We start from the raw sequence: 72,089 nt of genomic DNA, 5'->3' as shown, positions 1-72,089 counted from the left end.
GTAGGTAGGTAGGTATAGGGGCCTTTAGGTAGGTAAAGGGACCTTCAGTACAGGTAGCAGGGTATAGGGCATTAAGTATAGGTAGGTATGTAGGTAGGTATAGGGGCCTTTAGGTAAGTAGGCATAGGGGCCTTTAGGTAGGTAGGTAGGTATAGGGGCCTTTAGGTAGGTAAAGGGACCTTCAGTACAGGTAGCAGGGTATAGGGCATTAAGTATAGGTAGGTATGTAGGGAGGTATAGGGGCCTTTAGGTAAGTAGGTATAGGGGCCTTTAGGTAGGTAGGTATAGGGGCCTTTAGGTAGGTAAAGGGACCTTTAGTACAGGTAGCAGGGTATAGGGCATTAAATATAGGTAGGTATGTAGGTAGGTATAGGGGCCTTTAGGTAAGTAGGTATAGGGGCCTTTAGGTAGGTAGGTGGGTAGGTAGGTATAGGGGCCTTTAGGTAGGTAGGTATAGGGGCCTTTAGGTAGGTAGGTAGGTATAGGGGCCTTTAGGTAGGTAGGTAGGTAGGTAGGTAGGTATAGGGGCCTTTAGGTAGGTAGGTGGGTGGGTAGGTAGGTATAGGGGCCTTTAGGTAGGTAGGTATAGGGGCCTTTAGGTAGGTAGGTAGGTATAGGGGCCTTTAGGTAGGTGGGTAGGTAGGTATAGGGGCCTTTAGGTAGGTAGGTAGGTCTATTGGCCTTCATGTAGGTAGCCCCCCGTGCCTCCTCCGTTCACCCCCAACCCCCCCACGGCCTCCTCTGTCCCCCGTGCCTCCTCCGCTCACCCCTGCATAAGTATCTACTCACCTTTCCCATGGAGTGCAGAACGGCAGACCTCTTTGTTACTTCCCTGTTCCCTCTAGTGGCCGGACCGGCTTTTACTGATGACGTCATTGTAAAAGCCGGTCACTAGGGGGAACCAGGAAGTCAGCGAGAGGTCTGCCGCTCTGGATAGGTGAGTTGTCACTAACTATGCGGGCGGGGGGGGGGGGCGAGCAGAGGAGGTGCAGGGGGTCGGAGGAGGTCGGAGGAGGACAGTGCAAGCGGGGATAGAGGCGGATGCGCGGCGATGCAGCGTCGGGATTCGGTGGATTCGGATAGTGAAAAATGGCGTCGGGATTCGAATTCACGAATCTCGATTATTTCCCAATATACGAGGGACTCGTGGATTCGCCAGATTCGTCGTCCCATCCCTAACAAAAACAAAGTTCTGATGCTGTGAAACTGTTAAAGAAACACCAAGCCTTTTCAGTTCTGCTGAGTAGATTTTTAGTCTGGAGGTTCACTTTAACTGACATTTTTTATCGTAACAACCAATGATTTATACAGGAAAATAATGACGATTAGCAAGGTTGCCTAAGCTTTCGCATCGCATTGTAGCTTGCTTAATTGTCATTATTCACACTGAGCATGCAGTAAGAGTCATGTTTCACAAGACACATTCACGTTGTTGACAAGAATCACAAGATGTTTAATCTGAACTCCTGTCATGCAACCTTTCTGTACCAAGCTGTTGTTAACAAGAAACCGAAATTTCCTGTCATTCGAAAAAAAAATATTCTGCAGGGTGCACTTAAAACCTGTCCTGCATGAATACAGTATCTGCACCAGAACTAAGTGACCAATTATCTAAGAATTTAGTATGTGTGGCAATGGTATGTAACTCTGCATATTTACAATGTCACCCTTTTAAATGGGATATTCAGTTTCCAATGCTTGAAATATCAGTATCAAGCTACACTGCTAATGTTATACACCCTTGCTGCACCGCTGACCCTCAGCAATGAGCAAGGCACATTTTCAGTATGAGGGCAGCACACAATACTTCTTTAAAATCCAGGAAAAAATATTTTAAATATCAGAAAACTTTAAAATGATGTGTGATATGTGGACTGCCTATGGTGATAATTACTATCATGCAGTATTAGAACCTTCCATAAAAGTAAAACCTTTGTTTATTGATTATACAGAGCTGGAAAACATGGCACTAAGGTGCTAGGCTTCCAATAGATAGGCAGTAATTTCAGGTAACAAAAACATGTAGTAAATTATATAAACAATACCTTATTAATTTGCAAAAGTAGTAGTTAAAAATAGATATTCAGTAGGTGCCATTATAACACCAAAACTGCCTCCTATGTTCTTCATTGAAGGATTCTGGGAAAGCAGAAAGATTAAAAGAGACAGAGTCGCTATTCTCCTGATTGCACTGAAATTAGTAAAAAAGGTAAAACCAAACAATAAGGTGACTGGTGGACTGGTGAGAGGTGGGTGGTATCGGAGTGGTCACACTTAAAAAGGAAATAAACAACAAAAAGGAGACGTGATATATTTATAGGTTTTTATTGTGGTCTGTCTTCCCCAGTGGTGCTCAGCAGAGCTCGAATATTCGAGTAGCTCGAATATTCGAGCTCTTTTTCAGCTATTCGAGCTCGGTATTCGAGCTCCGAATAGCTGCAGCTATTCGAATGGGCTATTCGAGTAAACGCGAATAGCCCATTCACTATTCGAGCTATTCGAGCAAACGGCGCTATTCGAGCTCGCATACCGAGCTCGAATAGCGTCATAGCCCAGATTGATGTCCTTAGAGCCAATCAGAGGGCTCCCAGGCCCTCTGACGGCAGCCAATCACAGAGGGGGACCCTGGCCAGCCCCTACCCTATAAATAGCGGCCGCCATGTTCCGTTTCTCCGTCCTTGCCTGAGACTTGCATAGAGAGAGAGTTGCTCCTTTGTGCTTTGGCTTAGCAAGAGCTCTATTGTGGTCATTTACCTAGCGTTTTTGCTCACATACACCTCCTATACACACCTATATTGTTGTTAGTTAGATAGACATTGTATTTTAGTTAGTAGCTTTTGTGTTACATAGAGACAGGCCAGCTGCTGCAGGCAAGCTTACAGCTTTAGGCCTCAGGGCCTGCCTGTGTGGGCAGCTGTCCTCCTGTCCTCTGTTAGTTTATTTCTCATTAGTATTAGACAGTATTAGACAGTATTAGATAGTATTAGACAGTATTTCTGCTGTCCTTTACTACTTAGTGATTGTATTTTGTATTGTAGTTATATACTGTAACTGTACTAGGACACTCACTGTCACTGTTCATAGGCTACTAGCTCCTGCGTGTGCTTGCACACACTGTCTGTGTACACACACTCTATTTCCTTCTGAATAGTTATATACTGTAACTGTACTAGGACACTCACTGACTGTCACTGTTCATAGGCTAGCTACTGCCTGTGCGTGCACTCACTCACTGTCTGTGTACTGTACACACACTCTATTTCCTTCTGAATAGTTATATACTGTAACTGTACTAGGACACTCACTGTCACTGTTCATAGGCTACTAGCTCCTGCGTGTGCGTGCACTCACTGTCTGTGTACTGTACACACACTCTATTTCCTTCTCAATAGTTATATACTGTAACTGTACTAGGACACTCACTGACTGTCACTGTTCATAGGCTACTAGCTCCTGCGTGTGCGTGCACTCACTGTCTGTGTACTGTACACACACTCTATTTCCTTCTGAATAGTTATATACTGTAACTGTACTAGGACACTCACTGACTGTCACTGTTCATAGGCTACTAGCTCCTGCGTGTGCGTGCACTCACTGTCTGTGTACTGTACACACACTCTATTTCCTTCTGAATAGTTATATACTGTAACTGTACTAGGACACTCACTGACTGTCACTGTTCATAGGCTACTAGCTCCTGCGTGTGCGTGCACTCACTGTCTGTGTACTGTACACACACTCTATTTCCTTCTGAATAGTTATATACTGTAACTGTACCAGGACACTCACTGTCACTGTTCATAGGCTACTAGCTCCTGCGTGTGCGTGCACTCACTGTCTGTGTACTGTACACACACTCTATTTCCTTCTGAATAGTTATATACTGTAACTGTACTAGGACACTCACTGACTGTCACTGTTCATAGGCTAGCTCCTGCGTGTGCGTGCACTCACTGTCTGTGTACTGTACGCACACTCTATTTCCTTCTGAATAGTTATATACTGTAACTGTACTAGGACACTCACTGACTGTCACTGTTCATAGGCTACTAGCTCCTGCGTGTGCGTGCACTCACTGTCTGTGTACTGTAGTGTACACACACTCTATTTCCTTCTGAATAGTTATATACTGTAACTGTACTAGGACACTCACTGTCACTGTTCATAGGCTACTAGCTCCTGCGTGTGCGTGCACTCACTGTCTGTGTACTGTACACACACTCTATTTCCTTCTGAATAGTTATATACTGTAACTGTACTAGGACACTCACTGTTACTGTTCATAGGCTACTAGCTCCTGCGTGTGCGTGCACTCACTGTCTGTGTACTGTAGTGTACACACACTCTATTTCCTTCTGAATAGTTATATACTGTAACTGTACTAGGACACTCACTGTCACTGTTCATAGGCTACTAGCTCCTGCGTGTGTGTGTGCACTCACTGTCTGTGTACTGTACACACACTCTATTTCCTTCTGATTACTGATTGATTATTGTAAATTCTACTTCCTGACAGTTACTACTTACTTACTGTAGTAGGGACACTCACTCAGTCACTGTTCATAGGCTAGCTCCTGCATGTGTGTGCGCGTGCGTGCACTCACTGTCTGTAGTGTACACACACTCTATTTCCTTGTGATTACTACTGATTATTGTAACTTCTAGTTGTACTTCCTGACTGTTACTACTTACTTACTGTACTAGGGACACTCACTCACTCTCTGTTCATAGGCCAGCTCCTGCGCGTGTTTGCGCGTGCGTGCACTCACTGTCTGTAGTGTACACACACTCTATTTTCTTGTGATTACTACTGATTATTGTAACTGCTAGTTGTACTTCCTGACTGTTACTACTTACTTACTGTACTAGGGAGTCGGGACACTCACTCAGTCACCTCACCCACCAACCCACTCCATTAAAGTACCCCACTTTTCACCCGCCCTTTTCAAAAACTTTTGTGTTTACGCCCAAAACATCGAAGATGTCTGGAAGTGGCAGCCAGCGCGGTTTGAGCAAGAGGAAGGGCAGCAAGGGAATCAGGAGGAGAGGGAGCAGCATTGTGGCAAGCCGCGGGCGCGGCCGCGCCACCATGCACAGTTCCGCAGCAGCAGCGTCAGTGGCTAACATTCCTCCCATAGCCACTGGCCGTGGACGCCTTGGGCGCCGCCCAGCAGGAGCATCTGCAACTCACGCTGCAGAGACACAGCAGCAGCAGCAGCGTGTAGCACCTGCTCCGATTTTCCTCCAGCCGGGTCGGAAACGTCCCATTGAGGAAAAGGATGCAGACACTGTGGTGCAACTGATGACGGAGGATGAGCAGCCCGCCATCAGCTCTGCATCCGAGGCCTCCACCCTCACCACCACCACCACCACCACCCCTGTTCGCAGCAGCCGCCCAGCAGGGCCTGGGGAGGAGGCCAGTTCACCGTCACAAGTTGGCGACCTGTCACTCAGCAGTATTTTTACCCCAGGCACCATATTGTCTGCTGTTGTTGGCGATTTGGAGGAGGAGATGCTGATGGGCACTTTGGGGGATGAGGGATTGGACAGCAAGACTGTGGCGACAGTCAAGCAGCCCATCCATGCATCAGTAGAGGAGTTTGGGGGGTCATCATCCCAGCAGGACATGTTTCAGGAGGAGGCGATTTGGAGGAGGAGATGCTGATGGGCACTTTGGGGGATGAGGGATTGGACAGCAAGACTGTGGCGACAGTCAAGCAGCCCATCCATGCATCAGTAGAGGAGTTTGGGGGGTCATCATCCCAGCAGGACATGTTTCAGGAGGGGGAGGATGATGATGACACGGTGACAGACAGAGACTGGGTGCCACCAGCTCCAGGGGATGTCGTCATCAGCAGCTCTGAGGAGGAGGAGGAGGATGCGCTTGTGGGCCTTGCAAGGGGGCGCATCATTGCAAGCATTGGCAGCAGTAGGCAGGTCCCACAGCCTGCTGGTGTCTCAGGCTCAGCAGCAGCAGCAGCAGCAGCATCTGGCAGTACCACCACCAGCCGCACCCAAGCCCCCCCCCCCCAACCACCACAGGGAGACAGGCAGCAGCGGTTCCATGCCGTAGGGGGTTGTTTTTGTCACCAATCTGGCGCTTTTTCACCATGCCCACTGTGTACAGCAAGTACGCCACTTGCAACCACTGTCAGCGGAAGTTGAGCAGAGGTGCAGACCCCTTAAAGTTCAGCACCAGCTCGCTCATCAACCACCTTGCTGCAAAACATTTCCACCAGCATGAGGAGTTCCAGAGGCTGAAGGCATCTGGTGCTGGCAGTGGCACCACACCCATCACTGCACAGCCTTCAGCAGCAGCAGCAACAGCAGCCACCCGCCCACCTGCTCCTCCAGCAGCACCAGCAGGAGTGCGGAAACGCACTGCTCCTCCCCCCTCTGCAACTCCTGCCGCCGACACTGAGGCCTGTTCTGGCAGCCAGTCCTCAGTGGCCTCCTCTGCTGTGTCTGCTGATTCCCGTGCCAGCAAAAGGCCACGCCAGAGCCTTTTGAGCGAGTCCTTCCAGGGGGTGGTTAGGGCTCTGCCTCCCAGCAGCCGTCGCGTGCGGCAGCTGAACGGCTTGCTGGCACGGGCCATGTGCTCCCAACTCCTGCCGTACACGCTTGTGCAGGAGGGGAGCGACATGCGTGCGCTGCTTGCTTGTGCAGCCCCAGACTGGCAGCTCCCCAGCAGACACTTCTTCGCCCGCAAGGCCATTCCTGCACTGCACCGCTTTGTGATGGCCAATGTGGAGCGAGGGCTGGAGCACGCGGTTGGTGAAAGGGTCCACGTCACCATGGACTCCTGGAGCAGCCACTTCGGGACAGGCCGCTACCTGTCTTTCACTGTCCACTGGGTCAGCTTGGTGGAAGGGGGTGAGGATGGGAGAGCAGCAGCGGGCACAGCAGCAGCACCACAGTGGGTGGTGCCCCCCCGCAGGGTCAGGGGAACTGCAGCAGGTTCCTCCGATCCTCTGCCATCCTCCGGCACACCTGGCCAAACCCCCCGCCTCAGCAGCAGCGTGAAGGCCCGCCACTGCCAAGCGCTGCTGCACTTGGTCAGCCTTGAGAAGACCAAGCTGACGGCAACCCATGTGTTGGCCAAACTCCAGGAGCAGGAGAGGATTTGGCTGACCCCCAGAGGCCTCAGAGTCGGAGAGGTGGTGGCCGACAATGGGGCCAATCTGGTTGCCGCAATAGACAGGGGAAACCTGACCCACATCCCCTGTCTTGCCCACGTGCTGAACCTGGTGGTGCAAAAGTTCTTGCGCACCTACCAGGGGATGGGCGAACTGCTGGAAACGGCAAGGAACGTTGTGCGTCACTTCCGGCGCTCGGCTGCAGCCTGTGCGAGCCTGGAAGACGTGCAAAAGGAGCTGGAGCTGCCACGCCATCGGCTGATCCTTGACGTTCCGACTCGCTGGAACTCCACCCTGGCGATGTTGGAGCGTCTGGTTGAACAGAAGCACGCTGTCAACCAGTACCTTGCCCTGGCCACTGTTTCCGCCGCTCAGAGAAGGGACAAGACCAGCAACATCCCGTCCATCGTCCCCGATGATGACTGGAGGCACATGCAGCAGGTGTGCTTAGTGCTGGCTCCCTTTCTGCAGGCCACTAACATGGTGAGCAGGGACCATGCTATGGTCTGCGAGTGGGTGCCCCTGGTTTGTCTGCTGAACAGGGCCCTCGATGCTTTGCTGGAACAGGGAGCGGCAGCCTTGGACCAGCAGGAGCGGCAAGCAGCTGCACAGTCCACCTCTCAGGGGGAGGAGGAGAAGGACTTGGTGGAGGTCCCTGACCTTGCTGCTGATGAGGGGTATCAGCACAGCGCAGCTGAGTTGGTGCGGGGGTGGAGAGAGGATGAGGCGGCAGAGGAGGAGGATGAGGAGGACAGCACTGCCGTCGATGTGCCAGCACACGTGGCCCGCCTCTTCCCAATGGCAGCGCACATGCTGGCATGCCTGCGCAAGGACCCCAGGGTGATCCAGATGAAGCAGAGGGAGGACATCTGGATCAGCATGATGTTGGACCCACGCCTCAAGGGGAAGTTGAGCCAGTTCCTGCCGCCTGCAGGAGGAGACCCAGCGCAACAAATAAGGAGCTTGCAGCAGGCCCTTGTTGAGCGCTTGGAGGAAGCCTTCCCCCAGCCTTCCACCCCCACTGTCCAGCAGCCAGCACAGAGGCAGCAGCAGGTGCCTGCATCCAGCAGCAAGCGCCCCACAGACCTGCTGTCTCTCAGCCACGAGCTCTACAGGACTGTAGAGGCTCCGGCAGCAGTGACTAGAGAGGAGGTGCATGATGCAGCAGCATCCTCCTCCGGTCACAGCCAGCGCCTGACCCGCATGGTGGCTGACTACATGGGGTCCTACAGCGGGCTTGACAGCGATGCCCCTGTTGATCCCATGGAGTATTGGGTCAAGTGCCTGGAGATCTGGAGCGAGCTGGCACAGTACGCCCTGGAAGTGCTGTCCTGCCCCCCCTTCCAGCGTGCTGTCCGAGCGCTGCTTCAGTGCAGCTGGTGGCGTGGTCACCGAGAAACGCTCACGTCTGTCTCACAAGTCTGTGGACAGACTGACGTTTCTCAAGATGAACCAGGCGTGGGTGGAAGGCGAGTTCCTGGCCCCTGTTGTTGGCGAGAGGGGGACATGAACTGGCTAAGAACCATCGTTAATGTGCCTTACCACCCTTTACCACCTCCTGGCTCCTGCTCACTAAGCCAGCCTGGTTCAGTTTGACTATTACGTCGCCTGCAGCCACACATTTTACACCTACAGTGGGCTGCTGTGTACTGCCCTTCTGCTGTCTGTCTGTGTTTCCCACTGCCAGGGTACACAGAATTACATTCTGCTGCCACTCTGCCACCAGCTATTACGTCAAACAATAGCTATATATCTGTGTAATTGGTTTTACAAACAAAACCAAAAAACTATTAAAAAAAAAAAAAAAAAGGTTTAATTTTTCTGAGGTGCCCGGGTTGAAAACTGTGTTGTCCCAGTTGTGTATTGGACACGATGTGGGCTGCACGACCGCTGTCTGGGACCTCCTGTTGTGTTTATTTACAGCCCTGGTATCACTGCTAGGTACCAGGGCTATTATGTCACGCTGCCTGCCTGCTGCCACACTCACACTACTCCTCCATTCCTCCTGCTGCTGCTGTCTGTCTGTGTTTCCCACTGCCAGGGTACACAGAATTACCTTCTGCTGCCACTCTGCCACCAGCTATTACGTCAAACAATAGCTGCTCACATTACTCCTCCATTCCTCCTGCTGCTGCTGCTGTCGGTCTGTGTTTCCCACTGCCAGGGTACACAGAATTACATTCTGCTGCCACTCTGCCACCAGCTATTACGTCAAACAATAGCTATATATCTGTGTAATTGGTTGTACAAACAAAACCAAAAAACCATTAAAAAAAAAAGGTTTAATTTTTCTGAGGTGCCCGGGTTGAAAACTGTGTTGTCCCAGTTGTGTATTGGACACAATGTGGGCTGCACGACCGCTGTCTGGGACCTCCTGCCTGCTGTGTTTATTTACAGCCCTGGTATCACCGCTAGGTACCAGGGCTATTATGTCACGCTGCCTGCCTGCTGCCACACTCACACTACTCCTCCATTCCTCCTGCTGCTGCTGTCTGTCTGTGTTTCCCACTGCCAGGGTACACAGAATTACCTTCTGCTGCCACTCTGCCACCAGCTATTACGTCAAACAATAGCTGCTCACATTACTCCTCCATTCCTCCTGCTGCTGCTGCTGTCGGTCTGTGTTTCCCACTGCCAGGGTACACAGAATTACATTCTGCTGCCACTCTGCCACCAGCTATTACGTCAAACAATAGCTATATATCTGTGTAATTGGTTGTACAAACAAAACCAAAAAACCATTAAAAAAAAAAAGGTTTAATTTTTCTGAGGTGCCTGGGTTGAAAACTGTGTTGTCCCAGTTGTGTATTGGACACAATGTGGGCTGCACGACCGCTGTCTGGGACCTCCTGCCTGCTGTGTTTATTTACAGCCCTGGTATCACCGCTAGGTACCAGGGCTATTATGTCACGCTGCCTGCCTGCTGCCACACTCACACTACTCCTCCATTCCTCCTGCTGCTGCTGTCTGTCTGTGTTTCCCACTGCCAGGGTACACAGAATTACCTTCTGCTGCCACTCTGCCACCAGCTATTACGTCAAACAATAGCTGCTCACATTACTCCTCCATTCCTCCTGCTGCTGCTGCTGTCGGTCTGTGTTTCCCACTGCCAGGGTACACAGAATTACATTCTGCTGCCACTCTGCCACCAGCTATTACGTCAAACAATAGCTATATATCTGTGTAATTGGTTGTACAAACAAAACCAAAAAACCATTAAAAAAAAAAGGTTTAATTTTTCTGAGGTGCCCGGGTTGAAAACTGTGTTGTCCCAGTTGTGTATTGGACACGATGTGGGCTGCACGACCGCTGTCTGGGACCTCCTGCCTGCTGTGTTTATTTACAGCCCTGGTATCACCGCTAGGTACCAGGGCTATTATGTCACGCTGCCTGCCTGCTGCCACACTCACACTACTCCTCCATTCCTCCTGCTGCTGCTGTCTGTCTGTGTTTCCCACTGCCAGGGTACACAGAATTACCTTCTGCTGCCACTCTGCCACCAGCTATTACGTCAAACAATAGCTGCTCACATTACTCCTCCATTCCTCCTGCTGCTGCTGCTGTCGGTCTGTGTTTCCCACTGCCAGGGTACACAGAATTACATTCTGCTGCCACTCTGCCACCAGCTATTACGTCAAACAATAGCTATATATCTGTGTAATTGGTTGTACAAACAAAACCAAAAAACCATTAAAAAAAAAAGGTTTAATTTTTCTGAGGTGCCCGGGTTGAAAACGGTGTTGTCCCAGTTGTGTATTGGACACGATGTGGGCTGCACGACCGCTGTCTGGGACCTCCTGCCTGCTGTGTTTATTTACAGCCCTGGTATCACCGCTAGGTACCAGGGCTATTATGTCACGCTGCCTGCCTCATTGACTGCCTGCTGCCACACACTCATCCTCCTCCTCCTGCTGCTGAATTTACCTCCTGCTGTCTGTGTGTTTCCACTGCCAGGGAGCACATACAATGGCGCTTCCAACATGCGTGCGCCACCAGCTATTTGTTACGCTCAAAAATAGCTGCATTTCTTTAAAAAAAAATTGAAAAGAGAAATAAGTGAAGAAGATGACGATATAGAAGAAGAAGAAGAAGAAGAAGAAGAAGAAGAAGAAGAAGAAGAAGGAGAAGAAGAAGAAGATGAAGAAGAAGAAAATGAAGAAGAAGAAGAAGAAGATGAAGAAGATGAAGAAGAAGAAGATGAAGAAGAAGAAGAAGAAGAAGAAGGAGAAGAAGAAGAAGATGAAGAAGAAGAAGAAGAAGATGAAGAAGATGAAGAAGATGAAGAAGAAGATGAAGAAGATGAAGAAGAAGAAGATGAAGAAGATGAAGAAGATGAAGAAGAAGATGAAGAAGAAGAAGATGAAGAAGAAGAAGATGAAGAAGATGAAGAAGATGAAGTAGAAGAAGATGAAGAAGAAGAAGAAGAAGATGATGATGAAGAAGATGAAGAAGATGATGATGAAGAAGATGAAGAAGAAGAAGATGAAGAAGAAGAAGAAGAAGAAGAAGAAGACAATATAGAAGAAGAAGAAGATATAGAAGAAGATATAGAAGAAGAAGATATAGAAGAAGAAGAAGATAGAAGATAAAGAAGAAGAAGAAGAAGAAGTATATACAGTACTGAACAAAATTCTGGACACAACTTCTCTTTTCACCTTTTTTTTTTAAAGGAACATCCCCACATAATCACTTGCTGTTGTTACTTGGAAAAAAAGATGTTTCTTGCATCATTCACCCTCAAAACAAGTGTTGGAAGCTATTTAAGGCCAATTTGAATAGTCAGCTCGAATAATGAGCTCGAATACCGACTCGAATAGTGAGCTCGAAGTCCGAGGTCGAATCGAATAGTAAAAATTATTCGACTCGAATATTCGACTGACCTCGAATAATTTACTATTCGAATTCGACCAAACTCGAATTTTAAAAAGGGGTATTTGAGCATCACTAGTCTTCCCATCTAGAAGTGTTTTCCTCAGTTCCTCACTTGAAGGAAGGTGGGTATTATCTCTCTAACAGGGACAGAGAGAGAAACAAATAAAGGACACAGACAGCAGTAACAGTGTAGGAGGTTCTAACTCCATGGAGCTATGGAACTTCTCTATCTGGATTATACGGTACTCCTTAATATTCAGTGGTCAACTCATATAGGAGATTATTCAGTAATACCAAAAGCCCATGTCTGTGCAAATAGTGGTCACTAATAGCAAATTCACCTAGCATTTCCCAGCCGTTGCTATGGTCTGATCTCACCCCATGACTGCTGCAAGTATTCACAGAAGTGATGCTGCTTTCTAGCATATTCACAGAATTCTGTGGTTAAAGCATCTAGTAGGGTATAGAAGGCAGAGAATTGATTACACAATCAACAATTAGCCAATGGTCCTATCTCCCAGACTATGTGTAGCCCCTCCCCCTCAGACATCATCACTTGTGTTTTTTTTATTCCTTTTTTAGCTTCTAGTTGGGCTGGTTAGGGAATTCTGGGGTATCTCCATGTAGAGTGCAAGCCTTTGTGTTATATAACTGTCAGCAGCTTTGCTTCTTCCAACCTCTTAGAACCTCTTGGCTAGTACTACCTTAGCCTACACGCTATGTATTTGTGAATGTAGATACTAGGTATATTTGCACCTTAGCACTACTAGCACTTATCACTATGCACTTTTCCCTTGAAAAAGCTTCTGTATGAAGTGAAACCTGTCGGGTTTTTTGATTGGGGGGGGGGGGGTACATATTATATATTACTATCTGGAGAGGATTGAGGACTTGGGAGCATATTCCTTCTAAACATGTGGCTAACAGTGTCCCAACCTCACTAGCAAGTTATTTGAACCTTTTTATGAGCTGAAACTCAATGTATATGTTTAATGTGGCTAATAAAAGTTAGGTTTTATACATCTAATTAATCACTGCATAGGATCAAATTTGTGTTGTATATGTTGTTGTAAATCAGGTCCCCCTTTGTGTTTTCTTCTTCCAACCTCGCCTGGTGCTGGAGAGGGTCATTCAAAATATAAATTGAAAATTGATTTAAAGGGTACTGGTTTTATCAGAATTTTTTAATCAGATTTTTTGTAGATTTGATGCGTTGACTGAACAGTCTAATATTATATATATATATATATAATATAATATATTGATATATATTGATAACGTCTAATAGTATATAGTAACGTCTAATAGTATATAGTAACTTTCAGCTATTGTTCAGGTTCGTTACTAGCTAGTAGGATGCTCATATGGATTCCACAAAAAAGAAATTTCCACATTTCCAATTGGAACTCGGAAATCGCAAATCAGATTTATGTGGAAATACCGCATTATCGCAGCTCGGTAATTTTAACCCAATCATAAAACTCTGAATCATTGGCCCAATCAGAGAATGCAGAGTCAGCTCGGAAGTATTTGGCAGAGAATGTAAAAAATGACCAAAAACAAGACTCGGAAATAGGAAATGGAAATCGGAACTCGGAAATCTGATTGATAATCGGCATTGGCAAAAATCGTAATTTCTGCAGAATCAGAAATTGGCATTTCCGACCATCCCTAGTAGGTAGCTACAACTGAAGCAAACTGAGCAAATATTATATTGAAATATATTTCTCCACAGATGGATGCAACAAGTAATATTTTATATATAAACTTTGCATTCTGGAGTTAGACTAATGTATCTGGTGATTGACAAATATGTATTATCTGTGTCTCACAGATGTCCCAATCACTGGGTGTAAATTCTGTCAACTTATCATGAGACAAGCACAGCACTGAGTTTGTGACACTTGTGAACAGCTGTTGCTGGAATAATTAACTTCTAATGCTTCAAGAACTGCCCAGTGACTGAATTACCTCAGACCCAGCAGCTTCTAGAATAGTTGGAAGTGTCTGTGGCAGATACTTTTATCAGATAGAGCTAAGTGAGTGGGTGATATAGAACAGTGTTTCTCAACATTATATACTATGTAACCCTGTATTAATGACTTTCTTGGCAAGTATCTCCTGTTGCAAGTAACATCATCTCAAGCAAGGCCAATTTGTACTTCTTATGGCCCATACTCACGGGCTACAATTGTCGCCGCAACACGCGTCGCGCGCGTGTTGCGGCGACAGGTCGCCCGTAAGTATGCGCCGTCGCACGGGCGCGCACCCCGAACTGTCGCCCGTCGCTGATGTCACCAGGTGATTGAAAGTTTCAATCGCCTGGCGACAGTCGCCGCCGCACCTCCGCTGCAGCTGTCGCTAGTCCGCCTGAGTACGCGGACTAGCGAAAGCAACCTCCATTGAGGTATACGGAGCTTCCGGCGGGGGGAGGAGGAACGTCGGCAACAGCTTCCGTCGCGCCGCTGGTCTCTCTTCCGCGTGTGTACGCGGAGGGACCTGGCGAGGAGCTGTCGCCGGCCTGTCGCCCACATGCTCACGTGTGCTGGCGACAGGCCACTTTTGCTGCCCGTGAGTATGGGCCATTACTGTCCAAGGCCCACTATTACTAGCCGCCCCTAACCAGATAGTATCCTACCACCTCTCTCCACACCCCTTCCCCCCAAAAAATGTTTGGGCCGCTGGTGTCCACTATTGTGGTTAGTGCTGAGGTCTCCATGGCAACGTGAAGTGAATCAATCATGTCACATGGGGGAACTGGTCAATCAAACAGTGATCTACAGGTGGTGAGAGCCATCCACCACACCCACATAGTCAAAAGTGTCTAACAATGGGGTGGTGGGTGGGGTCAGCAACACGTAAAAGTGAGTCCTGTACCCACTGCGGTCTCCATGGTATCAGCGCTGGACAATCAATAATTAGGAAATGGGGACTGTGATAGGCTGCCTTCTGTATTCTGTACTATTTGCTGGTGCTGCCCCTGGCCCTTTCATCCCCAAAACACGTACGTGCCAGACCTGGCCTTGTGTAACTGCCCGCAGCTGTGGCTATGTCATTGGACCAGGTCTGGCTTTTTGCTAATCACACACTGTTCACGCATGCTTGGTTAACTGAGTGCAGCTGCCTGTAGCATAGCACAGGCAGATGCCAACTAGTACTAAAAGTGCAGTTACCCCGACCCCTTTCATTTGTTTGGACACTTCAACTGAAACTAAAGCCCACTGCCTGCAGGCCGCCCCTTGTTTATCTGGTGCCCTAGGCCACGGCCTATGTCGCCTTGCCAGAAATCCAGCCATGATCTCAAGTACACTTTGATGCTCACATATTGCTTAGGAGTACTTCATAACTGTGTATATAGTGCATTGGAAAGTATTCACAGAGCATCACTTTTTCTGCATTTTGTTATGTTACAACCTTATTCCAAAATGGACAATTGCAAACAGAGGCACCAGATGAGGATAAAACAATTAAAAAAATTAAAATGGGAGGTAGTGGAGGACTTACCTCCTCAAAGTAGTTATGACAGTCTATATTTCACCTAAAATATTTTATTTAATTAAAAAGTACTCCAAATTTTTAATTGTTCAGTCAATCCTCATCTGGAACCTCTGTTCACAATTGTTCATTTTCTGAGTCCACCCTTGGTGGAGGCCTGTTACCCCTTTTTCCACATCTATGGAGAGGGACATTTTTAAGCCGAGTGGTCCAATGTCCCCACCTGCTATTACAGTGGTTGCCTTGGTGGCAGTGGCATAGCAGTAGGGGTTGCAGAGGTAGCGACCGCATCGGGGCCCTTGGGTCAGCGGGCCACAAGGGGCCCTCCATCAATAGCTCTCTATTGGCCCTGTGCTGGTAATAAATTGGCCCTGTGCTAGTAATAAATTCACTTCTATAGATGTTTTAAATAATAGTAATCATTAACAAACTATTTCCCATCCCCTACTTGCACCTCTGACACTGTGAAAATCCTTGGCAGGTTTTGGTGCGCCTTATCAATTGTTATATATAGAGTGCTTGGGAGGCCCTATGTAAAACTTGCACTGGGGCCCATAGTTCCTTTGCTACGCCACTGCTTGGTGGTCACCCAGATTTGTGAGTATATTTCACGTACATACTATTCAACATTTCCTGCATTGTTGTATTACACTATTTGGGCTCTCTATATTTTTGTCTTCCAATTATTCCAAACTGGATGAAATTAATTGTTTCCTCTAAATTCTACACACAAAATCTCATAATGACAATGTGAAAGAACTTTACTTGCATTTTTGGCAAATATATTAAAACAAAAAAAAACTGAGAAGTCACATGTACATACAGAAAGTATTCACAGCTTTTGCCATGAAGTTCAAAATTGAGCTCAGGCGCATCCTATTTCCTCTGATCATCCTTGAGTTTAATTGGAGTCCACCTGTGGTAAATTCAGTTGATTAGACATGATTTGGAAAGGCACACACCTGTCTACATAAGGTCCCACAGATGATAGTTCATGTCAGAGAACAAACCAAGCATGATGTCTGTAGACCTCCGAGTAGGGATGGTCGGAAATGTTGATTTCCGATTCTGCAGAAATTCCAATTTCCGCCAATGCCGAATACCGATTTCGTGGATTTCCGAACAGTTTCCAATTTCCGATTTCAAAGTAGTGTTTTTTGGTCATTTTTTGCATTCTCTGATTGGCCAATACTTTGAGTTGACTCTGCATTCTCTGATTGGTCCACTGCTTCCGAGTTCTGTGATTGGCCTAAAATTATCGAATTGCAGTAATGCAATATTTCTGCAGAAATCCGATTTCTGAGTTCCGTTTTCGGATTTCCGATCGGAAATTTAGATTACAGACCGGAAATTCGAAAATTTCAATTCCGCAAAATCCAAATGAGCATCCCTACCTCCGAGACAGGATTGTCTCAAGGCACAAATCTAGGGAAAAAGTGATGCAATGCGAATACTTTCTGGATGCACTGTAAATGCTTTCAAAACATGCTTTGATGCTTTTAATTAACTATAAAGACTTATAAAAGGAAAGAGGAACCGAGAGCCCAATATAGTGTAGTAAGTCAAGGCAAAAAATGGTATAATGGAAAGGAGTAAAAAGTGTATACTCACAAACCCGGGTTACCTCCAGGCAACCACTAAACAAGCAGGTGGGGAGTTTGACCTGTCCCCACTCAGGATTAAGAAGTCACTCTCTGTAGGCGTGAAGAAAAAGGGGGTATCCCCCTCCACCAAGGGTGGATATATGATGCAGTATAGACTGAACAGAGGTGCCAAAAGGATAAAAACAGTGTTTAAAATATTTAAAAAGTTGCTAAGGGGGCAGTGGTGACAACTTGCTGTGTACTCCTACCTCTACTACCTGAAGAAGCGGGCTTATGCCTGCGAAACGCGTTGTATAATAACCCTGGAGTGTACCAATAAATTTTTCCTTGTTATATTACACAGTTTTTGTGTCAAAAGGGGTTTAGTCCACCACTGCCCCCATAGCAACTTTTTAAATATTTTAAACACTGTTTTTATCCTTTTGACGCCTCTGTTCAGTCTATACTGAACTATAAAGACTTATTCAGGCAAATTTATGTATGGCTTACCATTTTTTCTATCTCAAAACTTAGTATAATAAATTGACTATAACAAGTTCAAGTAACCCCTTGAGTCCAACGAAAGTAGTCCCTGGAGTACACGTAGCTTATGTTGGGAATCTAGGAGGTATAGTACAGGGCTTATGGCTTACTTTGGAGCTGAGTTGATTTCACCAACACAGTCAAAGATGTATGTAAAGTATGGTAGGCATGGCTTGTACCATAGGCTCTAGATGATAGAGGGTGCAGTGCTCAAGTCATGCTTGCTATATCTTAGGTTCATAACCCTGAACTGTATGGCTGGGGCATGCCTAACTGCAAACGGAGGAAACAGCTGTTGGTGTGATGTACTCACCCACTGCATGCATCCTTCAGAGTTAGGGTGAGCAGCTCTCTTGATCTATGAACTGCTGGGAGTGAAGGATGTATGAGGTGAGCTATATAGGGTGTGCAACTGTGTGTGAGACTGTGACTGTGTGTGACTGTGTATGTGTACATTGTATGAATTGGTGAGGTTCTTGAAATGTAAATTCATTTAGAACTAATGTTTCAGCAGCAAACTATATGCAGAGTTATCCCTTAAAAATGCAAATCTGTATTCCTCAGCGCTGAGACATCAACCTCTTCTGTTGTTATAGCCTGTAGTCACCCAGTGCTTGAAATACAGTGTCCACCACCAAGGGACAAACCACAAGCCAGGCTAAGTAGTTTCCAACAACAGGGGGTTACAATCTTTATTCGGCAATTTTCATAAAAACATTACTTACATTGTGGGTCCATGCAAGCTGGACCCGAACTGCATAAAAAGCATATAAGGTATTTGCACTGACAAATGTCAAAGTGCACCTTATCACACCATTCAATGGTCGTTTTCACAGAGATCGCCCGTCTCTCCTTCCCTACCAGGTTTCGGCCTTATGCCGTCATCAGGGGCCCTGATGACGGCATAAGGCCGAAACCTGGTAGGGAAGGAGAGACGGGCTATCTCTGTGAAAACGACCATTGAATGGTGTGATAAGGTGCACTTTGACATTTGTCAGTGCAAATACCTTATATGCTTTTTATGCAGTTCGGGTCCAGCTTGCATGGACCCACAATGTAAGTAATGTTTTTATGAAAATTGCCGAATAAAGATTGTAACCCCCTGTTGTTGGAAACTACTTAGCCTGGCTTGTGGTTTGTCCCTTGGTGGTGGACACTGTATTTCAAGCACTGGGTGACTACAGGCTATAACAACAGAAGAGGTTGATGTCTCAGCGCTGAGGAATACAGATTTGCATTTTTGTGGTTCCATTGTGGATTGGAGTTCACCTCTAGCAGCGAGTTATATTGGTGTGGAGCGCTTGATATTACCTACAACATAGAGTTATCCCTTAAGACATAGATTCTAGTGAAATGTCTTGCTTGGTAGAAGGAAGGTCAGCTAGTTCTAATCTACATGTTGTTCAGTCTGGGAGGTGCCAGAACACATTTCGGGACTTTCACATCATGCAGAGGGACATCAGTTTCCATGAAATAGCAGGGAACTGGTCAACGGAACCCCAAGTATGGATTTGGTGTGACTGTCATACACAGTGGATGGTACCTCAATCATAGAAGCCAATATAAAGCTCATAATGTAGTTAACACCTATCATACACCCACAGCCCACCTACAGTGGGGTGTGACTAATTAACACTTATTAAGCTGGAGACTTTTCTCTATATAAGATGTAGACATAGTTTTATAGTTAACTTACTTATGCTCATTTATGCTTACTGATGCTTACTTAGGAACTTAGGTGCTTACTATGCTATGTACTTGCTATGCTAGCTTCCTTTAATTTGCTGCTACTTCTAGTAGATATGCAATCATATTCCTGTTTCCTGATTTGCCGTAACCAAGATTACTTCTGAATGAACACCTTGTATCGCTGAATGATGCAAATAAATTCCTAACTGCTCCGAGTGTACTAACCCGAGCAGAAAGTACCCAACAATGCCTAGATTTGCTGCTGTAGTGCAGCCTGAGATCTTAGCTGTCACTAGCTGGTGTAGAGTAGTGTTGGGCGAACAGTGTTCGCCACTGTTCGGGTTCTGCAGAACATCACCCTGTTCGGGTGATGTTCGAGTTCGGCCGAACACCTGACGGTGCTCGGCCAAACCGTTCGGCCACATGGCCGAACTAAGAGCGCATGGCCGAACGTTCCCCGAACGTTCGGCTAGCGCTGTGATTGGCCGAACGGGTCACGTGGTTCGGACCCGAACGCGCTCTGATTGGCCGAACGGTCACGTGGTTCGGGTAAATAAATACCCGAACCATGTCATATCTCCGCCATTTGTCTGTGGGTTTAGCTTTGGGTAGGCAGGCAGTGTAGTTCGCGCTCCAGCCACGCTAGCCAGGGTCCCCCCCAGTCATTGTGTGTCGCAGCTGGGAACAGTAGTACACCGCTCGCTCAGCCACACTATATATAGCATTGTTTACTGCCACTGTGTACCTCGCTCAGCCACACTATATAGCATTCTGTGTACTGTTCTATGTCTGCTGGGAACAGTAGTACACCGCTCGTTCAGCCACACTATATAGCATTCTGTGTACTGTTCTGTGTCTGCTGGGAACAGTAGTACACCGCTCGTTCAGCCACACTATATAGCATTCTGTGTACTGTTCTGTGTCTGCTGGGAACAGTGGTACACCGCTCGTTCAGCCACACTATATAGCATTCTGTGTACTGTTCTGTGTCTGCTGGGAACAGTAGTACACCGCTCGTTCAGCCACACTATATAGCATTCTGTGTACTGTTCTGTGTCTGCTGGGAACAGTAGTACACCGCTCGTTCAGCCACACTATATAGCATTCTGTGTACTGTTCTGTGTCTGCTGGGAATAGTGGTACACCGCTCGTTCAGCCACACTATATAGCATTCTGTGTACTGTTCTGTGTCTGCTGGGAATAGTGGTACACCGCTCACCCGCCACTGTATAGCATTGTGCACTGTGTCGCTGCTGGGAATAGTGGTACACCGTTCACCCGTCACTGTATAGCATTGTGCTCTGTGTCGCTGCTGGGAATAGTGGTACTGTATAGCATTTCTGTACTGCCACTGTACTGCTGCCAGTCAGCGTGTACTGTAAGGATAAGTGAAATGAGGAAGAAATCCGGTGAAAGAGGGAGGGGCAAGGGAAGAGGTGTTTCCCCTGACGGTTCACGTACAGGCCACAGGGGAGCACCCAAGAAAACCCACTCAATACCGCCCATGTTGTCCAGGACAACAACCCTCACAAATCCAAAAGAACAGGACCAGATAATTACTTGGATGACCTCTCAAGCGTCCAGCAGTGGGTTAAGCAGCACCAGCACATCACGCACGAGGTCCGAGTCCTCAGCCAGTTACAAGGAGCCAGTGGGCACAAAGCTGACACAACCGGCAGCGACACCACGCACACAACTGCCAGATAACCAGTCCGATGAATTACCTCAGGACACAATGGGGTATTCGCAGGAGCTATTCCCAGCCCAACAAACTTCCACCTTTCAAAGGTCAATGGAGGAACAGCCAGAAATGTTGTGCCTGGATTCACAACCGTTAACTGTGGGAAATGCACCGCGCACTGAAATACAAGGCGAGTCCGAAGAGGACTCGGAAACCCAAATCCCAGAGCAATTTGGGCAGGAGGGGTTGCAATTGCAGGAGGTCGGCCGACAAGATCTGGAAGACGACGTTGGAGTGTGCTGCGCAGAGGTTGTTGTGGGGAGCTCTACTCCACGGCGGCGGCCCACAATGACATATGACGAGTTTGAGGAGATGGAAGAGGAGGGTATGGACAATGTGGACAGAGACCCAGATTTTGTTTGTGAACGAGAACATCGCCGTCGTAGCAGCAGCACAGATGAGTCTGTTGAAGAACCCACTGCTGCATGAGCTCGCCTTGTGCCACAAGGTAGGCGGCGCGCAATTTCAGGCACCACAAGCGTGGAAGTTCAAGTGAGAGGCAAAAGAGGAGCAAACAGAAATCGCCAGCAAGGAGGCAGGTGCTCCAAAGTCTGGGCTTTCTTTGAAGACTGCACTGAGGATGTTACCATGGCGATTTGCAAGGTGTGCAAGACCCGCCTGAGCAGGGGGAAAAGTATTAACAACCTCTCCACCACCAGCATGAGCCGTCACATGCTATCCAAACATCCCACTCTTTGGGCAAACGCGTCAGGACAGGGTACCAGAAACAACACTGCCTCCCTTGGGTTCACCAGACCCGCCTCAGCAGCAGCAGTAGCCCAGCCATTGCGTGGTTCACAACATTCACAAACATCAGACGACGCTGACACTGTCACTTTCCGGAGTAGTGCTCTTGAGGTCTCCCAGTGTTCTTCAAACACAACAACCAACAGCCCTTCCGTGTGCAGCGCTACGGTTCAGTTGTCTGTGTCGGAGATGTTTGAGCGCAAGAGGAAATTGCCAGCAAATGACCCCCGGGCCGTGGCAGTAACAGCCAGCATAGCCAAGCTTCTGGCCTGCGAAATGCTGCCATATCGATTGGTGGAGACAAACAGCTTCAAGGGCATGATGTCAGTGGCCATCCCACGTTACGTGGTTCCCAGCCGCTACCACTTTGCACGCTCTGCAGTGCCTGAGTTGCATGAGCACGTGGTCAGCAAAATAACCCGAAGCTTGAAGAATGCCGTTGCCTGCAAGGTTCACCTCACCACTGACACCTGGACGAGTGCGTTCGGCCAGGGTCGATACATCTCCCTTACCGCGCACTGGATGAACCTTGTGGAGCCTGGCAGCGATTCCTCACCTGCTACGGCACGGGTGTTGCCCACGCCACAAACAGCTGCACCGCCGTCCCTCACACTGGATAACAGCAGCACCTACCTCTCTGACTCCTTCTCCTCCAACGCATCTCAAAGCTGTACCTCATCCGGAAACGCTAACCCAGCAGCAGTAGGATCGTGGAAGCAGTGCAGCACAGCTGTTGGCATGCGTCAGCAAGCGTTGCTGAAGCTAATCTGCCTTGGGGATAAGCAGCACACAGGGGAGGAAATTTGGAAGGGAATAAAGGAACAGACGGATTTGTGGCTGGCACCGCTGGACCTGAAACCGGGCATGGTTGTGTGTGATAATGGGAGTAATCTCATTCGCGCTTTAAGGTTGGCTAAGCTGACACACATCCCTTGCCTGGTGCACGTGATGAACCTAGTAGTTCAGCGGTTCCTGAGGACATACCCAGGCGTGGCCGATCTTCTGTTGAAGGTGCGTCGAGTGGCCAAACATTGTAGAACTTCCAGTACTGCTTCGGGGGCACTCGCCAAGATGCAGGAGCGCTTCAATCTCCCCCACCATCGCTTGCTGTGTGATGTCCCTACGCGCTGGAATTCTACGCTGCACATGCTAGCCCGCTTTTGCGAGCAGAAGAGTGCAGTGGTCCAGTACATGACGGCGCAGTACCGAGGCGCATCCGGCCAGCTGCCAAGCTTCTGTGGATCCGATTGGGCCAACATGTTGGACCTCTGCCAAGTCCTCCAAAATTTTGAGCAATCCACGTTGCTTGTGAGCAGTGACAACTCTTCAGTCAGCATTACCATACCACTGCTGTGTTTACTGAAGAGGTCGATGTTAAAAATCAAGGAAACAGCTGTCATGATGCAACTGGGGGAATCTGAAGGAGAAAACGATCAGCGTGATGGTACCAACATCAGGCCATCCGCCTCAGGGAACGCTGGCCCCAGCAGCTATGACGAAGAAGAGGAGGAGGAACAGCTGGAGTTGGAGCAGGAGTTTCATGCCACCACTGACGAGGGCCAGAGCGGTGCACGTTGGACTTCCACAATTCAACGCGAATGGTCAGCAGAAGCAGACCAGGAGGAAGGTGACGACTATGATGCATCACAACAACTATCACAACGCTCACAAGAGGATGATGAGGATTCTGGTAGGACTCTGGCACACATGGCTCAATTCATGCTAGACTGCATTGAACGTGACCCACGCATTGTGCGCATTCTGGACAACACCAATTACTGGGTTTATACCCTTCTGGATCCACGGTACAAACACAATGTTCCAAAACTGCTTGAAGAAAGAGTCAGACAGGTCAAAATGGAAGAATACCAGCAGGCCCTTGTGGAGACTTTAGAGAGGAGATTGACATCCTCCCCCTCCTCTAGCCAGTTGTACGCAGACAGACTGACTTCCGCAAACCCAGGACGACCAGAAGGGCAGCAAACAACGCAAGCCGCAGCTAGTACCCAAAAGGGAATGGTATCGGCAGTGTCCTTGGAGTGGGAAAATTTTCTGACACCCATGCAGCAGCAGCCCACTGAACAGCAAGCGTGCAGATCCACCTCCAACACCGATCGCCTGGAGAAGATGGTCAAGGACTACATGTCAGATGACGTAGCTGTGTCTAACAATCCATCTGCACCCTTCAACTATTGGGTATCGAAGCTAGACACCTGGCACGAACTGGCAATGTACGCAATAGAGGTGCTGGCTTGCCCGGCAGCCAGCGTTATGTCGGAACGCTGTTTCAGTGCTGCCGGAGGCATCGTCACAGATCGGCGTATCCGCCTCTCCACAGAAAATGCAGACCGTCTGACTCAAATTAAAATGAATCAATCCTGGATTGGAAACGACTACGCAACACTCCAGGACCCCAACCAAGTAACATGCCCAATGAACATCTGGGATGGTTTAGCGTTTCCGGTCCCTGTTTATTGAACCTCTTATCTGTATTACACTTATGACTGCATGGCGGCAAAAAGCATTGCTATATCCGCACGCTTTTTGTCCTCATGCAAGGCCTGTGTTGTTGTGTCTCAAAAAGCTTGGCCTTCTCCTCCTGCGCCTGCTCCTGTTCCATCACGTCTGCTGCTGCTGGGTTAGCATTTCCAGTCTCTGTTTATTGAACCTCTCATCTGTATTACATTTATGACTGCATGGCGGCAAAAAGCATTGCTATATCCGCACGCTTTTTGTCCTCATGCAAGGCCTGGGTTGCGTCTCAAAAAGCGTGGCCTTCTCCTCCTGCGCCTCCTCCTGTTCCATCATGTGTGCTGCTGCTGGGTTAGCGTTTCCAGTCCCTGTTTATTGAACCTCTCATCTGTATTACATTTATGACTGCATGGCGGCAAAAAGCATTGCTATATCCGCACGCTTTTTGTCCTCATGCAAGGCCTGGGTTGTTGTGTCTCAAAGCGTGGCCTTCTCCTCCTGCGCCTCCTCCTGTTCCATCACGTGTGCTCTGTGCTGCTGCTGGGTTAGCGTTACCGGTCCCTGTTTATGGAACCTCTTCTCTTTATTACATTTATGACTGCATGGCGGCAAAAAGCATTGCTGCTATATCCGCACGCTTCTTGTCCTCATGCAAGGCCTGGGTTGTTGTGTCTCAAAAAGCGTGGCCTTCTCCTCCTGCGCCTCCTCCTGTTCCATCACGTGTGCTGCTGCTGCTGCTGGGTTAGCGTTACCGGTCCCTGTTTATTGAACCTCTTATCTTTATTACATTTATGACTGCATGGCGGTAAAAAGCATGCTATCCGCACGCTTCTTGTCCTCATGCAAGGCCTGGGTTGTTGTGTCTCAAAAAGCGTGGCCTTCTCCTCCTGCGCCTCCTCCTGTTCCATCACGTGTGCTGCTGCTGCTGCTGCTGGGTTAGCGTTACCGGTCCCTGTTTATTGAACCTCTTATCTTTATTACATTTATGACTGCCTGGCGGTAAAAACCATGTTACCTGTGCAAAGAAACATGACATTTTCAGCATTTAAAAGACAATTTTTCCTTTGAAACTTTACAATCAATTTTCTCAAAAACTATAAGCTCTTTTTGCTAAATTTTTTTTTCCTCTTGTACCCACTCCCAAGGTGCACATAAATTTGGGGTATGTAGCATGTAAGGAGGCTTTACAAAGCACAAAAGTTCGGGTCCCCATTGACTTCCATTATGTTCGGAGTTCGGGTCGAACACCCGAACATCGCGGCCATGTTCGGCCTGTTCGGCCCGAACCCGAACATCTAGATGTTCGCCCAACACTAGTGTAGAGTAGTGTTGGGCGAACAGTGTTCGCCACTGTTCGGGTTCTGCAGAACATCACCCTGTTCGGGTGATGTTCGAGTTCGGCCGAACACCTGATGGTGTTCGTCCAAACCGTTCGGCCATATGGCCGAACTAAGAGCGCATGGCCGAACGTTCCCCGAACATTCGGCTAGCGCTGTGATTGGCCGAACGGGTCACGTAGTTCGGACCCGAACGCGCTCTGATTGGCCGAACGGGTCACGTGGTTCGGGTAAATAAATACCCGATCCACGTCATTTCTCCGCCATTTGTCTGTGGGTTTAGCTTTGGGTAGGCAGGCAGGGTAGTTTTCTCTCCAGCCAGGCTAGCCAGGGTCCCCCCAGTCATTGTGTCGCTGCTGGGAACAGTAGTACACCGCTCACCCACACTATATAGCATTGTGTTTACTGCCACTCTGTGTACACCGCTCACCCACCACTGTATAGCATTGTGTTTACTGCCACTCTGTGTCTCTGCTGGGAACAGTAGTACACCGCTCAACCACCACTGTATAGCATTGTGCTCTGTGTCTCTGCTGGGAACAGTAGTACACCGCTCACCAACCACTGTATAGCATTGTGCTTTGTGTCGCTGCTGGGAACAGTAGTACACCGCTCAACCACCACTGTATAGCATTGTGCTCTGTGTCGCTGCTGGGAACAGTAGTACACCTCTCACCCACCACTGTATAGTATTGTGCTCTGTGTCGCTGCTGGGAACAGTAGTACACCGCTCACCCACCACTGTATAGCATTGTGCTCTGTGTCGCTGCTGGGAACAGTAGTACACCGCTCAACCACCACTGTATAGCATTGTGCTCTGTGTCGCTGCTGGGAACAGTAGTACACCTCTCACCCACCACTGTATAGTATTGTGCTCTGTGTCGCTGCTGGGAACAGTAGTACACCGCTCACCCACCACTGTATAGCATTGTGCTCTGTGTCGCTGCTGGGAACAGTAGTACACCGCTCAACCACCACTGTATAGCATTGTGCTCTGTGTCGCTGCTGGGAACAGTAGTACACCGCTCACCCACCACTGTATAGCATTGTGCTCTGTGTCGCTGCTTGGAACAGTAGTACACCGCTCACCCACCACTGTATAGCATTGTGCTCTGTGTCGCTGTTGGGAACAGTAGTACACCGCTCACCAACCACTGTATAGCTTTGTGCTCTGTGTCGCTGCTGGGAACAGTAGTACACCGCTCACCCACCACTGTATAGAATTGTGCTCTGTGTCGCTGCTGGGAACAGTAGTACACCGCTCACCCACCATTGTATAGTATTGTGCTCTGTATCGCTGCTGGGAACAGTAGTACACCGCTCACCCACCACTGTATAGCATTGTGCTCTGTGTCACTGCTGGGAACAGTAGTACACCGCTCACCCACCACTGTATAGTATTGTGCTCTGTGTCGCTGCTGGGAACAGTAGTACACCACTCACCAACCACTGTATAGCATTGTGCTCTGTGTCGCTGCTGGGAACAGTAGTACACCGCTCACCAACCACTGTATAGCATTGTGCTCTGTGTCGCTGCTGGGAACAGTAGTACACCGCTCACCCACCACTGTATAAAATTGTGCTCTGTGTCGCTGCTGGGAACAGTAGTACACTGCTCACCCACCACTGTATAGTATTGTGCTCTGTGTCGCTGCTGGGAACAGTAGTACACCGCTCACCCACCACTGTATAGCACTGTGCTCTGTGTCACTGCTGGGAACAGTAGTACACCGCTCACCAACCACTGTATAGCATTTCTGTACTGCCACTGTACTGCTGCCAGTCAGCGTGTACTTTAAGGATAAGTGAAATGAAGAAGAAATCCTGTGAAAGAGGGAGGGGCAAGGGAAGAGATGTTTCCCCTGACGGTTCACGTACAGGCCACAGTGGAGCACCGAAGAAAACCCACTCAATACCGCCCATGTTGTCCAGGAAATCAACCCTCAAAAATCCAAAAGAACAGGACCAGATAATTAATTGGATGAGCTCTCAAGCGTCCAGCAGTGGGTTAAAGAGACACTGAAGCGAAAAAAAAATTATGATATTATGATTTGTATGTGTAGTACAGCTAAGAAATAAAACATTAGGATCAGAGACATAAGTCTAATTGTTTCCAGTACAGGAAGACTTAAGAAACTCCAGTTGTTATCTCTATGCAAAAAAGCCATTAAGCTCTACGACTTTCAAAGTCGTGGAGAGGGCTGTCTTCTGACTTTAATTATCTCAACTGTAAGTAAACAAATGTCTTTTTCTCTGCCAGAGGAGAGGTCATTAGTTCACAGACTGCTCTGAAAGAATCATTTTGAATGCCGAGTGTTGTGTAATCTGCACATATTAGAGAATAATGCAATGTTAGAAAAAACACTATATACCTGAAAATAAAAATATGAGAATATTTTCTTTGCTGCTAATCTTCTAGTAATTATTCATAGTACACAACCAAGTCATTATATCATATATTTTTTTCCGCTTCAGTGTCTCTTTAAGTGGGTGTCTCAAAGCGTGGCCTTCTCCTCCTGCGCCTCCTCCTGTTCCATCACGTGTGCTGCTGCTGGGTTAGCGTTACCGGTCCCTTTTCCTGGAACCTCTTATCTGTATTACATTTATGACTGCATGGCGGCAAAATGCATGCTATCCGCACGCTTCTTGTCCTCATGCAAGGCCTGGGTTGTTGTGTCTCAAAGCGTGGCCTTCTCCTCCTGCGCCGCCCTCCTCCTGTTCCATCACGTGTGCTGCTGCTGGGTTAGCGTCCCTTTTCCTGGAACCTCTTATCTGTATTACATTTATGACTGCATGCCGACAAAAAGCATGTTACCTGTGCAAAGAAAACAGACATTTCCCACATTTAAAAGACAGTTTTCCCTTTGAAACTTTAAAATCGATTTTCTCAAAAACTATAAGCTCTTTTTGCTAATTTTTTTTCCTCTTGTACCCACTCCCAAGGTGCACATACCCTGTAAATTTGGGGTATGTAGCATGTAAGGAGGCTTTACAAAGCACGAAAGTTCGGGTCTCCATTTACTTCCATTATGTTCGGAGTTCGGCTCGAACACCCGAACATCGCGGCCATGTTCGGCCTGTTCGGCCCGAACCCGAACATCTAGATGTTCGCCCAACACTACTGTAGAGTAATGGCGCTTGTATGTGTCCCCTGGTTTCAACCTCTCAACCTTTTCCATTGTCCATTCCTTGAAGACATGGGTGCGAGATGTGACCCAGCTGAGGTGAACGTAAGTACTGTAACCCTATGCCAACCAGTAACAGCGGGATTGTATAGAGAGCAAGAAGTTTCACATTTTGTTAGGGTCTGCCATCGAGTACTGCCCGAGTGCTCCCAAAGACGTACGGCTCCATGCTACGCATGCACGACCATGCGAGACAGCGTACTCGTGCATGTCCAGTATGGTGCGGCCCATCTTACTAAAGGAAGCAATCCTCAGGCCTCTCCTCAAAAAAACCTCCCTGGACCCAGATGCAAGACCAGCTACATACCTGTCTCTAACCTTCCCTTTCTGGGTAAGCTAATTGAAAAAGCTGTATACCTCCAGCTAGAAGCCAAAATCCTACAAAACAACAGTTATGACCCATTCCAGTCTGGCTTCAGGAAACATCACAGCACTGAAACTGCCCTCATCCAAATATGCAACCACCTGCTCATGGCAAGAGACAGAGGAGAGTGCTCCATCCTCATACTGCTAGACCTTTCTGCAGCCTTTGATACAGTTGACCATGACATCTTGATAAACAGGCTACAGGAATATTGCAGCATTGATGGCATAGTTCTTCAGTGGTTCCAATCCTTCTTGAGTGGCAAAACCCAAAAAGTGTCTATTGGGCCCTTCCTGTCCACCCCTGTACCACTTAAGTATGGGGTGCCCCAGGGCTCAATCCTCTCTCCTCTGCTTTTCACGATTTACATGTTACCGCTTGGAAAACTAATCCAAAAACATGGCCTGACATACCACTGCTATGCGGACGACACCAAACTATATCTTTCCTTCAAGCCTGGTGTGACAGACCCAACTCTAACTATAAACGCCTGCTTACGTGAACTACAGCAGTGGATGAATGACAACTGTCTAAAACTAAATGCAGACAAAACTGAAGTCCTTCTGACTGGAGGGCACCGCATGGCAACAAAACAATTTAACTTGCAGTCTTCACCACTGGGAATAGGAGGCACGGATCTACACAGCTCTGATCATGTGCGTAGCCTGGGAGTTATAATTGGTGGGGATTTAAACTTCAGAACTCACATCTCTGCTGTGGTGAAATCATCCTATTTTCACCTTAAGAACATCGCAAAAATCAAGCACCTTATCCCCCCAGAAGATCTACCAACTTTAGTTCATGCCTTCATTACCTCCCAATTGGACTACTGCAATGCTCTCTACACTGGCCTTCCAAAAAAGGACTTGGACCGCCTACAGCTGATACAGAATACTGCTGCCAGACCGCTAACCAACCAAACAGTCACTGCCACATAACGCCAGTCCTGCACTCCCTCCACTGGCTGCCTATAGAATGGAGGGTCCTATTCAAGATCGGCCTACTGACATTTAAGTCACTGAATAATCTAGGCCCTGGATACATGAAAGAAATGTTGCAGCTGCGTAGCAATCCCCGCATTCTCAGATCCACAGGTTTTAATAATCTAGTCATACCCAGAGTCCACTTGGAAACTTTTGGAGAGCCTTTTGTCATGCTGCCCCTACGTTTTGAACTCTTTACCTCAACAGATCAGGACAGCTCCATCGCTGGACGTGTTTAAATCCAGACTGAAAACCCACCTGTTCAGTTTGGCATTTGCAGAAATATAACTTTTGTTGTGTGAATATTTCATCCTACTACCAATTACTGAATCTGAGAGAGCCTAAGCGCTTTGAGTTCTATGGGAGAAAAGCGCTATAGAAATGTTATTGTATTGTATTATTGTATTGTATCTTCCGAAGCCTCCCACAGTGGCAAAGAGCAGTCTCCGACCTATCGGTCGGAGGCTGCTAATGGGGATTCCATCGCTTGAACGCAGGGATTGTGAGAGGAACAGGAAAGCTCATTAGGACCCAGAGCCTTCCCTTAGGTAAGTGTCTATTTTTTTGTTTTGTTTTTGTTTAAATTACTTCAGACTCACTTTAAGTGTTTAAAGCTGCAATATTTGTTTATGCAGCTTATAGTGTATATTGTAGCTGCACCCAAGTGAGCTAAAGTTTTTACAGTGAGTATGCTTAAGAACTATGTAGAGACAGTTTATGCAGGTAGAATAACTTTAAAGACTATGCTAGGTAATAAATATAGATAAATATAAATATGCTAGATTTTGCATATTTTCTACACAAAGTATGTAACACGGGGTTTGAAAACTTGGAAGAAATACAAAACTTACCAAACACGTTATCATGGGACAACAGGAAGTATAAAAGAAATACTACTGGGCCCCAGACCCCCACGAGCCAATTTGCAATTCTGTTTTAAGAATTCCTGATTCTTTATTCATTACTGTGCTAGTGCAATCTTCACAAAACACTTTCATGTTCACTGGTTTGGAGAATGGGATTTGTATGTATGGTAAGCCTTCCTAATAACAATTGTTTCTGCATTATACGTTTCATCAGAGCTCGAAGGATTTAACTGCTTTCCAGGCTACAATACCGTCTCTGCAAAACACAGCTTATAATTTGTAGCTTCCTATTTTTTATTTATAAAAAGCTAAAAGTTATTTCACTGAAATATTTACTAATATACTGTATGCTTATAAACATCTACTAAATACATATAAATATGCAATAAACTTACTATGGGCATACAGAGAAAAATATACCCAGCCCAGTCAACCTACATTCATTTCAGGCTAATTAATTACAGCCAGGAAGAAAAACATTAAACATATTCCAACTCCACACAAACCACATCAAGCATTAACATCCTCCAAGGGTGCTGAGTTTTGAGACACTCAAGAAAATAAAGGATGCGTTTGTTTGCTTCATAGTAAACCTGTTTAAATTCATTTTCCAACATCAAGAAACATTCAGGACCTCTCAGTGACAGGTGTGAGAAGAATTTTAGTAGTTTTTGAAAAGTAAAAAAATGGAACACGTTGACAAGTATTCATGCATTTCTCCCAGAGTAAAATGTGCTATAAATCGCTTTTCCCCAATGTTGCTGTTAATTACAGTAGGTAGTAGAAATCTGGCACAACCAACAGATTTCAGACTAGCCCATATCTTCGTGGGGGATTCTCAGGGTTTTCTTTATTTTCTAAAGAACTTAGTAAACGACAGTTGCTCAGTCAGTCGAACTGCCAGAATAGTGTGCAAATTCATGGAGGGGTTAGGCAACCAGCCTCATTGTATCGATCCCTTCCAGGGGATGCTTTTGTAAAGAATAAATGAAATACTGAAAATCCCCCACTGGGAGATGGACTAGTCAAAAACCTGTCAGTTCCGTCAGATTTCTACTAACTACTGTAAGTGACAGCAACATAGGAGAAAAGTAATGTATACCTCATTTTACTCTGGAAGAAACCTACTTCTTATTTGTATGTGTTAACGTGTATTTAAAATTTGACATTTTTTTGCGACAGTGCTAAGTGTGGCATGACAAGGTTGACACATCTGTATTTAGAGATCTCTTGCCATTCTTCTCTGAAGATCCTCTTAAGTCATAGCATGTTTTGGGCTTTGGCTGGACTACTCAAGAGCATTGTGTTTAGGTAATTATCCTGCTGAAAAGTGACCCTTTGGCTCAGCTTGAGATCCAGACCAATGTGGAACAGGTTTTCATAACTATGCTGGCCCATGCCCCCTGCAGAGATCTGTTGGTAGGTCCCTAGTAGCTAGGGGACATGGCCCTGTACATTGCTATGCAGAGCATTCAGTACAGCAGAAAATACAATACCTGTTCCAGGAACATGCATCTCCTGCACTCAGTTCCTGGTTAGTTTTTAAAGAGACACTGAAGCGAAAAAAAAATGATGATATTATGATTTGTATGTGTAGTACAGCTAAGAAAAAAAAAATTAAGATCAGATACATCAGTCTAATTGTTTCCAGTACAGGAAGAGTTGAGAAACTCCAGTTGTTATCTCTATGCAAAAAAGCTATTAAGCTCTCCGACTAACTTAGTCGTGGAGAGGGCTGTTATCTGACTTTTATTATCTCAACTGTAATTGAACTGTTTACTTTTCCTCTGCTAGAGGAGAGTTCATTACTTCACAGACTGCTCTGAAAGACTCATTTTGAATGCTGAGTGTTGTGTAATCTGTACATATTATAGAATAATGCAATGTTAGAAAAAACACTATATACCTGAAAATAAAAATATGAGAATATTTTCTTTGCTGCTAATCTTCTAGTAATTATCCATAGCACACAACCAATTCATTATATCATATATTTTTTTTCGCTTCAGTGTCTCTTTAAGTGCCGTGCACAGTGTGCAGCCAGTTAATCACCATGTGGCTTGACGACCTTTAAGTGCCTTTTTAAAAGCACCAAGTAATCTTCTACCATATGTACATTTTACTTAGGAGAGATTTCCTTTTGGCCACTTATACCATCTCTGTATAGATCCCCTGTAATTTAGGCAGAGTGAACATTGAGTTCTTGGTCACCTTTCTTACCAAGACACTTCTCCTCCAATCACTGTTTGCTTAGGTGGTGGCCATCTTTGTACAAGTTGTGTTTTTTCCAGACCTGTTCGATAATGGGCAGTTTTACACTTGATGTGTGTGTTTGCAGTGCAGTGTAATGCACCTGCTGGACATGTACCATGTAGCAATTAACAATCTATCACCTTATTGATGTTAAACTGCTTGGATATGTTATCAACTATTTTTTGGCCATGTGGCACACAATGTTATTGTAACATCTAATACAAATCTTGATACTCATCAGAACCATCATATGTAGGAGGAGTCAATGAACTATCTGACAACAGATTGGGGCTGTTGGTGGGGAGTTTTCTGTTGAAGTTGTTTGAGTTTGGTTTTTTGTGTTTTTGAAGATTGCATGGCTCATTGAGTTATGTGTTGCCATAGGTCAGCGGCCTCAATTCACTAAGATCATTCTGGAGATAATAAGGCAAGAGAAAACTTGCTACCACACAGTGAGAGAGTTATCTTATCTCTTCATTCCTTAAGTTACCTCCTCTGTAGTTAAGTTACCTCCTCTGTAGTTAAGTTACCTCCTCTGTAGTTAAGTTACCTCCTCTGTAGTTATTTTCACAGGCAGTTAATTAACAGCCTGTCTTTAACTTTAGAATACTGGAGTTATTTTAAGGATTGAAGAGTTAACTTAAAGACAGAAGAGTTAACTTTAGGTTTGCCTGAGGTAAAATGTATACATGCCTCATCACCATGGTGATAACTCTAGAAACGTTATTAAAGACAGGAGATAAGCTTAGTGAATTGAGGCCTTTGTCTTAGAGCTAAGACCCGGGCTTGAGCTGATTTTTGTGTGGGCAATATCGGTTGTGTTAGTAAATGTGGGCTTTGGGCATTATGTTTATTGCCATGGTTGTTCACGTGGCCATGACATATGGGTGTAGCAGGAGGGTTGTCCTGGTTGTGTTTGGTGTTGTTAGTAGTTGGTAGGTATATAGCGCAACACAGTCCTATTTAGCTGGGATACAAGTTCCTCTGAAATGATCTTCACAATGGCAGTTCCCTTTCATTTCACTTCGATACCTTCTGATTGTCAATACCTCCACCACACCCATATAAGGAAAGGGACTCACACTTTGCTAAGACCACCAATTTGGTCTTAGCTGCGCACTGGGGTTATTCCCGGGTCAACCCCGACCACTACGATCTGTATCTCTTGGTCCCCATGGCAACACACTCTGTGTTGTTAGTTGTCAGTTGTTACCTTCAAATAAAAACCTCACATACCTGTAGCGTAATACTGTTTGCCCATATAAAACTTTAAAATGTATTGCACTTACAGATTTCCAAGTTTAAAAGCCAGCATGAGTTTTTTAACGGGCTCTCCCCCACATCAGTGGCCTCTGGAGGGCTCCCTCGATATAGCGTATCTCCGCAGGATGGCTGCCGCACGCACAGCCGTTATGGATTCCCAGCGTTCGTCTGCTCGTTGCACTCCACGACACTTCCTGGGTCCCGGCGGGATAATGGAGGTAAGTAGGATTGTGATGAGTTCCAGTATTGACTTTCTTGGGAGGGCTCATGGGGAAAGGATGTTTGTGCTGGATAGTTCTAGGGGATAGTTCAGGTGGTAACCGTCGATATTGGCCAATGGTGGTGGGAGAAATATTGCTCATGTTCAGAGGATTGTAATGGATTGCTAGAGTTGGGATGTGTGTCATTGTTTTGATAGATATTTATGAGTTTTATATCTCAATATAAAGCTTGTGAAAGGAATTTTCGAGTACCAATTACAAATATGGACCTAGACCCATTGCTATTGTTTCTGTGTTAGATAAGACATTGCTACTCTGTGGCTACCTTTCTTATAGATTTGAAAATGCAGCTAACATGTTATCATCTGCAATTTGCAGTAGTGCTGCTCTACCCATTTGACTTCTTCCCCTTTGTGATGTTCTTGCAGATGTCTCTTCTCCAGTTGTAGAGGCTTCAGCAGCCACCTTTGTTGCTGGATCCTATATGCTATTTTGTTTTTCTGCACTTGGCCTTAATGATGTGTGTCATCCTTAATGCTGTCCTTAGTGCTGTTAATGGAAATATTGCCTATTTAATACACAATATTACAGATAAAGAGGATGGCATGTTATAAAGCCCAAATTTTTACTGTCATTACTGATAAACTACTCATCAATACCACACTTTATCGTACCATAAGGTGTTAGATATGTTTACAGTCAGGGGCGTAGCAATAGGGGTTGCAGAGGTTGCGACCGCACTGGGGCCCTTGGGCCAGAGGGGCCCCAAAGGGCCCTCCCTCAACTGCAGTATTAGCTCTCTATTGGTCCTGTGCTCATAATAATCACTTCTATAGATACTTTGAAGAGTAGTAATCATTAAAGAGAATCTGTACTCTAATATTCTTACAATAAAAAGCATACCATTCTATTCATTATTTTCTCCTGTGCCCCTCTGTGCTGTTTCTGCCACTCTCTGCTGCAATCCTGGCTTGTAATTAACAGTTTTAGGCAGTGTTTACAAACAAACTAACCAGCTTCTAATAGGCTCAGCTAAGCATAGTGTGTGAGTCATTCAGAGTGTGCAGGGGGCCTGCAGAGGGTGTGTATCGCTTCTACCAATCACAAGCAGCCCTGCACATTCCACACAATCAAGCCTTAGCCCGACAAACAGGACAGAGGAAAGATACATTGATTTATTACAGAGACAGTGCAGTTAGGAAAGACTGCAGTAAGCCAGAGCAGATTAGAACAGGCATAGGAACTTATAGGATAGAAGAACTAAGGCTGAAAAATTTGTTACAGAGTCTCTTTAACAAGCTGTTCCCCATCCCCTTCTTGCACCTCTGACACTGTGGTTACCATTGACAGGTTTTGGTGCGCCATATCAATTGTTATGTAGAGAGTGCTTAGGGGGCCCCATTGTAAAACTTGCATCGGGGCCCACAGCTCCTTAGCTACGCAACTGTATACAATAACTGGGACAATGCCATTAAGATGATCAAATTACATCATAAAGGTTACATTAATGCATTTCACATAAACTAGCATGTTATTCGAGATAAGACGCTGAGTCGTCGCAGCGGTCAAGCGGTAACACACTGTAAACTTTGCATCAGATCATATGCTTCCAGTACATTGTGTCACACTGCCCTAACTCTGCAAGGCTCCATTGACTTTCATTGCACTTGTGTCACCTTGCGGTAAGAAAGAGTAAAGCAACGCAGGTTTACAATACTAGTATGCAAGGGGCCTTATTAAACAACTGTGCTCTGGTGAGTCTCCTTTACTGGAAAATAAAAAAATGTTTTAGCCTTCTTCATATTTTTTCCTTAATGCTATCTTGTCTCTAGGCTCTATCGGAAGTTTCTGAATTTTGTTTTTATTTCTGATATACATTGTCAGCTGGAATACCTTAATAAACAGGTATGTGCACATCTAATACCACATCTAAAAAAAAAATCAGTTTACCACAGCTGGACTTTAAACAGTGTTTGAAAACATTTAAGGGATGAATGAATGGTATGAACTGGAGCCAAAATTCAAGAAGCAGCGTACACTTACCAAAGCACGTAATGTATGTGCTGTACACTTTCCCATGCTTTGTGCAACCATGCACTGTACACTTTTCCATGCACTATACACATACAGTGTGCACTTATATATGCACTGTACACATGTGCTATACCCACATGCTGTACATACATTCTCTGTACACTTCTAAGGGTACAATGGTTAATTTGCATATATTCAGCAGTAATGCCTTGGGAGACATCTCAAGCTCACTCCAACCTGAATTATCACAAATTCTTTCTGTTTTAAGAAAGCAAACTTTTGTTTTTCTGTACACTTTCCAACACATTGTACGCACCCTTACACATGTACTATACAATTACTCACATGCTGTACGGTTTTCTACCTGCTGTACACACACTCATGAGCTGTACACTTTACAACTACTTATTATTATTTAGTATTTATATAGTGCCAAGTGCCAAGTGCCAACAACTTCCGCAGCACTGTACAGAGTATATTGTCTTGTCACTAACTGTCCTTCAGAGAAGCTCACAATGTAATCTCTACCATAGTCATATGTCTGTGTATGTATCGTGTACGGTATTATTGCAGTCTAGGGCCCGTTTCGGGGAAGCCAATTTACTTATCTGTATGTTTTTGAGATGTTGGAGGAAACCGAAGTGCCCGAAGTTAACCCACACAGACAGAGGAAAAACATACAAACTCTGTGCAGAGAGTGCCCTGGCTGGGATTCAAACTATACCTACCCACTTTTATACTTACCAGCTGTTCTCTGATAATGTACTCCTACCCACCTACTGTACACACATGCTGCACACTTTCCTACCCACTACACATACACTTATATACTGTACACTTACCCAAGCACTGTACCCATGCATAGTACACCTATCTGTCGTCTGTAAACATATACATATATATGCTGTATATTGATATATTTATCCACAGACTGTAAGCACACGTGCTGTAAACTTACCCACACGTTTTACTATCGTCCAACATACCCTAATAAGCACCAATAATTTGCATGTATCTATATATATACACACACACACACACACACTGAAGATGATGGTGCAATATAAAACAATATTAGTAATAATAATATTTTCCTATTTAGACTTCTATGCTTAGATGTACCTGCTGATCATCTGCCTCTAATACTTTTAGCCATAGCCCCTGAACAAGCATGTAGGTCAGGTTATCTGACTGCCTAGGGTACCTGCATGCTTGTTTCGGGTGTGTGATTTAGTCACTACTGCAGTGAAAGAGATTAGAAGGACTGCCAGGCAACTGCTATTGTTTAAAAGGAAATAAATATGGCTGGCAATAAACAAATAAATGTACTGGCAACAGATTATATAGAAAGCTGCTCCATTTCATGCTGAGGCCAGTCAAAAGGAGGTCAGGGCAGGGGCACAACAGTATTTATACTGGGGGCCTAGAGACTGAGACAGGTCCCCAGGTCTTCCACCTGGCTCCTTGCAGAGGAGTATTGCAGTGGGGTGCACTCTGAATCACCTATCCAGCCAGTGTGTCCCTCCTGTGCACTTCTGTGATCGCCCAAGGCCGTACTTCGTGACTCAGTGCATGTATACACTCACATGACATTACACCCCTGGGTCACTGAATTTGGCCTCCGGGAGAGATGACTACAGGCCAAGAGCATTGTTCTCCCCACTTTGCCTACTGCACGGTGTCACTCAACTCCCCCCCCCCCCCTTCCTTCAGAACAGAACATGATGCTCTTTTGCAAGCCAACTATGCTGCACAGCCTCGGCTCTGCACTGTCACCCAAAGGATCAACAGTGATTGGGCATGTGTAGGGATCTATAGAGTAGTGCATCACCACATGTTCTTTGTAAAGCCTAGGTTCATAATATGTGTCAAAAGATACTTTGGATATTTTTACAAACAGCAGGAGATAATTGGTAAAGATTATCGGAAAATGGGACATCTAGTAGTAATATAAAGAGACACTTTAGATGATGTTAGGGCTATTGAAATGCATAATACCACAATAATAACATTATTATTAAAACAGATGGTAGTACATCTGCAGAAGAGAACAATCGTGAGCAACCAATCAGATCTTTAGAAATCCAGCTGTGAAGGACAATAGCTTCCTTCATGGCAGCCATTTAAAAAAAAAAAGTGATTTGGAGTAATAAGGAACTGGTCAAAATTTTCAGAGCTTAGACAATAATGCAAAAAGCTTGTGAATTAGGTGAAGACATTTTTCTGGATATTCTGAGACAGATCATGAAAAAACTTGCAGGTGTTCCAAAGACCACTAAAAAGGTCCTTGGGCTAATCAGTCATCGGCGCAGATGCCCAGTGTGAATTGTAGTTGCTTCAGGACAATCTGTTGAACACAAAATTAATATTCACAATTCTCTGTATTTCTGGCATGTAATGTTAATTAAAGTGATAAATTCTCCTTATATGCCAATCAGCCCCACCCAGGAGGCAGATGTTAGAATTAGCACATGAAAGTTCCTAGCAGCTTACTCGTTTAACCAGCTGTGTTAATTACTCACTGATTAGTTCCAGCTTCCGACTCCTGGGTTAAGCTAATTAAAACACTATGGCAATTTTTCACTCATCGCCAGTAAATTGGCATAGGATTTAAAGCAGTAAAAAGCAATTCTTAGTTTGCACTCTGTTCACTATTAAAGCCTATCATCAAAACGTCTGCAGGATGGAAAACTCTGAATTACAGCAAATGCCAATGCAAATGTCACATTTAAAAGCCTTCTGGTTATATCTGCTGACATATTTGCAAATTAGACACCAAAAATAAAGCAAAAGAAGATTCTCATTTCTCTCCACTACTGCATCCATTTCATGAGTATCAGATGCCACCTGCTGGTGATATACAAAACTAACAGGACAAGTGCATTTATTTGAAAGCACACCTGAAGTGAGAGGGAAATTGATGCTTCCATATTTACAGGTATATACAATATATATGGATTGGTACTCAGGTGTAACTCACAGGCGGTGGAGGAAACGCAAGCATGGTAAAGTGAAACAAACCGCTGGTCGCCGAAACCAGGTGCCCCATAGAGCAACATAATGCTGCACATTGGGGTTATTCAGGGCTCCGGCAGTTGCCAGACTCTAAATAACATTTCCCTCTGATTTTTTGACAAGTCCATGGGGGTGACAGCAAAGTCCTAAGATTTGTGGGCATAGATCGTATGCATGGACCTATCAGAGGGGGAAACCTCAATCGATTTCTAAATCAGTGGATCTTTAATTTACACATCTCCCCCAGGCTTAAATGAGATGGAGGGCTTGGCCTCTTTTTTGCCCGTTTAATGTCGATGATGCCCCCTCTGGTTTCTGTGGAGTCAGTGGTGCTCTTTTTGGCTTTGCCTGGGTGGCTACTGCTCAGGGGTGCCTCTAGCCATTGTTTCACTCCAAGTGAGTAAACCTGTGGCAGTTCACCACCTGGGGACACACCATCTGGCAGGGGGTTGGCCGCAATCCCCCCCAGCGCCTCCCTCTGCACAGCACTCATGACCGCCTGGTCGGCCCAGTGAACCAGGCACCTCTGCAAGCGGGTCAGAAGAAGGCACAAAGGGGGACACAAGGAGTCACAAAGGAGGACAGAAAGAGTCACAGGGGGACTAAATGAGGCCACAGGGGGGCAGAAGGAGGCACAATGTGGGACAGAATGAGGCACAAAGAGGGACAGAAGGATGCACACAGGGGACATAGGAAGGCACAAGAGGACAGAAGGAGGTACAAGGGTCAGAAGAAGTCACAAAGGAGGACAGAAGGATTACACAGAGGGACAGAGGGAGGCACAATGGGGGACAAAAGGAGGACAGAAGGAGGCGCAATGGGGGACAAAAGGAGGCACAATGGCAGACAAAAGGATACACAATTGCGGACAAAAGGAGGCACAAAGGAGGACAGAAGGAGGCACAGGAGAACAGAAGGAGGTACACAGAGGGGCAGTGGGAGGTACAGGGGTACAGAAGAAGGCATGAGGACTAGAAGGAGGCACAAAACTGGACAGAAAGAGGCACAGGGGGACTGAAGGAGGCACACAGAGGGACAAAAGGAGGCACAAAGTGGGGCAGAAGGAGGCACAAAGGGGGGCAGAAGAAGGCACAATGGGAAACAGATTGAAGCGCAAAGGGGGACAAAAGGAGGCACAGGGGGACTGAAGGAGGCACATGGGGACAGAAGGAGGCACACAGGGGACAGAAGGAGACACAATGGGGGCAGAAAAAGCACAAAGGGGGGCAGGAGATGGCACAAGGAGACAGCAGGAGGCACAAAGGGGGACAGAAGTATGCACAAAGTGGGGCAGAAGGAGGCACAAAAGGGGGACAGAAGACGGCAGAGAGGGATGTAAGGAGGCACAGAAAGACAGAAGGAGGCAGAGACAGAGCCACAGGGAGACAGAAGAAGGCACAGAGTGGCACAGAAGGAGGCACAGGGAGACAGAGGAGGGTGCAAGGGACAGAGGTTGCTCATGGGGATTGAAGAGGCACATGGAGACAGATGTAGGCACAAAGGGAGACAGTAGGAGGAACAGAAGGACAGAAGGAGGCAGAGTGGGACTGAAGGAGGAACAGGTGTGCAGAGGTAGCACAAGGGGACAAAGAAAGGCAAAGGGAATATAAGCAGGCACAGGGGGACAGAAGGAGGCACAGGTGGCACAGGGGGACTGAAGGAGGCACATGGAGGCAGAAGGAGACACAAAGGGAGATAGATGGACAAACAGGGGGTCAGAAATGGCACAAGGGACTGAAGGAGGCACAAGGAGACAGAAGGAGGCACAAAAGGGACAGAAGGAGGTACAAAAGGGGTAGGAAGGATGCACAAGGCACAGAGGTGGCAGCTGCATGCAACTTACGCTAATTAGATGCAGCAGAAGCAAGTAATAGAACACCCATGCAGTGGGGCTTAGTCCTGGTGGGCGGGGCTTCATTTGGGACGGGGCTTAACACAGCAACATGGCACCCCCAGGACCAATGGCACTCCAGGCAATGGCCTGTACTGCCTATGCCTAAAGGCTTCCCTGCTACTGCTAACCTGTGGGATGTGTTAGAAAAGGGATAATTGGGCTTATTTTTTGAACATTTACTGTATTTAATATGTATATAGCCACTGTGGCTGTTGGAATGTTTCTTCAGCCACAGGGTAAGAAATTTTCACATTTGATGCCCATTCTGCTTAAGCATGTTTATATTTGGATATTTATGAATTAATTACGGATAATTGGTTATGCTTTGTGTATGGTGGTGATGACCGTCTGCATACTGCTTGCACCCTAATTGTGCTATCTGTTTCACTTTGCTTACATCACTTTGTTGTGTGTCCACAAGCCAATGAGATCATCAATGTTATGCAAGAGGAAGCACATATGCCATTTTGAACTTTGAATTAAATGCATGAATTGAATTTGCAACTGGGATATAACGTGGAGCAATCACCATGGACTTACATATGTAAATATTTGCTGATGCAAACTGGCATTCATATATCTAAGATAGCGCTGTGTTGTTGTGAACTAAATTTTGTGCCAGATATTTATTATTAGAGGTGTGTGGAATGTATGTATGGGAGGAGTGTATGGAGGTGTGTTGAGGGGGGCGGAGCGACTAGCTGGTATTTATAGCATGTTTTTTAGAAAAAAATATTTTGATAAAGTATAATTAATGTTCTTAAAATGTATCTGTAAAAATATTTCAAATAAAGCCTCTTATCATATACTCTATTTTTCTCTTGTACTCTTCTGTAACCAATATTTTTTTTCTGTATACTTGTGATGTCATCTTCGTCTGTACAACGTACTTCAATCCACTTCTGGAACTTTAATCCGTAAACTTATTTCTCTTGCTTAATTTTCCTTGTATGTCTGATGGCAGTATCAGCCCTGATTAAAATAAATAAATAAATAAAATGGTGCAAAAAATGCCAATTTTAGATGAGTGACAGGCATAATCATGTAGGAAAATCAGCTTTCCAAGAAAAATACCTGCTACCTACAGTAAAATATGGTGGTGGTTCCAAAAAAATATGGTGGGGCTGTATGGCCAGTGCAGGGACCGGGAATATTGTCAAAGTTGAGGGACACATGGATTCCACTCAATATCAGCAGATTCTGGAGACCAATGTCCAGGAATCAGTGACAAAGCTGAAGCCGCGCCAGGGCTGGATCTTTCAACATGACAACAACCCTAAACATTGCTCAAAATCCAATAAGGCATTCATGCAGAGGAACAAGTACAATGTTCTGGAATAGCCATCTCAGTCCCGAGACCTGAATATAATTAAAAATCTGTGGTGTGAGTTAAAGAGAGCTGTCAAATCTCAATGAACTAGAGATGTTTTGTAAAGAGGAATGGTCCAAAATACCTTCAACCAGAATCCAGACTCTCATTGGAACCAACAGAGTGGCTGTAATTTCTGCAAAAGGAGGATCTACTAAATATTGATTTCATTTCTTTTTTGTGGTGTCCAAATTTATGCACCTGCCTAATTTTGTTTAAACATTTATAGCAAAATTTCTGTAAACCCAATAAACTTAATTTCACTTCTCAAATATCCCTGGGTGTGTCTCCTATATAATATATTTAACTGACATTTTTTATCATAACAACCAACGATTTATACAGGAAAATCATGACGAATAACAAGGTTGCCCAAACTTTCGCATCCCACTGTATATTCTTTTTGTGTTGCTTTATTCTTTTAGTGCCTTTGCCGTTTATTTTTGCTCTTGATCCAATATAGCTGAATGTAACATCCACTCTCCTTTTGAGATTTTGAATTACTCTGTGACCACTAGATGGTACTGGCTCTCCATCTATCTTGTTACTTTGTGGCATTTGTTAATCAGTTTAATTTATTACAGAATCATGCTGCTTAGAAATCACATATACTGTACTTATTTTGGTCATTATTTGCATTATGAAATTTTATGTATTTAGACATTATGCAAAATTGTCAGTAAGCCTGCTGATGGCATGTGAGATTTAATACTGAGTGGTTATTATATATTTGTTCTGCAATGTTTCTTGCATGTCAGCACCACATTGACTGGGGAATACAATATTGGCTGTACTGGCCATCAATACAAAAGGAGCTCAAAATTACACACTCAATAATAAAATTTGCCTTGTAGTTGATTTGATACTCATGGCAGCTGGGGAGGAAGGGGGGGGGGAGTAGTTGCTCTGCCAAACTTCTGCTAGTACTTTTTGTCTTGACTTCTGTAAATCTAGGGTTTTTTTAATCTGATCAACGCATTTTAGCAGTGGTCCTTTCAAGTGGATTGACTTTGTGGATAATGCCTATAAGTCTCTTAATTGCTTGTTACATATGTCATAGAGGACCTGGGACCCTATACCCTATCAGTTCCGATGCAATTGCAAATCTCTTAAACCTACAATGTGCCCTTTGTGACTCGATTAACCTCTTGAGGACCTCAGTGTTAAACCCCCCTAATGACCAGGCCATTTTATGTAAAATGTGCCACTGCAGCTTTAAGGTCAAGCTACAGGACCGCACAACACAGCATAGTAGTGATCCCCCCTTTTCTCCCTCTCTGTTGGTGGGGTCTGATTGCCCCACAGATGTTTGTTTGTTTGTTTATGTCTGTGTTTATGTGGGGTTTTTTTATAAAAAAGGTGTTTTCTTATGTATCACTGTAAACCCCCCTCCCTCCCTTCCCCCGCCAGCCAATCCCTGTAATCAGCTGTCATAGGCTTCAGCCTATGACAGCCAATCACTTCTGTGCCTCAGGAGGGGACAGCCATGTCACATGGCTGTCCCCAGTACAGCGCTGCTGCTGATCGCAGCGCTGTACAATCGCCGATCGGAGACTGAAGGCGGAGCTCTGCTCCGCCCACTGAGCAGTAGATGCGCGCGCAGCCTGCGCGCGATCTCCTGCAAAACAGAGCCCCAGGACTTTACGCCAATCGGTGTTAGGCGGTCCTGGGGCTGCCGCCGCAGCCACGCCCATCGGCATGACGCGGTCAGGAAGAGGTTAACACACGTTTAAAGGAGTTGTGTGGGCTGATTGAGTGTTAACGTGCAGTACATGCCCGTTTCTTGGGCCGTGCGGGGCGTGCCGCCGCCCGGGGCGCTGTTGGGAGGGGGGAGCTGTAATGGAGGGGAGAGCCGGAGCCGCGGGGAGGGCAGCCCGACCTCTCCCTTCCTCTCCTCTCCCGGGCCGCCCTCCGTGCTCCCCCCTCAGATGCAGAGTAATGCGCAGGGAGCGCTGTATACAACATACCTCCCTGCATTCCAAGCGCTGCTCTCCCGCCGCCGGTCTCTTCCTCTCTGCCGCCTATACGATGATACACACGCTGCTTCCGGCTAAACAGGAAGCAGCGTGTGTATCATCGTATAGGCGGCAGAGAGGGAGAGACCGGCGGCGAGAGAGCAGCGATTGGAACGCAGGGAGGTATGTTGTATACAGCGCTCCCTGCGTATTACTCTGCATCTGAGGGGGGAGCAGGAGGGCGGCCCGGGAGGGGAGAGAGAGGGAGAGAGAGGGCTGCCCTCCCCGCGGCTCCGGCGCTCCCCTCCATTATAGGGGGGCAGCTACCTATCTAACCTATACTGGGGGCACCTACCTAATCTAACCTACGCTGGGGGGGCACCTACCTAATCTAATTTACGCTGGGGGGCAGCTACCTATCTAACCTATACTGAGGGGCACCTACCTAATCTAACCTATACTGGGGGGAACCTACCTAATCTAACCTACACTGGGGGGCACCTACCTAATCTAACCTACACTGGGGGGCAGCTACCTATCTAACCTACACTGGGGGGCAGCTACCTACTCTAACCTACACTGGGGGGCAGCTACCTATCTAACCTACACTGGGGGGCAGCTACCTATCTAACCTACACTGGGGGGCAGCTACCTATCTAACCTATACTGGGGGGCAACTACCTAATCTAACCTATACTGGGGGGCACCTACCTAATCTAACTTACACTGGGGGGCAGATACCTAATCTAACCTATACTGGGGGGCACCTACCTAATCTAACATACACTGGGGGGCAGCTACCTATCTAACCTACACTGGGGGGCAGCTACCTATCTAACCTACACTAGGGGGGCAGCTACCTATCTAATCTATACTGGGGGGCAGCTACCTAATGTAACCTAAGCTGGGGGGCAGCTACCTATCTAACCTATACTGGGGGGCAGCTACCTATCTAACCTATACTGAGGGGCAGCTACCTAATCTAACCTACGCTGGGGGGCAGCTACCTATCTAACCTACACTGGGGGGCACCTACCTAATCTAACCTACACTGGGGGGCAGCTACCAACTAACCTACACTGGGCAGCTACCTATCTAACCTACACTGGGGGGCAGCTACCTAATCTAACCTACACTGGGGGGCAGCTACCTATCTAACCTATACTGGGGGCACTTATCTAACCTGTATTGGGGGCACCTACCTAGCTAGCCTATACAGGTGGCAACTATACTGGCTACCTATATTGCAGGCACCTACCTAAATAACCTATACTGGGGGCACCTACCTATCTAACCTATGCTGGGGGCAACTATTCTGGCTACCTATATTAGAGGCACCCACCTAGCTAACCTGTACTGGGGCACCTACCTATCTAACTTATACCGGGGGCGCCTGCCTATCTAACCTATACTGGGGGCAACTATACTGGCTACCTATACTGGAGGCACCTACCTGGCTAACCTATAGCGGGGGCAACTATACTGGCTCACCTATGCCTGGCTACCTATACTGGGGTACCTATTCTTGTCTACCTATACTGGGGGGACCTATACTAAGTGCAACTAGACCTGGCTAACCTATACTGCGAGCACCCATACCTTGCTCGGGGGGGGGGGGTGGAGGGGTGCAATTTTTACACCCTCGCCCTGGGTGCATTTTAACCTAGAAACTGCACTGAATGCAGATTGTCACTTATTATGGAAATACTGAAGACCAAACCACAGGTAAAGTGAAATAATGTAAGGTTTATTTACAAGGGCAGGATATATACACAAGTGTTGCTGCAATTGGTGCATGAACATAAATACAAGTGAACTGTACAAGTAGCAATATGATTGCAAACTGGCAATACGATTGCAGGCAATGTCTTACGATCAGACATACATAAACCAAATATACAGTATATACAGTGTGCACACAGTGAACCCCGGACCCTGTCTAACTAAGCTAACTAACTAATATATATATATATATATATATATATATATATATATATATATATATACACACACAGGATAATATACATTCAAGCGCAGGACATATGCAGCAGGCAATAGGTTAGTCAACAAGCCGAGATCAGATACCAGGACATCAAGCAATTCAATCGGTGAGCAGAAGAATAGTCAGACAAAGCCAATATCATACACCAGGGAGTCAAACAATCAGGTAACAGGCAGACAGGTTACAGGCAACAGGAATCAGGTACTAGGTATCAGGTAACAGGAAAAGGACCAGAACACAGGCTCTAGGGCTATCATCACCAATGAACTAGCAAAGGTGTTCTATTGGAGCTGGACTTATATACTGTCATGTGACATCCTACAAGGCTGCAGAGACAGTTCCTGAATGCAGAGACCTCTGCTGGTGGACAGAGGGAACTTCATGAAGATTTTGCAATGTTCTTGAAATGAAAGGGGACATCTGCTGGTGAACAGAGGAAGTCCATACAGTTCACAAATGTCACCAGCAGGAACAGATCGTGACATTGAGTTTGCGATTTCTGACATAGAGAGAGCTTAAAAATATTTTAAATTGCTGGATTGCAAAAAAAAAATTTGCCATGCAATTCTCCCGTGCTGCTATATTTACTACCAAAGCACGAACACTTACAAAATACAGCCAGATCGAAGTTTTTAATTGGGAAATATCATTTCACAATGCCATTGCACTGATGTGAAGATACCCACAGATTAATGTTATTCTTGCGTTTTGTGATTTACAAGCAATTGGATATGGATTGCAAAATTCAAATCGAGTGCAGTGTGAAAAATCCCTAAAAGGTATTCAAGTGTTGTATGATCAGCGAATACAGAATGGGTAAAAAGCTTCCTCAAAATTGTTTACATTTAACCTCCTAAAGTATCTGTTTTGTTATCTGCAGTTTTAGGGCTGGTTCAGATGGTTGGCTGCCAGCTTCCGTCATCGTCGTTGTGTACTGCTGGGATCGCACATTGAGATGAATGGAAGCAGAGGCATAGCTATGGGTGGGCAAGGAGGGACACATGTCCCCGGGCGAAGCCATGTAAGGGGGCGCAGAGCATGGCCACTGCACCCCTAAGTGAGTGAGAGGCAGCTCGCTGGCTGCCCGAAGTGCACCTGCTTCTCTCCCTCCCTCTACAAAGTAGTGCAGAAGTGTTAACAGCAGCAGAATAAGGGTGGCACATCTGGCTAACTATAGGGGGTACATTTGACCATCTAAACGGGGAAAGGGGGGCACATCTGGCTATCTAAACCCCATTTGTACATTTGGCTCCACCCATGACCACACCCACATTCTGATGCGTGGCCATGACCAATTTGTCGAGAGGGGGACACAAAAACTGTCTTTGTCCCTGGGAGCTGAAAAGCCTCTGAATGGAAGCACTCCTTTCAATGTGTTTGCTGTTGATTGGTGGCACTTGCATGAGTGCCGTGGTTGATCAAATTTTCAAAGATGCTGCGTGTAGCTCATACCGTTGTTTACGGCTCATTATCCCCTTACTGGCTCAAAATGCAGTGACGGTAATTGATGCGAAATGCTTTCCTGTTCAGTAGCAGGACTAAAGCTTTTAGCATAAAGAAGACGGCCGTGTGAACCAGCCCTTAGTTTCATCATGCAAATCAGACTACGTTTGGTAAGAATACCTTGAGACTAGGTACATCAGATCTGGCGGATTTGTTAATAGAGGATCGCCCCAGATTAACTCAAATTTGTGGTTTAACCTTACTGAAAGAGCTAGTACGTACATCCTACAAATGGAATTGTTCTGGTTTTGTCTATGATTTAGATGATGAGGACACCTCAGCTGAAACCTTTTTTACCAGGGGCAGTCATATAAATTGAAAATCTTTCATAAAGTATATATATATATCACACTAAGCAGGATTTATAAATATGCAAATCTATTTGCTCCCTACTGTTGTAGATTCATATTCCCAGTCAAATCAAGACCATTTGCTTTGGCAATGCCCCAAAATAGCAACAAAATAGTACAAAGTATACAAAGTTGCCTCAGAGGTATTGAACTTCACTATTAGTTTTAAACTGGAAGCATTCATCCTGGGATTAATGGGTAAAGTATACTGACCTCCACTAGAAGAAACATTGAAAGGATTGTTGATGTACTTCTATACAAAGATGCAGATGTCATGCTAATATGAAAAGCACTGAACCCGCCTTCAAAAAGACCCCTAGAAACCCTTAAAGAGGTTCTGTAGGGGGGGTGTTGCAAATAAAAACAGCCCTCTGTAGCAGTAATGTCCCACGCCGTCCTCCTCCAAACCGCCATTCCCTGCTGCCAGCACCAGGAAATTATTCATATAACAAGACGAATAATGCGCGCTCCCACTCGAGTCATCAGAAGCTTACTGCGCAAGTGCAGTACGAAGGTTTCTTGTACTGCGCCTGCGCAGTAAGCTACCGATGATGCACGCGGGAGCGAGCAGGCCCAGGTGGATGGCATGTTGCACTAGACAGGGGCCGGCGGCGGGGAACGGTGGATCGGAGGAGGACGGTGTGGGACATTACTGCTACAGGGGGTTGATAGAAGCCCCAGGTAAGTGTCTGTTTTTATTTGCAACACCCCCCACAGAACCCCTTTAAAGGACAACTGTAATGAGAGGAATATGGAGGCTGCCATATTTATTTATTTTACACTATACCTGTTGCCTGGCTATCCTCTGCCTCTAATACTTTTAGCCATAAACCCTGAACAAGCATGCAGCAGAACAGGTGTATCTGACAATATTGTCAGATCTGACTGGATTAGATGCATACTTGTTTATGGTGTTATTCAGACACTACTGCAACCAAATAGATTAGCAGGGCTGCTAGGCAACAGGTATTGTTTAAAATGAAATAAATATGTAAGCCTCCAAATTCTTCTCACTTCAGTTGACCTTTTTAAAAACTCTGTTCTTGACCTGTACAAAGCAGCATACATAACATCAGCATCAGCAACATTTGGATCCCATAGATAGAAAACTCCATAATTAAAGAGGAACTCCAGTCTAAACAAACATGCTGTCATTAAGTTACATTAGTTATGTTAATTAAAATAGATAGGTAATATAATCTCTTACCCACCCTGTTTTACAAGAACAGGCAAATGTTTGATTTCATGATGGCAGCCATCTTTTTGGTTGAAAGGAAGTGACAGGGAGCATGAGGCACAGTTCCAACTGTCCTGTGTCCTGAGCACCTCTCCCACTTGCTAGGCAACGTGAATAACAACATAGGAAATCCCATCATGCTCTGCACAGCATCAGAGAAAAAAAGCCTGGGCTTTTTTCTTTGATGGGTGGGGCTTAGGTAAAAATGCAGCTAAAAACGATGCTTTGGTAAGAAAAACAAAGTTCTGATGCTGTAAAACTGTTAAAGAAACACCAAGCCTTTTCAGTTCTGCTGAGTAGATTTTTAGTCCGGAGGTTCACTTTAAAGGGACACTTAAGTCAAACCAAAAAAATTAGTTTTACTCACCTAGGGCTTCCAATAGCCCCCTGCAGCTGTCCGGTACCCTCGCCGACTCCCTCCGATCCTCCTGGCCCCGCCGGCAGCCACTTCCTGTTTCGGTGACAGGAGCTGACAGGCTGGGGACGCAAGTGATTCTTCACGTTCCCAGACACAATAGCACCCTCTATGCTGCTATATGGTATATGATATATGCTATAGCAGCATAGATAGCGCTATTGTGGCCAGGAAAGCTAAGAATCACTCGCGTCCCCAGCCTGTCAGCTCCTGTCACCGAAACAGGAAGTGGCTGCCGGCGGGGCCAGGAGGATCGGAGGGAGACGGCGAGGGCACCGGACAGCTGCAGGGGGCTATTGGAAGCCCCAGGTGAGTAAAACTCATTTTTTTTTGTTTGACTTAAGTGTCCCTTTAAACCCATAACTGACCCAGGAAAATGTGCATGACCTGCATTTGATCTGACAATAGATAATAACCTACATGTGAAGGCAAATCTATTGTGAGCAGTGATGATGGTGCTAGGATCACTTACACAACATTTTGCGTACAGTTTTGCAATTAAGGTTACACATAAACACGACTTCTAAATTGAATTGATTTTGTGTAATCCATTCATAATCTCAATTGTTTTGCGAAATAACAAACACACCCAATTTTTTTGTGTAAATTGCTAAAAACATTCACGCAAACTCGAAACAAGTGGGAACAACAGAAAAAACTTTTCAAAAAGACCTTGTAGTTTTTGAGAAAATTGATTAAAAAAATAAATAATGTTTTTTAAACATGTTAAAATGACATTTTGCTTTGGTACACTATAATACATAACGAGTTATGAGTTCTGCATACATATTTTACATATTTATGTGACTTTAAAAAGAGAGAAAGACACATAGTAGGGAAAACCTCTGGATCCTCCCCTGGAGTCTTCCGGCATGCATCTTAAGACTACAGATCCAGCTCTGGGACCCTCTGGAAGTTTGTAACTGCACTCCCACCCATGAACGAGTGGAGCTGGACTGCACAGTCACAGGACACCTCATGCCTGTGCAGTTCAGGCAGTCACTTGAACTCAGATTTTTCAAGCCGCACTTGTAGGGATGCTCAATTGCTCATTCAGATTTTGCGGAACTGAAACTTCTGTATTTCCAATTTTTTAAATATGTATGTCATGAAGGTATATTACTGTTATTTTTGAGAATAAGGATTTCACATGCTTCTCCTGCTCACATTGCACCTTTTAGTAGCTTATCACCCAACATATTACATCTTCTAAACAGCACCCACAGCCCAAACAATTCACTCTCATCAATCCTCACCAGCCAACAAAATGCACCTCCTCAGCACACCTCCAGGTAAAATCCTGCCCCCCCCCCCCCCTTAGCAGCTCACATCCAAGACCTGGCACCATGCCTTCTAACTGTCCCGCTGTTGTAGGGAGACATGGGAGATGGTAGTAGGCGAACCCTGGATGCACAGAGGGACAGTGGGGGCACAGAGGGGGGCACAGTGGGAAAGAGGGGGTACTCTTTGCAATCTACTTGGGTGACATGCAGGGTAGCCACCTCATCCCTTTAAATACTGACACATCTAAGTTATACAGGTTCTGTTGCTACTCACACTAATTAGTTCCTAAACTGCACCTAACTAGCCACAAGGCATGTATAATACAGCCTAGTTTAGGAAAGCAGTGAGCGGCCATCTGTAAATATTATAGCACTACCCTGTTTGGGGAGCACCAACCAGGTAACAAAGGTCAATTCATAATTACTGTATAAATCTGGTGGCTCTGCACATGCTAATCAAAATTCGTTTATTGATACAAACTCATTATGTCAAACAGCATGATGATCCCCACACATTAAAAAATATCCTTAAAAATACATAAGGTTTAGAGGGAGCTCTGTTTCCACTAATCCATGTCAGGTTAATGTTCAAGAAGTGATCAACCAGCATAACTTATGCAAATTGCCTTGGCCACCAATGACAATGGATCGTGTATGGACCCACCACTGACGCACACCACAGAGGCCTCAATGCAGCTGCTTTTCCAGAACCTAACCTGGATTGCCCCAAATTGGTCAGTGTATGCTTATAGTGTCTCAATAATGCTGCTTTGGACTCAATTAGATGTTGCTACTAAGTCCACTGAGCTCAAACAATCAAAGTTGCTGCTTAAACAACTGTCCATAAGATGAAGCATTCAAACGTTTCCATTAATGCAGCTCTGCTCAATTAATCTCTGTGACGTGCTTCTGTTGTTCATATGAACTTTTAGACAGTCTCTTCAGTTGTGTGCACAGCCTATACAATAATTAGAGATGGCTTGAACCTCCGATTTTTGGTTCACAAACATCGAACGCGAACCTCCGCAAAAAGTTTGGTTCGTGCAAACTTTTCGAACCGCAATAGACTTCAATGGGGAGGCGAACTTCGAAAATTAGAAACATTTATGCTGGCCACAAAAGTGATGGAAAAGATGTTTTAAGGGGTCTAACAGAGATTTTGCATGGGGAGAGAGATACACGCCAAAAGTGCACAGCAGCGTTTTAAGGGCAGAAATCACATTGTAAATGCTAAATTGGAGGCCTAAAGTGCTTTAAAACATCTTGCATGTGTATACATCAATTAGGTAGTCTAATTAGTGTACTGCTTCACACTGACAGATCAAACTCACTGTGTAACGCACTGCACACAGCAGTTTGTGTAGTGACGGCTGTGCTGGACTGGTGCGAACCATGACGAGAGTGCAGGTGATGGCGGCTTTCCAGCCGATATGGTCGCCGGGCTGAGGTAGCTCAATGACAGAACAGTGACTGTCCAGCTGATCGAATTTGGTCTGTCCACAATGAAGCAACAACCTTATTATCTTGGGTGTTCCCTCTCCATCCCCCCCCCCCCAAGACACTCATATAGCTGGCGGTCATTGCTTCATTGTGATACGCAAGCCCCTTCACCGCAGAAAGGTAATGATCACGAAGGGAAATTGACACATGTACATGCCTTTTGTTTTGTTGTTGCAGCTGCAGTGCAGCCAGAAAAATTAGGCAGGCATGTACACCCACCAGAAAAATTATTATAGTGGCTGCTGCTAGCAGTGGCCTTAAAAATTCAGGAATCTGCCTGGATTCCTGGACCCTGTTGGTGGTGGCGGAGAAGGCAGTCAAGCGGCCTGCAGGCAGAGATGCTGTGTGGGGAGCGACTTAGTCTTGGGGCAGGCAGTCACATGGCATGCAGGCAGAGATGCTGTGTGTGAGGACTGACTTAGTCTTCGGGCAGGCCTGACCGTGCTTTGCAGACCACGTGGTCAGATGGACCCTTGACCCAACGCTGTGTGCCAGAGATGACACCACTTGCCTCTCAACATCACGGTACAGTTTGGGTATCACCTTTTTTGAGAAATAATTGTGGCCTGGCATCTTCCACTGCTGTGTGTGGCTTTGCTTTCGTGTGCTGCTTTTCCTCAGGTGGTCATCCCATTGCAGTTTGTGCTTTGTCATCATGTGCCTTCGTAAGGAAGTTGTCCCTACACGGGTCTTGATCTTTCCACGGCTCAATTTTTGGTGGCAGAGAGTACAGATGGCATTGGGCTTATCTGAGGCAGACACACACAAAAATTTCCACACCGTTGAGCCCTGGGGTGATGGCACTTTGGTGGTGGCGGCCGACTGAGTGTTAAGTGGAGTGCCAGAATCAGAGCCGGAGGAGGAAGATATGTCACGCTTCCGTGCAGAAGCTGAGGAAGATGAGGTGTTCCGTGTTAAATAGTCAGCTACGTCCTGACAATCTTGGGGGTTGATGGCACGCGCCTTCTGAACACTGTACTTTGGTCCAGGGCCGCACGAAATCCCAACAGCATGAACTCGAACAGACCTGCCGGGTGGCCGGCCTCTGTCTCTGCCTTTTTTGCCCATATTGGGGGGGATAAAGTGAAAGGTATGTGCACTGACTTGATTAATACAATGTGCAGTCACACAGGTACAGCGAACAGGTATGCAGTGACTGGTATCAATACAATGTGCAGCTGTCACACACACAGGTACCATGAACAGGTGCAGCGACTGACTGGTATATAACAGTGTGTGCGCTCACGTAGGTAGGTAGGTTCACTGAACAGGTGGGTATACAGTGATTGGTATTACAAATGTGCAGCTGTCACACACACAGGTACCATGAGCAGTTGCAGTGACACTGCGTGCGCTCACGTAGGTAGGTGGGTGCACTGAACATTTGGGTATGCAGTGATTGGTATTACAAATGTGCAGCTGTCACACACACAGGTAGTCACTGAATGTGCTGGGCCTGGCAGTGGCACGGTAGGAATTACCAAGGGGCCAAGGTCCCACCAGCAGCTGCAACTAACTGACAGGGCTGTATATGCAACACAAGTGTCTGTGGGACACACACAAAAAAAATAGATCACAAGAACAACATTAGCTCTCAAAAGAGCTGTTGGGGATGAGGAGTGCTTTTTAGCAATAAGATCAGCAAGCCTAACACAAGAGCCTAACTAAGCTTACCCTATGTCAGCAGCCAGGTTCTCTCCCTTATCTAATTACTGCAGCCACACGAGTGAGTGAAATGGCTGACGCTTCCTGCGTTTTATAAGGGGGGAGGGGGGTTCCAGGAGGGAGTATAGCATGATTGGCTACCCTGTGTCTGCTGACTGTGATGTAAAGGGTCAAAGTTGACCCTAATGATGTAGTATAGGGGCGGGTCAAATTCGCATATAGTTCGTGGTTCACCGCGAACGTGAACCACCGAAGTTTGCGCGAATAAGTTTGCGGGTGAACCGTTCGGGCCATCTCTAACAATAGTGAGGTCACTAACATGTCCAGTCGGATCAGTGCAGAAATTGGAACTGGCTGTATGCCAGTGTCTTGCCTCCATGTAGTTTATCCACTCTCTGATTGCACCATAGCCAACTCATCTGCCTGCCTGCAATTTCTGCTCAGTATTGCTTTAAAGCATGCACAAGTCTTGAGCTCCGCCTGACAGTCCGGCATCTTGCTCCTGCAGGGAGTGGTCCAACATCACATCATAGGGAAGTAGTGTAATGCTAAATCTTGACCCCGTCCGCTCCTTTTATCCTTTTAAAGAGAAACCGTGACCAAGAATTGAACTTCATCCCAATCAGTAGCTGATACCCCCTTTTACATGAGAAATCTATTCCTTTTCACAAACGGATCATCAGGGGGCTCTGTATGGCTGATATTGTGGTGAAACCCCTCCCACAAGAAACTCTGAGGACCATGGTACTCCTGGCAGTTTCCTGTCTGTGAACCTTGTTGCATTGTGGGAAATAGCTGCTTACAGCTGTTTCCAACTGCCAAAACAGCAAGCAGCAGCTACATCACCTGCCAGCAGTAAAAATGTCACCATGTGATAAATGTCAGAATGTAATTCAGGGATTTAAAAGATTTTACAATGGGCAAACACTGATTAAATCATTTATACATAATAATTGTAAAAATGGAGCACTTTTGTTCATTACGTTATTTTCACTGGAGTTCCTCTTTAAGGATATATTTAATGTGTGGGGATTATCATGCTGTTTGACATAATGAGTTTGTATCAATAAACAAATTTTGATTAGAGATGATCATAATCAGCTAGTTACGATTACGCAAATTTTCCTGTCAATTTTCACAATTTCGCCTATACATAATTAGGATTTGTACATTTAATTGATTTCGTATAGTCATCCGTAATTTCACATAAAATTTTGCATAATTTTCACGTAATTTCGTGCCGACTTTGGCAGTGAATAGCAAAGCCCCATACATGCTATTGACACCAACATTGCTACATATGTTAAAGCGGAATATAACCCTGCATTTCAACTTTGCTCTAAAACATTATTTGCAGTATATTATATGCAACCAGCATTTTTTTTTTACTAGACCAGCATTGGAAGGGTTACACAGTGCTTTAAAGTTCCTGGAGATTTCTGCAGACGCATCCAAACTTGACATAGATACATTTTGTTTACATAAATGTATCTAAGTGTTGAATGTGACTCACTCTCTCTCACTGAGAAGGAGTTGGAGGACAGCCGAAGAGTGTGTAACATTTCTCAATAGATACATATAACTAAATAGAATGTAACAATCTGAACTTCTGCATATCTCTCCATGGAACTTAAAACCTCTGTGTTTAACCCTTCCAATGCTGGTCTAGTAAAAAAAAAATGCTTTTTCCATATAATATGCTGTAAATAATGTTTTAGAGCAAAGTTGAAATGCAGGGTTATATTCCGCTTTAAGGAGTGTCGTGGGTACAAGTCAAAAAAATAATTTTCCAAAAAGACCTTGTAGTTTTTGAGAAAATTGATTTAAAAATGCAAAGAAAAAATGGTTTTTAAACTCAGAAAAAATGACAATTTAAAAACCATTTTTTTTGCAGTTTTAAAATTGATTTTCTCAAAAACTACAAAGTCTTTTTGAAAAATTCTGGTGTCAATAGCATGTATGGGGGCTTTGCTATTAACCACTAAAGTCGGCACAAAATTACACGAAATTATTAAATATTACAATTACATACAAAATTAATTACGATCTTTCCTGAAATTATGATTACGATGCGTAATTGTGAATTTCGATGCAAAATTTCGGCCCACCACTGATTTTGATAATCACGTGCAGAGCCACCAGATTTATACATTAATTATGCATGTATAATTCATTTGTGCTGGTATTTAAAGGGATGAGGTGGCAACCCTGGTGACATGATCATTCAAACTTGATTCACTACCTTTCTGCCTCTTCTAATTCCCTATTTTGATCATCTCCAATCTGGTTTCCACCCTTTCACACCACTGAAGCAGTCCTTGTCAAAGTGATCATTGACTTATCAACTAAAAAAAAACAACTTTACAATTATTTTGCTTGAGCTCTCCTCCTTTTGCTATTACAGATTGTCTCCTCTCCTATATAGTGTCTCCAGCAGTCTTTTAGGTCCCCCATCTGTCAAAAAGACTTTTTATGCATTTCAGCACAACCTCCCCTATCCCCCCACAGCCCCACCTCTCCCCCACTATATGCCATGAGTTTTACACGTTTAGATCAACAGAAAGAATAACACAATTGTTTTACTAAGCAATTTATTTTTGGGAGATATTGTATTGTTGGATTTATACACATTTTTAATTGTTCAAGTCCTATGGGAGTAAAGCTCTTGTTTTTGTTGTTTTGCAGTTTTCTAACCAACTTCTAACAGGTATTTTTAAAGCGGAATGAAATACAGCATTTATACTTTGCTCTAATAGATTATTTACAGCATATTATATACAACCAGCATTTTTTTTTTACTAGAACTGCATTCAAAGGGTTAACACAGGCTTTAGAAGCTTCCCTGTCTGCAGAGCTGACTGCTGACCGCTTCCGAAACTTTACATAATGTTATCTAGTGTTTAATTATATCAAGTGAGAAATGTAAACAAAGCCTTCTCTCACACTGCCGGGTCCCTTGAACAAAGTCAGACAAGCATAAATGGTTTCTGATGCTTTCTGATTAAGTTAGAGGATGAATAAAGCAGTTATAAATAAAATGCAAAGTCAGCTCTCAGTGTAAAATTAGTGTACTTTAGGAATGTATAATTTCTAAATGAATAATAATACTTATGCACAAAAGCAAATATGATAACCGTATGGCATATAAAAAGTAGGAAAATGTGTTTTTATTGAATATTATGTCAAGGTTTTGTACCGCTTTAAATATTTGAGATGCAGCTAAAACTATAAACCACTAGATGGTGGTATTTTCTAGTTTTTCTGAAGAGATGTTCAAATTCAAACTGGCAAACGATTAAAAATTAGGAGGAAGAGCAAAATAGTTATTTAATATTGTGATGTAGTTAGTGTGATCCAGGCAAGGGGTCATTTATAACTGAGATAGTATTAATGTTTGCACTATTTAAGCATGCAGGAAACAGGTTGTAATATAGCAAGTGGTCCTTTGGAAGCATTTACTTATTATGCAAAATCATAACAAATGATAATTTTTAAAGAAGTAATGTGCAGTTCAAGTTCATCATAAGACATCTGTCAAATTAGTCATAGTCATTAGGCAAGAAATCTGCCAGATAAACACGGGGCCAGGCCTATGGGGAGGACATGAACACATTTTGGCCTCAATTCACTAAGATCATGCTGGAGATAATAAGGCAAGTAAGAGAGTTATCTTATCTCTTCATTCCTTACGTTACCTCTGCTGTAGTTAATTTACCTCCTCTGTAGTTAATTTACCACCTCTGTAGTTAATTTACCACCTCTGTAGTTTTTTTCACACGCAGTTAATGAACAGCCTGTCTTTAACTCTGAAGTTATTTTAAGGATTAAAGAGTTAACTTAAAGACAGAAGAGTTAACTTTAGGTTTGCCTGAGGTAAAATGTTTCCTGAATACTACATGCCTTATCACCATGGTAACAACTCTAGAAGAGTTATTAAAGACAGGAGAAAAGCTTAGTGAATTGAGGCCTTAGTCTACTAAAAGTTGAAGTAACTTTTTTTCTGATTATTTGTCCTTAGAAGTTGTTGTAGATAATCTGTTGCAGTACATTGGACATTCCAACTAAAATTTGTCAATTAACGTTTCTGTGCAATAGCACAGATGGTACTAGATTTATTTATATTTTGACTATAGTTTGACTGTAATCCTATCCTAACATTGTATTGTGTATTTTTTTTTTTAGTGAGGCGTATGTTTGTGCCTTTAAAAAGATTGGTAATACTGCTGGGTTTATGTTTTCCCAGCTGTATGTAGGTTATTACATACTTATACTGGCTTGCCATTTTATACATGTTATAGGGCTAGTGTTAGGTTGCATATTTAACAAAGGAGCCCCTCTGTGGCGTATGTGACTACACTTAATCTTGCATGTTTTTGTAAACTAATACCTTAGTTTCAGTATACTGCATTTTTGCATCAGTTTTGTAATGCTTCCCTTCTTGCCCCATTAAAGAGACACTGAAGCGAGTAAAAAACTCGCTTCTTCTCTTATATTCAGCAGGGGCATGTGTGCCCCTGCTAAACCACCGCTATCCCGCCGCACAACGGGGGTCCCTTACCCCCCAATTCCCCCCCTGCAAAATCAATGACCAAATTGGTCATAGATTTTGCTGCTCCTAGAGGCAGGGCTAACGGCTGCAGCCCTGCCTCACAGCGCGTCTATCAGCGGCGCATCGCCGCCTCTCCCCCGCCCCTCTCAGTGAAGGAAGACTGAGAGGGGCGGGGGAGAGGCGGAGATACGCGCTGACAGACGCGCGTGAGGCAGGGCTATAGCCGTTAGCCCTGCCTCAATGCAGAAGAGATCCCCGGCGAGGACGGGGGGGATTTGGGGGGTAAGGGACCCCCCGTTGTGCGGCGCAATAGCAGCGGTTTAGCAGGGGCACACATGCCCCTGCTGAATATAAGAGAAGAAGCGAGTTTTATACTCGCTTCAGATTCTCTCTAAGTAAAGATGTAAGATATATTGTCCCTGATAATTATGAGGTGCCTGATATTTCCTGGGGTTAGGGGTACTTGCCAGTACCCCTTTGCTAAATCTAGAGTGGTAATGAACTGGACTGGACCTAGCTTCTCTGTCAATTCATCTACCTAGCCATGGCATGGGGTAGGCATCAAACTTTAAAGGGACCCTGAGCAGTGCCTTAAATTAAAAGAGTACACTTACCTGGGGCTTCTTCTAGCTCACCGTAGGCGGCGAGGTACCCCGGCGTCCTCCTGGCTCCTCTATTTGTGCCTCCGCCGACTCCTGTTAATGGCATCACCCGGCGACACCCGCCTCGGGTGTCGGACCGGCTCTTCCTGGTTAATGATGCATGGTGTCATCATGCAGGCTGCTTCCTGTCATCACGGCGGCCGGCATGATGACGTGAAGTGGCCAGCGTGACTAACCAGCATAAGCCGGCCCGACACCCAGGCCGGTAATGGGGGCAGGTGGAGGCAAAAGGAGAGGAGCCAGGAGGATGCCAGGGGATCTCGCCGCATACGGTGAGCTGGAAGAACCCCCAAGTAAGTGTACTCTTTTAATTTCAGGCACTGCTCGGAGTCCTTTTAAAACCTCATTCAGTCTCCGGAAATCATTACATAATTGCAGAGTTCTGTTCAGCTTGGGGGCCAATACAATCGGCTCAATTACTCACTTTGCAATTTTCCAATGATGTCTAATTCCAGCATCTTTTTTATCTCATCGGAGATAGCCTTCCTGTAGGCCTTTGGGATGCAGTAAGGGTTGACACATACCTTTTATACCGGGCTCAGTAATGTTGTCATGTTCACTGACATGAACGATACCTGGCAACTCTGAGAAAAAACCTCTATTCATCTGTAAAAAATATTTAACATATTGAACCTGAAGAGTGGACATCATGGCTGACACTTTTATGTGTTCCGACCCAACTTTGGGCTCAGGGCTCGCACTTCCCAGGGAAGGCTCTGATTCCCAATCTCTCTAGGGCTTCAAAAAATTCATGTGGTAGATTTGGTATGGCTTGCTTTTCCCTGGTGGGTGTACCCAATAATTTATTTCTCCTACCTTGTCTACCACCTCAAATGGCCCTTGCCTCCCTTAGGGTCTCCCACTTGGAACCGTCGAACTCTGGATGATCAATTAGACACCCTCCTTTGTGCTTCCTAAGCATTCTGAAAATGTTCCCTGACCAAGGGCATCACTTTATAAATTCTGTCCCTCATTGATGAGACATGTTTCATCACATTCTTATGGGGAGTGACCTTTTTTCCCCGAGTCTCCTTTACTAGGTCAAGCAGTCTACAGGTCTTCATCCATACAGCAGCTCGAAGGATGAAAACGTAATGAATGTCCGGGGAATCTCTCATATGGAAAATGGGGTCAGTAGCTAACATTTGGATTGGTCCTTACCATCAACTTGCACCCCCATCTTTAACATGGACTTAAGAGGTTTATTAAATCTCTCCACCAATTCATCTGTCTGTGAATGATAGACAAATGTCCACAGCTGTTTGAGTTGGAAAAGCTTGCAGATGTCTGCCATCAACCTAGACATGAAAGGGGTGCCCTGATCTGTAAGGATTTCCCTGGGGAACGCGTTCCTCATGAATATGTGAAATAACTCCAGAGCAATGGTTTTAGAGGCCATATTTGTCAGGGGTACTGCCTCTAGCTACTGGGTGGCATAATCCAGGACCACTAGGATATACTGGTGATCTCAAGTTGGCTTAACTAGGGGGCCTCCTAGGTCCATCACAATGTGCTCAAAGGATACCTCAATTATGGGTAGCACTAGTGGCACGAAGGGGCTACGAAAGTGAGACATTGAAGCAGTTAGTTGGCACGTAGGGCTGGAGGTAGTGTTGGGCGAACATCTAGATGTTCGGGTTCGGGCCGAACAGGCCGAACATGGCCGCGATGTTCGGGTGTTCGACCCGAACTCCGAACATAATGGAAGTCAATGGGGACCCGAACTTTTGTGCTTTGTAAAGCCTCCTTACATGCTACATACCCCAAATTTACAGGGTATGTGCACCTTGGGAGTGGGTACAAGAGGAAAAAAAATTTAGCAAAAAGAGCTTATAGTTTTTGAGAAAATCGATTTTAAAGTTTCAAAGGGAAAACTGTCTTTTAAATGCGGGAAATGTCTGTTTTCTTTGCACAGGTAACATGCTTTTTGTCGGCATGCAGTCATAAATGTAATACATATAAGAGGTTCCAGGAAAAGGGACCGGTAACGCTAACCCAGCAGCAGCACACGTGATGGAACAGGAGGAGGGTGGCGCAGGAGGGGAAGGCCACGCTTTGTGAGACACAACAACCCAGGCCTTGCATGAGGACAAGAAGCGTGCGGATAGCATGCTTTGTACCGCCATGCAGTCATAAATGTAATAAAGATAAGTGGTTCAATAAACAGGGACCACGCGGCAACGCTAACCCAGCAGCAGCAGACGTGATGGAACAGGAGGAGGCGCAGGAGGAGAAGGCCACGCTTTGTGAGACACAACAACCCAGGCCTTGCATGAGGACAAGAAGCGTGCGGATAGCATGCTTTGTACCGCCATGCAGTCATAAATGTAATAAAGATAAGTGGTTCAATAAACAGGGACCACGCGGCAACGCTAACCCAGCAGCAGCAGACGTGATGGAACAGGAGGAGGCGCAGGAGGAGAAGGCCACGCTTTGTGAGACACAACAACCCAGGCCTTGCATGAGGACAAGAAGCGTGCGGATAGCATGCTTTGTACCGCCATGCAGTCATAAATGTAATAAAGATAAGAGGTTCCATAAACAGGGACCGGCAACGCTAACCCAGCAGCAGCAGCAGCACACGTGATGGAACAGGAGCAGGCGCAGGAGGAGAAGGCCATGCTTTTTGAGACACAACAACCCAGGCCTTGCATGAGGACAAAAAGCGTGCGGATATAGCAGCAATGCTTTTTGCCGCCATGCAGTCATAAATGTAATACAGATGAGAGGTTCAATAAACAGGGACCGGAAACGCTACACCATCCCAGATGTTCATTGGTCATGTTACTTGGTTGGGGTCCTGGAGTGTTGCGTAGTCATTTCCAATCCAGGATTGATTCATTTTAATTTGAGTCAGACGGTCTGCATTTTCTGTGGAGAGGCGGATACGCCGATCTGTGACGATGCCTCCAGCAGCACTGAAACAGCGTTCCGACATAACGCTGGCTGCCGGGCAAGCCAGCACCTCTATTGCGTACATTGCCAGTTCGTGCCAGGTGTCTAGCTTCGATACCCAATAGTTGAAGGGTGCAGATGGATTGTTCGACACAGCTACGTCATCTGACATGTAGTCCTTGACCATCTTCTCCAGGCGATCGGTGTTGGAGGTGGATCTGCACGCTTGCTGTTCAGTGGGCTGCTGCTGCATGGGTGTCAGAAAATTTTCCCACTCCAAGGACACTGCCGATACCATTCCCTTTTGGGCACTAGCTGCGGCTTGCGTTGTTTGCTGCCCTCCTGGTCGTCCTGGGTTTGCGGAAGTCAGTCTGTCGGCGTACAACTGGCTAGAGGAGGGGGAGGATGTCAATCTCCTCTCTAAAGTCTCCACAAGGGCCTGCTGGTATTCTTCCATTTTGACCTGTCTGACTCTTTCTTCAAGCAGTTTTGGAACATTGTGTTTGTACCGTGGATCCAGAAGGGTATAAACCCAGTAATTGGTGTTGTCCAGAATCCGCACAATGCGTGGGTCGCGTTCAATGCAGTCTAGCATGAATTGAGCCATGTGTGCCAGAGTCCTACCAGAATCCTCATCATCCTCTTGTGAGCGTTGTGATAGTTGTTGTGATGCATCATAGTCGTCACCTTCCTCCTGGTCTGCTTCTGCTGACCATTCGCGCTGAATTGTGGAAGTCCAACGTGCACCGCTCTGGCCCTCGTCAGTGGTGGCATGAAATTCCTGCTCCAACTCCAGCTGTTCCTCCTCCTCTTCTTCGTCATAGCTGCTGGGGCCAGCGTTCCCTGAGGCGGATGGCCTGATGTTGGTACCATCACGCTGATCGTTTTCTCCTTCAGATTCCCCCAGTTGCATCATGACAGCTGTTTCCTTGATTTTCAACATTGACCTCTTCAGTAAACACAGCAGTGGTATGGTAATGCTGACTGAAGAGTTGTCACTGCTCACAAGCAACGTGGATTGCTCAAAATTTTGGAGGACTTGGCAGAGGTCCAACATGTTGGCCCAATCGGATCCACAGAAGCTTGGCAGCTGTCCGGATGCGCCTCGGTACTGCGCCGTCATGTACTGGACCACTGCACTCTTCTGCTCACAAAAGTGTGCTAGCATGTGCAGCGTAGAATTCCAGCGCGTAGGGACATCACACAGCAAGCGATGGTGGGGGAGATTGAAGCGCTCCTGCATCTTGGCGAGTGCCCCCGAAGCAGTACTGGAATTTCTACAATGTTTGGCCACTCAACGCACCTTCAACAGAAGATCGGCCACGCCTGGGTATGTCCTCAGGAACCGCTGAACTACTAGGTTCATCACGTGCGCCAGGCAAGGGATGTGTGTCAGCTTAGCCAACCTTAAAGCGCGAATGAGATTACTCCCATTATCACACACAACCATGCCCGGTTTCAGGTCCAGCGGTGCCAGCCACAAATCCGTCTGTTCCTTTATTCCCTTCCAAATTTCCTCCCCTGTGTGCTGCTTATCCCCAAGGCAGATCAGCTTCAGCAACGCTTGCTGACGCATGCCAACAGCTGTGCTGCACTGCTTCCACGATCCTACTGCTGCTGGGTTAGCGTTTCCGGATGAGGTACAGCTTTGAGATGCGTTGGAGGAGAAGGAGTCAGAGAGGTAGGTGCTGCTGTTGTTATCCAGTGGGAGGGACGGCGTTGCAGCTGTTTGCGGCGTGGGCAACACCCGCGCCGTAGCAGGTGAGGAATCGCTGCCAGGCTCCACAAGGTTCACCCAGTGCGCGGTAAGGGAGATGTATCGACTCTGTCCGAACGCACTCGTCCAAGTGTCAGTGGTGAGGTGAACCTTGCAGGCAACGGCATTCTTCAAGCTTCGGGTTATTTTGCTGACCACGTGCTCATGCAACTCAGGCACTGCAGAGCGCGCAAAGTGGTAGCGGCTGGGAACCACGTAACGTGGGATGGCCACTGACATCATGCCCTTGAAGCTGTTTGTCTCCACCACTCGATATGGCAGCATTTCGCAGGCCAGAAGCTTGGCTATGCTGGCTGTTACTGCTACGGCCCGGGGGTCATTTGCTGGCAATTTCCTCTTGCGCTCAAACATCTCCGACACAGACAACTGAACCGTAGCGCTGCACACGGAAGGGCTGTTGGTTGTTGTGTTTGATGGACACTGGGAGACCTCAAGAGCACTACTCCGGAAAGTGACAGTGTCAGCGTCGTCTGATGTTTGTGAATGTTGTGAACCACGCAATGGCTGGGCTACTGCTGCTGCTGAGGCGGGTCTGGTGGTGAGTCTGGTGAACCCAAGGGAGGCAGTGTTGCTGGTACCCTGTCCTGCCGCGTTTGCCCACAGAGTGGGATGTTTGGATAGCATGTGGCGGCTCATGCTGGTGGTTGAGAGGTTGTTAATACTTTTCCCCCTGCTCAGGCGGGTCTTGCACACCTTGCAAATCGCCATGGTAACATCCTCAGTGCAGTCTTCAAAGAAAGCCCAGACTTTGGAGCACCTGCCTCCTTGCTGGCGATTTCTGTTTGCTCCTCTTTTGCCTCTCACTTGAACTTCCACGCTTGTGGTGCCTGAAATTGCGCGCCACCTACCTTGTGGCACAAGGCGAACTCGTGCAGCAGTGGGTTCTTCAACAGACTCATCTGTGCTGCTGCTACGACGGCGATGTTCTCGTTCAGAAACAAAATCTGGGTCTATGTCCACATTGTCCATACCCTCCTCTTCCATCTCCTCAAACTCGTCATATGTCATTGTGGGGGGCCGCCGCCGTGGAGTAGAGCTCCCCAGAACAACCTCTGCGCAGCTCACTCCAACGTCGTCTTCCAGATCTTGTCGGCCGACCTCCTGCAATTGCAACCCCTCCTGCCCAACTTGCTCTGGGATTTGGGTTTCCGAGTCCTCCTCGGACTCGCCTTGTATTTCAGTGCGCGGTGCATTTCCCACAGTTAATGGTTGTGAATCCGGGCACAACATTTCTGGCTGTTCCTCCATTGACCTTTGAAAGGTGGAAGTTTGTTGGGCTGGGAATAGCTCCTGCGAATACCCCATTGTGTCCTGAGGTAATTCATCGGACTGGTTATCTGGCAGTTGTGTGCGTGGTGTCGCTGCCGGTTGTGTCAGCTTTGTGCCCGCTGGCTCCTTGTAACTGGCTGAGGACTCGGACCTCGTGCGTGATGTGCTGGTGCTGCTTAACCCACTGCTGGACGCTTGAGAGGTCATCCAAGTAATTATCTGGTCCTGTTCTTTTGGATCTGTGAGGGTTGTTGTCCTGGACAACATGGGCGGTATTGAGTGGGTTTTCTTGGGTGCTCCCCTGTGGCCTGTACGTGAACCGTCAGGGGAAACACCTCTTCCCTTGCCCCTTCCTCTTTCACCGGATTTCTTCCTCATTTCACTTATCCTTACAGTACACGCTGACTGGCAGCAGTACAGTGGCAGTACAGAAATGCTATACAGTACCACTATTCCCAGCAGCGACACAGAGCACAATGCTATACAGTGGCGGGTGAGCGGTGTACCACTATTCCCAGCAGCGACACAGAGCACAATGCTATACAGTGGCAGGTGAGCGGTGTACTACTGTTCCCAGGCTCAGCAGACACAGAGTGGAAGTAAACACAATGCTATATAGTCTGGCTGAGCGGTGTACACAGAGTGGCAGTACACACAATGCTATATAGTCTGGCTGAGCGGTGTACACAGAGTGGCAGTACACACAATGCTATATAGTCTGGCTGAGCCGTGTACACAGAGTGTCAGTAAACAATGCTATATATAGCGTGGCTGAGCGAGGTACACAGTGGCAGTACACACAATGCTATATAGTCTGGCTGAGCGGTGTACACACAGTGTCAGTAAACAATGGTATATAGTCTGGCTGAGCGATGTACACAGAGTGTCAGTAAACAATGGTATATAGTCTGGCTGAGCGGTGTACACAGAGTGGCAGTACACACAATGCTATATAGTCTGGCTGAGCGGTGTACACAGAGTGGCAGTACACACAATGCTATATAGTCTGGCTGAGCGGTGTACACAGAGTGGCAGTACACACAATGCTATATAGTCTGGCTGAGCGGTGTACACAGAGTGGCAGTACACACAATGCTATATAGTCTGGCTGAGCGGTGTACACAGAGTGGCAGTACACACAATGATATATAGTCTGGCTGAGCCGTGTACACAGAGTGGCAGTACACACAATGCTATATAGTCTGGCTGACCCGTGTACACAGAGTGTCAGTAAACAATGCTATATATAGCGTGGCTGAGCGAGGTACACAGTGGCAGTACACACAATGCTATATAGTCAGGCTGAGCCGTGTACACAGAGTGTCAGTAAACAATGGTATATAGTCTGGCTGAGCGGTGTACACAGAGTGTCAGTAAACAATGGTATATAGTCTGGCTGAGCGGTGTACACAGAGTGGCAGTAAACACAATGCTATATATAGCGTGGCTGAGCGAGGTGCACAGTGGCAGTACACACAATGCTATATAGTCAGGCTAAGCCGTGTACACAGAGTGTCAGAAAACACAATGCTATATATAGCGTGGCTGAGCGAGGTGCACAGTGGCAGTACACACAATGCTATATAGTCAGGCTGAGCCGTGTACACAGAGTGTCAGTAAACAATGGTATATAGTCTGGCTGAGCGGTGTACACAGAGTGTCAGTAAACAATGGTATATAGTCTGGCTGAGCGGTGTACACAGAGTGGCAGTAAACACAATGCTATATATAGCGTGGCTGAGCGAGGTGCACAGTGGCAGTACACACAATGCTATATAGTCAGGCTGAGCCGTGTACACAGAGTGTCAGTAAACAATGGTATATAGTCTGGCTGAGCGGTGTACACAGAGTGTCAGTAAACAATGGTATATAGTCTGGCTGAGCGGTGTACACAGAGTGTTAGAAAACACAATGCTATATATAGCGTGGCTGAGCGAGGTGCACAGTGGCAGTACACACAATGCTATATAGTCAGGCTGAGCCGTGTACACAGAGTGTCAGTAAACAATGGTATATAGTCTGGCTGAGCGGTGTACACAGAGTGTCAGTAAACAATGGTATATAGTCTGGCTGAGCGGTGTACACAGAGTGTTCAAAAAAGTCTGCGCTCAATTACAAGGATTAAAGAACAAAGAAAGTCTCACGTCCCTATTTGAGTCTTTGACAGACACTCCAAAGTAGGATCCGGACTAGACCATCCACTTCAATTCATATAACCCATGTAGTCACGTCACATGTAAAAAAACACAAATAGAAACACACATATAGTGCATCACTGATGGATTGATAAGATTCCAACACCTCTCCACAGTGTTTTGCCTCCACCTCACACTACACCATCCGTGCTGGGACACCCCCCACAGTGTCCGCACTCACCCGAATACCCTCCAAAATATCCGGAGGTTGGAATAACAGCTTATGGGGGTCAGATTCGTCAAAACACCGATCAATCCACTCCTGCTTCTCAGAGATCACTTAACTCCTCAGTAGCACTATGAAAGCGTTAGCTTTTGGACAAGCGTATCAGATACAACGATAGTCCCCGGGTGACTGTCCCATCTGCTGCCGTCTCAGAGGCTCGCCAAACGCTGCTCCGCTCACTTCCGTGTATCCTCAGTCTCTCCTCGCTGGTCGCGTGTGCCGTGGCTCCGCCCAATGCATTTCGTCAGGAACTGACTCATCAGGGGCTGACGGCACACGCAGGCCAGCGTCTAAAAAAGGGTTGCCCGCCCCTCCCACTCAGCAAAACAACGCCCCATAACTGTTTAAAAACCGCTCTCCTCAACGGCCAGCAGAGAAAAGAGTTACCTTACACCCGATTCCTCCGCTAATACATAGACATCCTGCACTAAACATTCCACCCCATAAAACCTGTACATTACTACAACAGCAAAAACTTGCATCCCTCAACAGGCTCCTGCGCATTCCTCATGTTAACATTCCCATCCCAACCAGAACCCCACATACATACAATCGAAATTGGTCATAAGCAAAATAGTAAAATATAAAAAAGTAAGATAAAAAGATCAAATACAGAAACCACTGTTTTGTGAACTAATAGAGAACCTATTTATATCCACTAAAGTGTCACTAATCTAGGTATTGCTGATAAAGCAATTTATATCTAATTCTACATTTAATCCTTTAGGGCTTAAAACATCTAATTCATAGATCCAGCGCGTCTCTTTTTTTGACAGTTCCCTTACTTTATTTGAACCTCTCCATCCTGGGCGCAGTTTCTCTACTCCACAGAAATACATTTGATTAGGATCACAATGGTGTTCTTTTTTAAAATGCAACGAAACACTATGTGATTCGAAACCCTTTTTTATATTAAGGATATGTTCTCCAATCCGTTCCTTCAAGGTTCTGGTGGTGCGGCCCACATATTGTAGGCCGCATGTACACCAAATCACATAGACCACATAAGATGTGGCACACGTGATGAAACTTTTTATATCAAAGGACCGACCACTTACTTTTGATACAATATTCTGCATTCTTTTGCTATTAGCCTCATTACAACATTTACAACCCCTACATGGGAAGAACCCCCTCTCCTGCCACCCTCCCATTCGGGGCTGTGCTGGAGGGGCCACACAACTTGGGGCCAGATGATTTTTTAAGTTTTCCGCTTTCCTGTATATAAAAGAAGGCCTGGGGGGCAGTACATCCTTTAATATGTGATCTCCCTGTAAAACATCCCAATGTTTTTTAAAAATACGTTCTATAGATTTATATTGAGAGGAGAACCCAGAAAAAAAGGTAAATGGGCTGATCTCATTCATACGTACCTCTTCTTGCGGTTGGACTAATCTGTCTCGATTTACATTAGCGACTTCACGCTGTACTCCTTCTAACCAGTCTGGATTATACCCTTTTTCCACAAATCTCTCCTTTAATAGATTGGACTGTAAATAATAATCCGCTATATTGGAACAGTTCCTTCTCACCCTTGTAAACTGACCTTTCGGGACCCCTCTTAGCCAGCTAGGGTGGTGGCAACTGGATGTCTCTATATACCCATTGCGGTCAGTGGGTTTGAAGAAACATTTGGTACTGAAACCAGTCCCAATTCTAGTGATCTCCAGATCCAGGAAGTGTATACTCACCTTACTCAGCTCATAGGTTAATTGGATATTAGATCTTAGGCCATTCACTTCTGTCATAAACTTCTTGAATCCCTCCTCATCCCCTTTCCAGAAGATGAGGAGGTCATCTATGTACCTTTTCCATAACACCAAGTTTTCCCCCCCAAGGGCAATGGCCTCCTCCTCCCAGATTGCCATATAGAGATTTGCCAGGGAAGGCGCAAAGGCCGCTCCCATGGCGCATCCATATATCTGTTTATAGTAACTACCACTATGCCAAAAATAGTTTCTTCTGAGAGCAAAATCCAGGAGGTCCATCACAAAATTGTGTACACAGAGTGGCAGTAAACACAATGCTATATATAGCGTGGCTGAGCGAGGTGCACAGTGACAGTACACACAATGCTATATAGTCAGGCTAAGCCGTGTACACAGAGTGTCAGAAAACACAATGCTATATATAGCGTGGCTGAGCGAGGTGCACAGTGGCAGTACACACAATGCTATATAGTCAGGCTAAGCCGTGTACACAGAGTGTCAGAAAACACAATGCTATATATAGCGTGGCTGAGCGAGGTGCACAGTGGCAGTACACACAATGCTATATAGCCAGGCTAAGCCGTGTACACAGAGTGTCAGAAAACACAATGCTATATATAGCGTGGCTGAGCGAGGTACACAGTGGTAGTAAACAATGCTATATATATAGTGTGGCTGAGCGAGCGGTGTACTACTGTTCCCAGCAGCGACACACAATGACTGGGGGGGACCCTGGCTAGCGTGGCTGGAGAGCGAACTACCCTGCCTGCCTACCCAAAGCTAAACCCACAGAGAAATGGCGGAGATATGACGTGGTTCGGGTATTTATTTACCCGAACCACGTGACCGTTCGGCCAATCAGAGCGCGTTCGGGCCCGAACCACGTGACCCGTTCGGCCAATCACAGCGCTAGCCGAACGTTCGGGGAACGTTCGGCCATGCGCTCTTAGTTCGGCCATGTGGCCGAACGGTTTGGCCGAGCACCGTCAGGTGTTCGGCCGAGCTCGAACATCACCCGAACAGGGTGATGTTCTGCAGAACCCGAACAGTGGCGAACACTGTTCGCCCAACACTAGCTGGAGGCACAATATCTCTTAACATCATCTCTTAACCGCAGCCAGTAGAACCAGTCCTTGCCTTTGTCTTTTCTGCATCTAGGTGTCCTCCTAACACCTCATTGTGGGCCATCTCTAGGACTATCTGTCTGCTGGGCTGGGGAATTGTTGTACCACCTGTGTCCGAGTGACATGGTACAGTAAATCAGACTCCACAGAGCAATGGGGGTACCTCTGCCCAGCACCAGGCTCCTCTGGCACTCCATTTACCGATGAAACATGTTCAAAAGTGTGAATTAAAGTGAGATGGGATCCCCCATGTTAGTGGTGCCAAAGGCCCCTCTAGAAACATACAGGACTGCAAATGTGGGATTGGGGAAGGCTTCCTCCTCCTCCTCTTCCCACCAATCATCACCCATAATGTGGAAATTTCCTCATCCTCAGAGAATAGCACTGCCTCTTGACCACTCTCACTTATGTCACTCGGAGTTGACAGTTCCATCCGGTCTAACCTAGGGACCGGGGAAGTGTCACTTACATCACTGCAACATCCCACCTCAGTTAAAACGTTTTTTGACCTCCCCCAGAGTTCATAAAACAGAGGGAAGTCACATCCTATTATCATATCATGCATTAGAGAGGGCACCTCCCCTACTTCATGAGTCACACTTCCACAAGCAATGGAGACAGAGATTGGCACCAGTGGGTATGCCCTAGTGTCCCCTTGTATACAAATGACCCAGAGGGTCTTTCCTGCTGGTTCAGTTTTCCCCACTGGGC

Source organism: Hyperolius riggenbachi, chromosome 4 (assembly GCF_040937935.1).
Source record: "Hyperolius riggenbachi isolate aHypRig1 chromosome 4, aHypRig1.pri, whole genome shotgun sequence".
NCBI lineage: Eukaryota > Metazoa > Chordata > Amphibia > Anura > Hyperoliidae > Hyperolius > Hyperolius riggenbachi.
This window is presented reverse-complemented; position numbering follows the sequence as displayed.